This window comes from Strongylocentrotus purpuratus, unplaced genomic scaffold, assembly GCF_000002235.5.
Source record: "Strongylocentrotus purpuratus isolate Spur 01 unplaced genomic scaffold, Spur_5.0 spur5_scaffold_17, whole genome shotgun sequence".
NCBI classification, from domain to species: Eukaryota; Metazoa; Echinodermata; class Echinoidea; order Camarodonta; family Strongylocentrotidae; genus Strongylocentrotus; species Strongylocentrotus purpuratus.
This window is the reverse complement of record NW_022145602.1, coordinates 16075583-16147671: the sequence shown is the minus strand read 5'-3', so window position 1 is coordinate 16147671 and position 72089 is coordinate 16075583. Positions and strand designations below refer to the sequence as shown.

At 36.7% G+C, this 72089-nt stretch overlaps 2 protein-coding genes across 2 annotated transcripts in view; both read left to right on the top strand.

Moving 5' to 3' along the window:
• LOC753058 (serine/threonine-protein phosphatase 6 regulatory ankyrin repeat subunit C-like) overlaps positions 1-140 on the top strand; it is a 6353-nt gene extending 6213 nt beyond the window's left edge. The window contains exon 6 of the mRNA XM_030988258.1: positions 89-140. Within this exon, the coding sequence (XP_030844118.1) occupies positions 89-140 (52 nt within the window). The remainder of the gene's footprint in view (positions 1-88) is intronic.
• A 43195-nt stretch (positions 141-43335) lies between these two features.
• Positions 43336-51201, top strand: LOC755312 (ankyrin-3-like). The gene is made up of 7 exons (XM_030988257.1): positions 43336-43367; positions 43601-45434; positions 45999-46202; positions 46737-46894; positions 48667-48764; positions 49220-49392; positions 51139-51201. The coding sequence occupies exons 1-7, from the start codon at positions 43336-43338 to the stop codon at positions 51199-51201; spliced, it is 2562 nt and encodes an 853-aa protein (XP_030844117.1).
• Positions 51202-72089: the final 20888 nt, after the last annotated feature.

Sequence of the window (72089 nt, the reverse complement as noted above, 5' to 3'; positions counted from 1 at the left end):
ATACCTTTTTCTTGCACAAGTATATCTTGAAGGTTGAAACAATATGTTAATATCACTTTTCTTTGTTGTCATTTGCATAAATTTTCAGGTCTCCTGCCATGAACATCATCAGAGCTGATCGAGGTAACACTCTATGTTAAATAAATAATTTAACATACATTATCATAAACAAATAATGAAAAATATATGATTAATAAGGTTTTCATTTTGATTTTGATTGACATGGGTGCATTGTAAAAACAAGAACAGAACAAGAAAATGTTAAGTAATCGCCAAATTCATATTGAGAAGTACAAATTTCATATTAGAGAGAAATGATAGACGCTTTGATCAGTTTTATTGTTAAACTAAATGTCCATAATTCTTAGAGGGGACTTTTTTTTTTGGAGCCACGAAAGAGAAGCGGGTTGAGTTCTGGTGAAGATAAAAAATAAGTTGTGAGCTTTTTTATTCTTTGAATTTCATTTTGGAGGAACAGATGTAGTTGAAATATCCTCTTTTTTCTTACAATATATGTTTAATACATATCTTTTTTGGATGCAGGGTGTAATGTTAAAAGAAAAGATAAAAAGTATTCTGCTTTTTTTGGTACTTTTATCTCATTTGATTTGTAACTCCAGATATAAAAATGTTCATGCATTTGTATACGCACTGAACATATATTATGTGTAGAAATGAGGGACATAACGTGAGAGTATTTGAAGGAATGTGGGGGTCCATGCGTGTGATTTAATGGCTCGTAGCCTTTACACCTTCTAATCTGTCATAACGTCTTTTGCAATGAAATCCCTCGTTCTTTCCCTCTATTTTTAAACTTGCATTACAATAATAATTTCTATATTGTTTTAAAATTGTTTTTACCTAAAGGAATTAGCGTCCCTGCCGACTGCAAATACCACACAAAAACTGCACACTCGTTTCCCGCACGCACACCCCCTCCCTCCCTCAACAAAAACAAGAAAAAAGAAGAAAAAGAAAACTCAGAAGGATATCAACAGGCGGCCATTATCGGTGTATGGATGTGTGGGTGTGTGTGTATGCGTGTGCGCGGGTGTGGTTGTGTGTGTGTGCGTGTGTGTGTGTGTGTGTGTGTGTGTGTGTGTGTGAAAGAGGACTCGCGCATGATGGTTGTGCTATTTTCCATATAGCTCCGTTTAGTCTCGTTTGACAACGCCCCCTATCGGCAGCCTAACATGTTAGCCTATGGACTTTTACCCCCCAAAAGAAAATAGTTAAAAATTCATTTTTTGTTTAAACGAAAAGCACATCTATCCGACGTACGTTATCACTAGCTCTTCCATTGGAACCCTCATGTCCCATTGACTTTTGGAGGTTCAACCACCGTAATTTGATCAAAATAGGTCGCAGGCTCGCCATTGCCTATATAACACATGTGCAACAAGTCGAACTTGGACTCAATTTGCCACGCGATTGTAAGGTTATAGGTCAAGCACACGAAGGATAACAAGCATGAATTATCATAGATCAGTTCTGATTTGTTCATTATGTCCATTTCAGCCAACCCCCCCCCCCCCCCCCCCACCATAATCTTTCCATTTTGTAAAGACAAGCATTTTGCCGGGGTAAGCAAATACATGAATATTCATGAACGCCATGGACTATTTGATTATTTACAGAGGTGTGCAATTGTGCACCACATCAAACTCCCCTACTTTCAGTCAAATATTTCATTGTATTATGTAGTTTGGTAGGTTTATTTTACTAAATGTTTAATTATCAGATATCAATGATAATTTAAAGATATGGAATAGGTTCTTGTATTTTATATTTAGCAAAGCAATCTCACATACAAAATCACTATCAAGTGTAGTCTGATCCGCCGATTGCCGTTTGCCATATACGTTCAAGGCACTTTTATCTGTGGACTGTGATGTACACAGTTTACTCGTCATTGTAGATTTATGATTAGCCATCTGTCATGTTTTAGTCTTTAATTGTTGACACACATACAATTACCACACACATGAACACTCTCACTTCCCCTCCCCAACACAACATTTCCGCACACCTGGTTCACACATCATACCCAATGGCATATACACCCTGCAACAGAGTGGAACATTCTAGTTTGGTAGTGACGGCGAACTAGCTACCAGCGTGCGAAAATGAGACAACCGGAGCAATATGAATGGTCCGAGGGGTAATTGTTCTAACATCCAGGAGGTATCCTTGTAATCAGAGGATATAATAATTGTCCTGGAGGTAATTGGCTCTTGCAACAAACGTCTTAATGGGTTAATTAGGCCTAAAATAAAAAAAACTTGTTGTATTGCCCTTTGGGCGCCAAAACATGGATCGGTCGGTCGGAAAAGTTTTTTTTTTTGTCGCTCTCTTTGGGCCGATATTTTTCAGATTTGATTTTTTCCGCCCTCTTTTGGCTGATATTTCTCAGTTTTTAATGCTTTAATACATGTGTTTCAACGTCATCATTCCATTGATATATTTTTCACCTCATAATCATCCATGGTTTGCACGAGTGAGAATTTTGTAATAATATGATTTTATGCATTTAGACCATATATCCTATTTAAACAAACAAAATACATATTTTTTATTCAATAATTTTTAAAAATCTAAAAAGCGGTTTAAAAAAAAGGGGAATACAACAAGTTTTTATTCAAGGCCTTATCATGGGTTGATTGTCCAGGTTTTTTTTGGTCCCGAATCGAGTATTGTTTTAAGGGGGTTATTATCCTGGGATGATATAGTCCATTTGGTGATTGTCCCATGGGGTTATTCTCCCAGGGGGAAATTGTCGTAGGGGGTAATTTTCGGGGGCGTAATGAGTATTACATTTATAATTATTGTTGCATAACGTGAAGTTCCTCGTAAATATAAACAGCGTTGCTAAAAGAGATCACATAGGACAAAAAAAACTTTTTCTAGGGCTTCCAGGCATTATATCACACTGCTGCGACTCAAGTTAGAAAAATTGTTTTTTGAAAGTATTTCAAATACAGAATGCATTGAATATTCATAATACCTAAGGCAAGATCTCCTTGCATCATAATTGATACAGTTGTGATAATGTTACAAATGATTTTAACCTCAGACAAATACCATTGTGAAGGCATCTTTGACCATACTGGAGGAGAGCTACAGATCCCGTCATACGGATTCACTCTTTCCATCCCTCCCGGTGCACTGCCAGAGGGTTCTAGTGAAACGATCACTTTAGATGTTCTCAAAGACATTCCACCTGCAATCACTCTGAGACCCGGTGAGATGGTTCTTACCCATGGCTTCCAGTGTCTTCCGTCAGGATTACAATTTGTATCAGAGAAACCTGTCACATTGAAGATTCCTCATTGTGCCAACCTCATCGATCCGACAAAAGTGCAGGTCGTACTGTACTTCTGGAATCACGGTAAAGCAATGTGGTCAAGAAACAGAAAGATCATTAACATGTCGAAATCAGAAGAAGAAGAAAAAAAAAAATTAGTTGTTATAATACCACATACCCTCCAACTAAATGGAGAGCTTTCTAGCCAGTCGCCATTTTACAGGCATGTAATTTCTAATCGTCCCAAACTGAAAGCATCCGAGCAAATACCCGTTTAACAACTGAGTGGGGTAAAGGATCGTAGATAGACATAATGATAATTCGACTAGGATCTAGAACAGGGTGAATATTTACAGTAGTAGTTAATATATTAATAATAATGATACTGTGATTATAATAATAATACTTCTACAAGTACTACTACTACTAATAATAATAATGATAATAATAACAATTTTACTCACGCAAGAATCATCAGTATCAATGCTACTCATCCTTATGACCCTACGATTATTATTACCCCAGCAATTGCAAGGTACCAATTTACATCTTGGTAGCGAGTGGCAAATCACTACAACTTTGACTTCCACTAAGTCACCAAAGAGGTACATCTGATTGGTGATGTAGCTTGAAAATTCCGTCTTTCTTTACAAACAGTGAAACGAAATACAAAGGTCCGAAGAAGCTTGTAACTCAGCGAGTAAAAGCTTATCCAAAAAACAGGTAATGTTTCCACTGATATTGAAGAAAGAACTAAATGTAATCATACTACTACAACCACCACAACAACTACTACAACCACAAACACAACTACTACTAATAACAATTTTGTGTGCAATTCATTTCATTTTTTATTTACAGAAGGAGAAGCTGATCGCATTGTACAAACTTCAAGAACCTGTCTGGTTACATGCAACCACGTGGAGATTTTACTGGAGCACTTTACAATAGGACTACCGGCCTTCATTACAAATCTGTTCTACATGAAAAGCAAACGAATGTCTTTCATGCCTTTTCTTCCAAAGATTATGCCACGGTGTAGGGAAATGCCGCTGGAGTTTCGTATGGCCAACAAACCTCATGGAATATCTTGGGTATGGCATAAATATCTGTCATATGAAGTAATCTCAATGAAATATCCACTATTTTTTTTTATTAAAACACACATACATTAATGCTCACCGATTGCCCACCAAGTGAATAATGATAATTTGATAGGATCGGCTTCATTTTCATTAACATGAAAGACGTAAAACTAAATCCATGCTGTTTGTTATGACTACAAATTCAAGGGATTCAAATAATCTTCAAAAGTTATGTTTTGCATGGTGATATGTGTAATATTCTTTAACTTTGCGCTTTCACTATATGTAGGTAGTCCATAAAAGAATGGTGAACTTGACCAGGCTAATAATGAGAGGAGCGTCGTGGCCTGGTTCATCCAGCCTACCAGCACTCCCTAAATACTACCTCTCTTAACTTTCACTGCCTCTCTCCTTACAATAGCAAGTATTCCTCTAAAGGACTACCGAAAGAACACGCTCACTTTCCTTTCTATTCCATCCCATTTCAAACCCAACATGGTTAAAACAGTAAACTTATGGAATGTTAAAATTATTCATATTGAATTCGCTGTGTGCCTAGTGAATGATAAATTCTTCTGGAAGTTGTGTGTCAATACCTCTATAAATGATTCAAAGTTCAGCCGTTTTACTATCCTCCAAAGTTATTTTTTTGTGCCAGTTTGAACAATGATACATGCAAAATTAGTGTATTCTCAAGTCTGAAATTTGTATAAATAATCATCGTATCGTCACATTACCTTGTCACAGAGAGATGCTCATCAAATCGAAGAGAAAGCAGAGTATCAACCCGCTAAAGATGATGATGATGAAATGAATGTCAAATGTGAAGATATGGAAATCACTTGCCAACTGAATGATAATGACACGTGTAGAAAGGTGAGAGTCTTCTCCCCCCCCCCCTCCCCCACATCTTCCCCTTCTCGTATTAGATGTTGTGGCTCTTGGGTTCAAACCGGTCTCGACTGTATGATCGTTATCTGAAGTATAATGAATCGGTTTATTATTTATTCCTTACACACTATGTACCTGATTGTGAATAAATATTCATATATTACCTAGTAAGATGACAATTAAGATCTGATATAAGTTCTGATATGAAAGACCGTTCATGTAATCTGGGAGATACCAGCATTTCAAGAACCCCCACTTCATTTGACTTAAAGACATTACTAAGTAACATCTTTCTAGAGAGATACAGTTAGTACGGCGGCGTAGCGTCGTAACATTGGCAGAGCTGTGCACTTTTGTATTAATGCGCTGAATGAGCAACTTACTAAATAGTACATACTGAACAATATTAGATATGGAAGAACTTTAAAAAAACAAGTTTATTGGTTAGGAATTTGCAATCGTAAACTTGCCCAAATAAAATAAAACAATCGGTCACGCTTAAATTCGGACCCTACCGTTACGCCATGAATCTCATCTTGTTTATGTTCTTAGCAAAGTAGGTGAAAACCCAATACAATTAAGTTTCATTAGATTGTTCACAAGATCCATTTTCAGTAGCTTTACCACTTAGTGTGCGTTCGGAAAACCAATTCGGGCGAGAATTAACGTAAAAATTGTAGCTTAGATCCTGAAAAGCCGACCAGTTTAATATGTGAAGGCGTTTGGAATTTTGATTGTTTTCACCACCTTCAAGGAGACAAATATATCTATGATCCTATCCTCCATAGTACCACTACCTTGTATTCTATAATTATAGAACATGCATTTAATGTTATCTTTACTTGTTCATCGTATGTAAAAACCTCATGTGTATTCCCCTACAAATGTATTAAAATTTTATTTTAATCCTCTGTTCCGGTATATTGTGCTAATATGAACACTCAATTATATCCAATGACAGATTGTGGATGCGAGCTTTATCGAAAAGAGTAAGCATACTGTCTACTTCAAATTGGACTTTATCGGGAAAGCAGATGACCTGTTGGTGAATTTGGAAGTTATACAGTCTAAGCTTCCAATGGAAATAATGTTCAAGACCAATTTCCTTGCTTCTCGTGAGTTTAACAAAGAATACTAGCTTATATGTTTAGTTTGATTCAAGTAAGTGAGGCTATTTGTTTCACTTTGACTTTAAGCGGCAACCATTACTACATCAACCATTCTAAAATATATTTTTTTTTTTTTTTTTTTAAATGTTTTGTTATTGATAACCAATGCGTGGAATTGAATTTTGTTAATATAAAAGTTATCACTAGTCAGAGGTGTTGAAATTTAAAAACACTTGGGTACCTCCTAGTAAATAATGGCATGACAAATTCTTTGTCACTGACGGATGAGAAAGAAACGGGAATATTGACTCCGGCTATATTTTGTCTGTTTTATGTAAACTAGCTGACATTGACATTTAATTTCAGCTGCAAATATTAATGAGGGAAGTTGATTTATTGGTCACATCGATCGAATTCTAAACCAAACTCCAACTTCCGTTATAAGTGTGCAAACTCTTTGTCTTGAACGGACATTATGGGTGTCATGGGCAGACATGAACTTTAACAAAAAACCTGTTAATTTCGTTTTTAAGATTTAAAAAAAATATTTAAAAAAACACATCCCCTGTAGCCTTTACGCTTCTTCTTTTTCCTTGGTATCCACATCATTCGCCATTCCTCCTCAAGATGCAACAGCAGTAGCCGATGAAGTTTCCCCTTCTAAAACCAGGTTAGATTTCTTTCCTAACCGCTAAATGGTTAAATTATGGCTTTTAGATCATTCTTAATTAAAATCTCATTGATAGGATAGGCCGAAACTTAGTATACCCCCCCCCCCCCCCATCCCCAACAAAACAAAATGTATATATATATATATATATATATATATATATATATAAATGATAATACTACTACTAATAATACAAAATAATTCATCAAAACTATTTTTTCATAAAACTTGATGCATCCAGACATTTATTAGTCGAAGCTTCATAGCTCATTGCAGCTATGAAGAATTTGATATTCTCAATGCGTGGAGGATGAATGTTAAAAACGACTTGAAAGCTTACAGAGGGGTATCTACCAAAAACGTAACGAGAATTGATATATAAATTGACGAAGTCTCCCATGACAACGCAATGGAATTGGCAAACCACTTCCAACTTATGTAAATAAGAGGTGCTCACGGATATTATAACAATACGACCCAGCAGAAATTCACAGTGAGTTGAGAAATACTTTTCATAATAATTTTTTATTGTTTAAATCATTGTCATATATAGTGACGCGGTATCGGATGAGCAACTGAATATTCTTGCAGCCCACATCCCTCACGCGAAATACTATGACCTGTCCGTGGGACTCGGTATTGAGTACAACGAGGCATCGCGTATTTGGAAGCAGCACGGTAGTGACTCTAAGTCAGCGATGAGAGAGTGCCTTTCTGTATGGAAAAACAAGGCGGGTGGAAGTTTCACCAAACTGAATAGGATTTGTAATAATGTTCATTTAGGTGGTTTATGGAGTGATCATATGAAGTAGATCTGAAAGTTAAGAAAATCGTTGTTGCTTTTAGCCTAAATGGTGCACAAAGAAAGCTTACTATTTCACTATATTTGAACAATTTGAAAAAGATATCAAGTGAATAATAAAGTGTTATTATAACAGTCACAGAAAATTTAAATCTGCAGTTGCAATAATAATATACACATTCTGTAAAAAAAATATTCCAGGAGATTGATAAACCGGCTGAATCAAACTACTTAACCTAAAAGGGCGTGCAAAATTATTAAACAAGCTACTATTTCCAATAGCATGAATAAAATGTGAAAAACAAATTTTTATTTATATTATTGGTTTGTATATTTATAGGGCGATAGTCAATAATTGTTGTTATTTAATAGATTATAATATGAACTTCCCATAAATACGTTTAAATCTTCTGGTAAGACGTTCTATATTCATTTGTATGGCGGTCCACAAATCTAAAAATGTTCATTTTCAAAAAGTTATACAGTCGTGTAAATACAATCAGACAATCTCAGGGAAGCGAATTCCTATTTTTAAATAGAGGGCATTTCCAAACCTCTTGTGGTTTTCAATTACACTTTTAAGCGGATAACAAATATCAGAGAGCGAAAAAAAATATATTCAGTGAAGATGCGTTATCTATCTATATAGAATGAAAGTTTGTGCTCTGGGATAGACTTCAGTTGAAAGGGAGGAATGTCGAGAAACTACTTTTTCAGGCTAGTTTCCAAAGGTCTTTGTCCAAGGTTGTACTTTCGACTATGTGGTGTCTGAGTAGTGGGTAATATATTGTATAAACACAATAACACCATCAGAGATCCTGTGAAGTTATGTGTCCCTGGCAAATGTGCAAGTTCATAAATGCACGGTGCAAAATGTTGAATGATACAGACTTTTAATCTTTGTAGGGTGGGGGGGGGGGTTCGAAATGATATATTTTTCAAAATGGCAGACAGCTATGGTTTTCTTTGTATTCTTTTAGATTGAGATGATATTTATTACACAATAAATCATAGATTTGTACATCAGGGATTTAAGGTAAGTCAGATGTTATGACAGCTTTCCTGTGGAATCTTGATTGCACTTAACATCACTAAACATGTCTGTCGGATTTCACCTGTCCTGACAAGTACCCCCTCTCTTCCCTTTCTGTTTCAAATATCTACTAACTCTACAAAGTTATGACCACTGTTGTACATCCGACAGTCGGTGATAACATTACCAGTTGTCAATTTTTTTTAAAGTACTTAGCAGTCTACATCAACTCGATGAGGATAAATTTGGTTGCCAACTATCCTCATATTTGTTTTTATTTTTTGATATTTAGTCAAATGTAAATAGGAAATATTTTAAACAATACATTATTAATATCTATGTCTTGTACTACCTGCCATGTATGGCTAACACATCACTGAGGTGTTGTTACACGGTTGTTAACCTGAGAAGATGTCTTATTACATGAACATAAACATGACGGAAAAAGCGTTGTTATAAAGTAGGAATATATTTTGAGGAGTATGTATGTGATTAAACTCTGACAAGATAAGTTGTTTTTTTCCTCAATGTGCTCTTAAAAATTCATTCTATGTTTAAAGTGTAATGCAAAACATATAACATGCACCATAAACGTCGTTCTCATTATATCATTTCTCAGAACAAATATATCCGACTAACCATGACCCTATCTTTGATATGATCTACTTTAGTTTGTGGCATGCATGCAACAGTTATGTGTGTAGTAAGAAAGAGGAATGAGTCATCTTGACCTCGTTGTCATATTTATGATCATGATAATATCTTGCATATAATTAAATCTGCTATTTGACATTGATGCAAAGGTCATTCCTGTAGTAAGAGAGAGAGATGAGAAAGCTTATCTTGTTTACTATTCTTGATATTCATTTAATCAGGGTCAAGTTCGTGGCACTCCAGGTCAGTCATTTATGTTTTAGGTCCTATATAAGAGGTATGAATGAGTAATTTCCATCTCATTGTAATAATATTATTGTATTAAACTAAATCATGATTCAGATCTTGAGTACATGTAATCTAGAATTCCTTGAGACATTAATACAACAGTCGTCGCAGTAGTACGGAGAGAAAAAGTAAAACAGAGCGTAGTAATGCAGAGAGAAACCTTTATCAATTGGTTTTGGAGATGGCGTTTGATGGAACACATCTCTCGATTTACAGGATTATTGTCGTTTTATTTTAATATCATTATAATGCACGTCTATCGCCCATCACGATGATGCAATGTAGTTATGTTTATATTTTTATATGATCAGTAGATCTGAATAGGACATAGACACATGTGATATCTTTTAAATTGTCAAAGGTATATTCTTATATACAGTGACAATTCTTTCAAGTTTTATTTCAACCATCCATCACTCCTGTACAGTGTTTTTACCATTACATCTCATAAATATATACTATGTAAATTTCTTTACATTTATGTCTATATTGTAATGATCGTTTCCATTATTACCCGAGTTGTAATGATTTGTCAGTTTGTGTGCAGTACACCTAAATATGGGAAAGTTAAGTGGAATCTTTCAACGTGCGTTACGCTGTGAGGAGTGTATTCTCTTTGTGCGAGCTGTACTGAAAATATTTTTGTTCTTACGTGTTTTTTAAATGCCTTGTGAAAATCTGAAATTATCTGAAAGCCTGTGAATTCTTCTTTATGTTACACATGTGTAGTTTTAATGCTCATCGATTTGCAGGACTGCTGTAACGTGTTATTGATATCCGGAATGTGTTGACTATGTAAATATATTTACATGTGTATAATGTTGTCAGCTAAGGAATCACATTGCATTCATTCATGTCTTTCTACAAACGTTTTTATATCGGACTTTATTTGGCAAATATATATGAGAGTGTATACTTTTGGTTTGTGAATAAAGTGGAAATAAAGAATATATGTGACGAGTTTAACAGCAGGACTTGCGAAATATGGATTTGTTGCAAGAACAAACAAAACTTGTAACTATTTCATCAGTAACTATAGATACAATAATTCCATGTATTTATCGAAGCAGTAAGTCTTACAGAACATATGTTTAATGGATATAATTATTTGCTTTAAACTATTGTTTCATCATGTGATACGCAAATTATTTGGTTATCTTTGGTATGACGTACACCTTATACATCCATGGTTATATGGATTTTATGTTTGATGCGTTCAGATGTTTTGTTTTGCCAAGGCATCCAGTTTATTATGCGTCGATAAAGAACAAATAAGATGTCGTCAAGTTAACACCTATCAGCCAGGATCAAACTCTTGAAATGTACGGATTTGGGGGAGGGGTCGTCTTTTATCAATTTCTGTTTATTGCTAACAATTATAACAATTGAGAATGGGCCAATGAGTATGATTTATATATTGTTTTGTCTTTGTATAGACTCATGTTGGGATTTATGCAATATGAAAGCCTTTACGGTGAGCATTGTATCATAAACATATGCATAACCTAGGGGGATGATAACATATGCCATCCCCCCCCCCCCGGATCTTCGCCTATGCATATGTATAAAACAGAAAGTTCGATATATAACTGATTGAATTTATAGGTTTTTAATTGAATTGAATTGAATTGAAATATATTATCCCTTTCAAGAAATTCTTCTTTTACTGGTTTTACAGTCTTTGTACATAAATACATAATACAAGAAGAATACATAATACAATAATATCAAATGTACATCGTTACAAACGTAGTTACATTCTTAAAATGATTGTTGCATTTAAAACGACAACAAAAAATACATTGATTGCTGTACAAACATAAACATGGCATTCCAGGTGAGAATTCGAACATTAAGCTTACTGTGTATTTGAAAATGTAGGTAAGTTTAGTATTATGAGCCCTAACAAACATTTAATTCAGATCAAATTTGTTTTGTTTTTTAAAAAGGTACAAGGAGATATATTGCAAGAAATTGAATAAAACAGTTTTTATTTTGAATTATCACCTCAGAGCTTTATTCACGTAAACTTGAATAAGTCGGATAGTCTGATAAGAGGTGGGAAACATGGAGAAAGAAAGAGGTCAAAGCGCTTTTCACAGGATGGGAGAGTGTGATCAGGAGAGAAAGGATGTGGTGTGAATAAACGTTGAAAGATGGAGAAGGACCAAGAGAGAGAGAGAGAGAGAGAGGGGGGGGGAGAGGAGGAGAGAAAGAAAGAGGGCAAAGCGCTTTTCACAGGATGGGAGAGTGTGATCAGGAGAGAAAGGATGTGGTGTAAATAAACGTTGAAAGATGGAGAAGGACCAAGAGAGAGAGAGAGAGAGAGAGAGAGAGGGGAGGGGGAGAGAGAGAGAGGGCAAAGCGCTTTTCACAGGATGGGAGAGTGTGATCAGGAGAGAAAGGATGTGGTGTGAATACACGTTGAAAGATGGAGAAGGAACAAGAGAGAGAGAGAGAGAGAGAGAGAGAGAAGGGGAGAGGAGGAGAGAAAGAAAGAGGGCAAAGCGCTTTTCACAGGATGGGAGAGTGTGATCAGGAGAGAAAGGATGTGGTGTGAATACACGTTGAAAGATGGAGAAGGACCAAGAGAGAGAGAGAGAGAGAGAGAGAGAGAGAAGGGGAGAGGAGGAGAGAAAGAGAGAGGGCAAAGCGCTCTTCACAGGATGGGAGAGTGTGATCAGGAGAGAAAGGATGTGGTGTAAATAAACGTTGAAAGATGGAGAAGGACCAAGAGAGAGAGAGAGAGAAGGGGAAGAGAGGAAAAGAGAAACAGAGAGGGGGAGAAAGTAAGGGAATAACGAAAGAGAGAGAGAGAGATAATGAAATAATGAAATACAAACTCGCATACGAAAGCATATCTTGTTATGTTATCAATTTGTCATTATCGTTTTCTTTTACTTATTCTTGGGTGAGAAAAAAAAAGAAGTATATATATAAGCCATTTTTAGTAAAATTGTAATTTCTGACAGTGCTCAACTAATGTACCTATAGAGGTTGAAAAGGTTCAATTTTATTAGTAAGTGTTGTACAGTCTGTTCTATCCGAATGCTTATCAGCAACTATATATATTTGACACAAGGCACTGTTAAATACACTCATGTGTAGTCAGTAAGAATACACAAGAGACATAATAATATCCTATTAAGGGTGAATGAAAGAATATTTAGTTGCTGATGAACCTTGGGGTAAAACAAACTTTACAACACTTACTGATAAAGTTGAAACTTTTCAACCTCTATCTATATCAATATATATATATATATATATATATGTATGTATGTATATATATATATATATATATATATATATGTATATATATATGTATGTATATGTATGATTACTATTTGTTTAATCAAGAACAAGTGTTTTAATGGCAACTTTACGGTGTTATTTTTTTTTTAAATAACGCCACTTTCGTCTTTTATTAGGCCATACATCATGTGAAGAACATCCAATGTTTAAATGTATATCAAAGAGGTCTGTTACTTCAAACTCAAAATGAAAATAATATTAAGTGAAAGGTAATTTTCAAGTAATGCATAGGCCTATTAGGTAAATAAAAGAATTAAACAATCATTAGTTTAGGACATTCTTTCAAATTTTGAGCAAAAGAAATTGGATTCTGAGCAGAAAATGCGCGTAGCATCCACCCCTTTGTTATTCTTTAGTATTTTCGCAAGAGTTTTAGCAAGGATGTCATGCATTACCCCCAACATGCCGTTAACAGTTTAAAAAAAAAATTGTGTCTTAGCTGGTCTAGTACAGGGTTTCCGCACAATAATATAACAAGCATTGGCTATGGCGTCATTTTGCAGAACTTTTTCGGCCCCTTTGCGTTCTATTTTCCACCTCCAAATCTTGCAAGCCTGGGTGACCAAACGCAGGGTATCTCATAATCTCAAAGCCGAATTTTGAAAATCTGTCAAGGGGGAGGGGTGAGGCATTTTCGATGCCATTTTATACCCTGCATGATTATATTAGTATGGAAGGCCATTAGTGCCACAAAGCGTGTCGTGACCTGTTCATCTGATTTTTCACCCAAATATATTTGTATTATAAAGCAATATCTAGTGATACAAAATCTAACTATAGGCTAGGGTGTATGTTACATAGCTTAATGGTCGTTGGTATCTTATTTTAGAGTATGCCAGAGCCTGAATAAATTGCACCCAAAAAAAAATCTTCATAAGTACACATATTTTGTACCTGGGACGAAGGAGTCCAATGTGATCATTTGAAGGGCCCGTGTGTTTTTCACCATACACATGATATGTATGCCTAGATATACTAAACGGGAGCGCCAGGAGGGTCAAATCTGACTGACATGAGCGCTATACAAGAACCCACTATTATTATTGTTATTATCTATGATATTCTTTTACTAATGTGGAACGCTGCGAAAGAAAAAAAAACTGTAACATTCGGGTTTTCGCAATCTATTCAACACCAGCTTAACGGTTAAAAGCCCTCTTAGGTTCAAGTATAGCATACCATAGCTAAATGCATAAATGTAATTCGTTATTAAGTTTTGAGGGTTTCCACTTATTTCCTTAATTACATTATGATACATATATAAAGGTGAAATATTGTTAAGGATGGTGGACCTGAATATCAGGTATAATGTCATAAACAGAAGCCAAAATATTGTTTCCAGTTTTCACTTCAGTTACATGTCTGTCTGAGTTTTCTCGTATATTATTTTAGCGAGGAATGTCTGTATCAAAGCGGAACGAAGTATTATCCAAATTTGGACATGCTTATCACTTCAGATATTTTCCATTGTAATTTAAACTCTAAAAGAATCCCTTCGACAAACATGTTTTTGAGCTTCTAGGCACCCACGCTCCTCAAGGTCACAATCGGTGATCATACATGTAAAATGATGTGTTTTTTATGAAAACCTACCAGCGTGAAAATCATTAAAAATGATTTCAATCAAGGTACGTTTCCTTTCAGAAAGTTCCTTTCAAATGTGTTTTTCTTTCTTCTGTTACCCTGGATACAAGCCCAGCTGTATGAAATATCTGATTCACCTACGATACTGTGGCATGATAATTGCGGCGATTTCTTTTGATGACTGGGGGGGGGGGACGAAATGCTAGGGACGAGGGAGCAGTGGCGTAATGAGCAAAAACGGTTCGAGGGGCAAAGCCCGGGGGGGGGGGTCAGAGGCGGAGCCCCATGATACGCAGGGGTTTTAGGCATTTAATTAAGGTCAAATTGGTATTCAGGGGGCGGAGCCCACGGAAGCTCAGGGGTTTTAGACATTAAATTAAGGTCAGATGAGGGTCCATGGGGCGGAGCCCCCGGAAGTTCAGGGATTTTGGGCATTTAATTACGGCCAGAGTAGCATTTTTGATACCGTATTTGTGACATGCACTGACATGCAGGTCACTAATTGGAGTGGGGTCAAGGGGGCAAAGCCCCTAGAAGCGGGTTTAGGCATTAAATTACGATGAGATGAGCATCCAGGGGCCGCCTAAGGGCTCTTGGTGGGATCCAGGGGACATAATCCTCGGAAGCTCAGGAGAAAATGCCATTTCAGCGACATTTTTAAATCACTGGTATCGAATTAGAAATAAACCACGTTTGAATTTTATTTTTGGAGGAGGGGACTTCCCCCAAGCTCCCCTCTCTCTCCCCATCAATACGCAAGTGCAAGGGAGCATAGTGAATGCGAGGAGTGAAGGTGACGGAAATGACTACCCCCTCACCGGTTTTTGAAGATTTGGTTTTATTAAATAATTACATTCCTTAGCAAAACTATAGTATAAAAACAAGCAATATACTCTTTTGCACACTTCACTTTTCTCGGTATTTACTTGTACATTTTGAAGGATATTATGCGAGGGAGCGTAGCTACCGAGTGAGAAGATTTTTGCAATTTTATTTGTCTAAACGCTGCACTCTTGGGCCCTCCAGAGCCTAAAAGTGTGTTGCAGTCTTAGGTCAGTATTTGCTATACATTTTATTTTGCACTTTTTTAAATTTTGAGGTGGGGGTCGATCCCCCCTAAACAAATTGAGGGGCACGTGTCCCCCCCCCCCCTGTCCCCTGGGATTGCCGCCCCTGCATGATATAAAGAGTGTGACATTCCGTGTATCATGGTATGACTAATTGGGATCGGACATGGATTTGTGTGGGTTCCAGGCAAAGTCGCTCTTTTTGTCTCTCCCTCTCTGTATCAAGAAATCCAGGGTCCATTAGTAAACCCATATAGTTAACAAAATATAAACCAAACAAAAAGAACCCCCCCCCCCCCCCACCAAAAAAAATATATAACAAATACACACGCAATCGATTGGTTCCATAACCAGTGTTTTTGATTTAGAGGAAAAAAACTCGTTAGGCTACGAACAAGGTTACTTGTAGAATCGTCAAATGCGGGAAGATTATTTGGTCTTTAACTTAACATAGAGAGTCCTTTTCCTACGTGATATAATAATGACACAATTATTTCATGACTATGGTAATTTTAAAGAAAATTAAGGTAATTCCTCTTACACGTCAATATTATCAATCAGACCATGACGTTCATACCAATGATCTACTCTCATCACAATATTTAAGTCGATTCATCCTCCCGCTACAAGTCAAGAAAGTAATTACCCACATTACCATTGCCAGACTAAAATATAATAACGAGTCTTGAAGGAATCTCCATCTTGAAAAGAATGTCAAAAGGACGTCTATAATCGCTGATTGTTTGCTTGGTGCCTTTGGAACAGCAGACAACAGATTTCCCGTATAAACTACTCACGCACCCATCCATACATTTTCCTTTTTATATTTCCGTAATTTTTATTTTGTATTTTTAATCAGTATTAGAACAATACAAATAATTCTTCGAAATATAATTCTTTTTCATCATAATAACATAATTCTATTAATTTAATACGTGTACAATTCACAAATTCCGATCGATTTTTGTGTGTGGAATGAAATCAGTTATAATATGAAACAAATTATAACCCCCCTCCCTTACAACCTAACCCAAAACAAAGCACTGCCTCACACATCCAAAATAACACGCACACACACACACACACACCACAGCAATGCGTTCCCCTTACTAACACTCACAGCCACCTTGGCTAGAAACAAAAATGACAAAGAAGAGACAAAGTAAGGCCTACATTGCACTTCGATATTTTTAAGGTAGTTTCTTCTCTGTCTGGTAATAGACTAAGGTTACCACTTGTTGAGCGGAATGCCCATGCCACTTTATCACATGAAGCTATTTGCGTCACATTGTCCATCAGGACCGACTCACTGAGCAAGAGATATGGATTCTTTTGTTTGGTTTATTAGCTCTAGTTATTTGTATTTTCCTCTGGTTTCGTTTTTGTACCACATGATCCAACTGACTCAGTGCATTAGGTAACTGCTCAATGCCACGTCACCAGGCGTTGGAATACAGACTCACTTAGCCTTTGTCTTTCATTTCACAGGGGTTATCCATAACTTCTACATGGAAATCTGATGGAACGAAGCACATTTCTGCAAATGGAATCTGCATTAGTTTAATTTCTAGATCATTTACTTCGACACACTACATATTTTGGCATCAGTCGCACCGGATTCATGACCCAGAGACAAACACTCCTCTTATCTTGCGAAAGAGACATTATAAACACCTTTATAACACGTTCTATATAGACCTCTAATGTCACTTGTTGCCAGTTACTTTTATTTGAACTGTGTAAGCTTACGTGTGAGTCCTTTGAAGTCGGCTATAATTGGATAAATATTTCTGAGGACAGGACCCGAAGCCTCATTCCACGATTCATTTCGCATCTAGCAGGATCAAGGCAAACAGTGAGTACAATTGATATATCATTTTTGACTCGTTACCTCTAAATTTGGTTGATCCAAAAAGCAATAGCCACTATATAAGCTCGTCGGAATAGAGTTACATACAATCTATGTATATATTACAGAGACCCTTATCCTAATTATATATCATAAACCGTATCCGGACACCTACCCCTGGACATCCACCCCCCCGGATAACCACCCCCAGTCAACTACCCCTTAGGACAACTTTCCCCTAGGACGACTATCCCCGGACAACTACCACCCGGACAACTACCCACCAGACAACTACCCCTAGGATAGTTTTCCAGGGGGTAGGTATCCTAGAGGATGGATGTCGTAGGGGGTAGTTGTCTGGGGTAGTCGTCCTAGGGGTGGTTGCCATAGGGGGTAGTTGTCCTAGGGGGTAGTTGTCTGGGGGTAGTTGTCCAGGGGGAGGTTGTCCCGTGGGGGGAATCGACCTAGAGGGTGGTTACCCTAGGGCCTAGAGGGTAGTTGTCGTAGGGGAAGACTTGCTGTTGTTTTTGTTGATGGTCATGTTGATGGTAATGGTGAAGATTCGTGATCTCATGTCCTTAGAGAAATGTTCAACATTCGGGCAATGTTAGGCGATTTGCATATCCCTTTTGGTCCGAATTCACAAAGGAGGTTTGTCGACAAACCTTGGTTTTCGTACGTCATATGACGCGTTTTTACGCGTTTTTTACAAACCTGGTTTGTAAAAAACAAAAGGAGGTTTGGCGAAACAAAAGGAGGTTTGTGAATTCGGGCCTTTGAGTCCAATGTACCATGATGATGTATAATATAGGTGTATTCCCAGCTTCTGAGGGAGTACGATTCACTTCTGATGTTTATCTTGTAATTGAATGTCATGTATAGGTATTAAAGGTCAAATACAGATCGGATAGTTATCATGGAATATTGACAATGGTATGCAAATAATTACATTTGGTGAAGGTGATGGGACAAACTATCACTTCCTCAGTGATCTGGATGTAGCTATCTTTACGAAGCGAAGCTGAGGAAAGATAGCGGTTACATTCAGATCGCCGAGAAAGTGATAGTTTGCCATCGCCTGGAACCAAAAGGTGATTATTTGCTTTATATTCCACATCGGAAACATTTCATTTCTTCCGTCATCTTAGAGCAACAAGTCATCAATTGACAGCTAGCAAACGGTGTATGATACTCACAGTGCATGCAGTACGTACGTATGTCAGTGAAAGTGCGTTGCACTGTGTCGATAGTAGTACTATCTGTACAGTCCAACGAACTTTTCTTCTCCCATCAATGATGGGTGAACTATCTTTCATCACGTGATTTACTTTTGACCAATCGTAGAGCAAGATTCTTAGTATGTGGAATATAAATACTGTTTCATCTAAAAATATTCAAATGCATTCGTTAATTCGTTTATATATTATAGTCAGGTCAAGATATGAAAAAAAAGGGGTCAACCTAAAACTAATTGCAACAGAAACGATTACACTTGCATATAATCTGGAATAGCCATGAAAACAACATACTCAAAGTTGACAAAAATTGAAGTGGTGGATCAGTGCCTAATTTGCATAAATTCAAAATGGCCGCCATGTCAGACCCTGGTAGACACACAAAACCTATTTTAGCCTATATCTCTAGATCTTAAACACATAGAAAGCTAAACGAAGAGTCTTTACCAATGTTTTGGGGTCAAGGAACATGATAATAGCATTATAAGCAGCTTACAAATACTCTTTGACTCCTAATTTGCATAAATTTGCATAAAATTAACCCTTTTTAAAGTCAAAATGGCTGCCATGTTGCATGTTTAAAACTATTTCTCATCTGATACTTACAAAAAGTTGATTTAAGTGCCCTTATCCATGTTTAGGGGGTCAAGGAAAAATAATTATGGCTTTATCGGCAGCTTAGAACTATTCCTTGACTCCTAATATGCATAAATTTGCATATAATTAGCCCCTTTTAAATTCTGAATGGCTGCCATTTGTTCATGTTTAAAACTATATCTCTAGATCTTATACACATAAAAAGCTAAACGAAGAGTCTTTACCAATGTTTAGGGGGTCAAGGAACATGATAATAGCATTATAATCAGCTTACAATTACTCCTTGACTCCTAATTTGCATAAATTTGCATATAATTAACCCTTTTTAAAGTCAAAATGGCTGCCATGTTGCATGTTTAAAACTATTTCTCATCTGATACTTAAAGAAAGTTGATTTTAGTGCCCTTTTACAAGTTTAGGGGGTCAAGGAACATAATTATAGCATTATCAGCAGCTTAGAACTACTCCTTGACTCCTTATTTGCATAAATTTGCATATAATTAACCCCTTTTAAATTCCAAATGGCTGTTTTTCATGTTTAAAACTATATCTCTAGATCTGAGACACATAGAAAGCTAAACGAAGTGTCTTTACTGATGTTTTGGGGGTCAAGGAACATAATTATATCATTATCAGCAGCTTAGAACTACTCCTTGACTCCTAATTTGCATAAATTTGCATATAATTAACCCTTTTTTAAAGTCAAATTGGCTGCATATGTTGCATGTTTAAAACTATTTCTCATCTGATACTTATAGAAAGTTGATTTAAGTGCCCTTATTCATGTTTAGGGCTCAATGAACATATGAGCAATGATTATATAATTAAGGTGCATGTATGATTTAATACTTTCTTTAGAGTAGCTCACAATATACGTCACGGTGTTGCCAATTTATGTGTGCTTGATTACAACTTTAAAAATTCATAATTTTCTTTAATATTTCTTCTTGTATTTTGCTCAAACCTTCACTGATCTGTTTCTTTAATTTTTCTGCTTCTGTTAAAACCAACTTCTAATCAGGGTGGACTTCTCATTAAAGTTTGGTGTTTTAACCATTTTCTTTGGTTAACAAACTTGACTGTACCATTTACTTCAATTCAATTCGTTTATTCGTCCATGTAAAAATATAAAAATAAGCTTCAGTCATATAGCGTGATGGATTTAAAGCAATTATAATGAGTTTAGTGTATAAAAATGTAATGGCAAGTCAAACCATTCAAAAGGGGATATGACCCGATTCTGATAACTAAAATCTTTTGCTTGTAAATACACAGGATATGGGTTAATTAACACTCAAAGAAACCAGACTTTCAAATTGAAAAACCCCCGGAATGATATTAAGGACGGCATTTGTTCCCTCTTGAAACGCCGAAAAATACCCCGGTGTGTGCAGCTGAATATACAATGGCGTCTTATTTTGTTTACAAGCGACACATTCCTTTATTTTTGTATCGCTGCATTTGTCATCAAAATAAAAACATGCGCGGGGTTTAGAGTGAGGCAATAGATTATACATTTAGCCTGAAGGTAGTGAAGTAAGAGAAAGAACTCAAGAGAAGATGAAAACACAGGCACTGAACATGTGTGAGATGTCATGGGACATCGTCTGCTTGTGCAAATCATGTCCATACTGTGATCTCACACATCTTAGCAGCGTTCGGAGAGCTCTTCAGGTGCTATTCCGGGGCTGTATTTAAGCGTTTTGAAATTTATAATAATCAGTACTTCGAATGTTTCCAAGCATTGAATTTTGATATCATTGTTGAATCAAAGTTTCAACTTTGCAATAATGAAAATAGAGTTAGTTTTTAGAATTAATGAATATCTACTTTAATTTCTGTCTCCCTTACAGCTTTGACGATAAGAGACACGACGTTAAAACCGTCTGTGTTTCTTTCATCACTGTACGTGGATGAAAATAAAGTTATTTTTTAAAATCAATGAATATCTACTTTAAGCAAAATGACAAGGCTCACCTAGTGTTCAGAAAATTAGAATGGTTCTTAACAGTTTGCTAGGAATGCTTTCTGATTAAAATAAGGACCTATGCATTTATACCAAATACAACTTGATGACACTAATTTGCAAAGTAGAAAGAAAATCATGAAAAAAATGAGCATCCATATTAGAATATGATGCATTTATCAATCATTGGATGTAAGGTGCAAATGTTTATGGTTGATTATCTGGCAACCTGTGGATACAAATAAGAATTAGAAGTTGTGCTTCTTAATGTCTCAACCATTTTGCAAAAGTATCTACTATTTACATTTATATTTCTTCCAAGAAAAGTGCTGCTTCAAGGCCTTGAAGATTGCGCACTGTGTGTGTATGTGAGGAGCCTGTGTGAGCCTGCTGGCCAGGATCCTTGTGCATATATGTACAGGGTGCAAGTAAAAACTTTTAATCCTGTGGGGGCAGTTAGGGGTGCTTAAATGCCTCAAGGGAGAGTGAGCAGGCTGGATCTACTGGAAGGTTGTTCCAGTCCTTGGTAGTTCTGGGGAAGAAGGAGATGATGTAGGCTTGGCTAGTGCACAGTGTCGCTCCGAAGCGGAATCCGTGACCTCTTGTTACAGATGTTGCTGCCTTAAGGTATTGTTGCCATTCAATGTCAACAAGACCAAAACGGATGCGATACAGCATTGCAAGATGGCTTTGCAGACGTCTACTAACTAGCGAGGGCCATTTTACTTTCTTCATCACAGATGTAACACTGCTTGTACGATCGAAGTCGCCACAGACATACCACGCACTCCTGCATTGAACCATTTCGACCTTGTTGATGTTTCTTTGGGTGTGTGGATCCCATGCTGTTGCAGCATACTCCACTATGGGCCTAGTGTATGTGACATACGTAGCCTCCTTGATCTTGTGGTTGCAGTGTCGAAAGTTACGGCGCAGGAAGGCACAGACAGAGTTAGCCTTCTTGACTGTGGCATCTACATGGGCATGGGCGTCAATCCGAATTTTCAGGTGGTGAAATGTCCCCCCATGATTTGGGGTTAAAATATTCTTTTTTTTTCTTCTCTCTTTCTCTCTTTCTCTCTGTGTTGAGAAAAATCAAGCAAAATCAGGCGATCAGATTTTATTAAAAGAAGCGTCATTAATATTACATTCACATTACCGGAAGTTCAAACATTGGTTACGATGAAGACAAAAAATCTTTTCACCAACTGAAAAAAAAATCTCCCTTGTATCTTCCAAACCTTATGGCTGATTGTTCAATGGAAACGACAAATTCATCCATCTACCCCCTTGCATTCTTGTTCCTGTTATTTGATCTTAAGACTGTTTTCTCTTTAATTTGGCAAAAATTATGCCCCAAATCAAGCCATCTATCCATCAATTTAAAAAAAATCTTTAACTTCTGAGGGGGGCACATCCCCCCACAGACACCCCCTGCGTTCTTGTTCCTCGTTAATTGAACTTAAGACTTGTTTTCTTTTTAATTTGGCAAAAAGTATGCACCAAAGCGAGCCATTTAAGCATAAATTTGAAACAAAATCTTCAACTTCTGAGGGGGCACATCCCTTCAGACATCCCCCCCCCTGCGTGGCACAGCCCATTCGCCTCCCTAACAAAATAACCTGGCGCCGCCCTGTCTGAACTTGTGTCCCCCCACTCCACGGTCTAATTTGGATTGACGCCCATGTACAAGGGCATTGAAGTTCAGCTTCTGATCAATGTGGACCCCGAGGTACTTGGCTGAGTTGACCTGCTCCAGCTGATGACCATGGATGGTGTATTGGCCTAGGAGTGGCTTCTTCTTGTTGGTCACTCGCAAGACCTGGCACTTGGAGGGATGGAATTCCATCTTCCACGTCTTCTCCCAGTCCTGGAGCCTGTCTAGATCTTCTTGCAGTTTGTCACAGTCCTGGATCGATCTGATTGGTTTGTAGAGCAGACAGTCGTCAGCATAAAAGCGTGTGGTTGAATGCCTAATGCAATCTTGTAGGTCATTGATGTAGATAAAAAATAACAATGGACCTAGGAAGCTACCCTGGGGTATGCCAGATGTGACCTTGGCTTCCGAGCTGAGTTGGCCCTCCAGTATGACTTGTTGGGTACGGCCAGTCAGAAAGTTCTCGATCCACTGAAGAGTAAGGCCGTGTATACCACAATGTTTGGCTTTGAGAAGGAATCGTTTGTGAGAGACCTTGTCAAAGGCCTTAGCAAAGTCTAGTACGATTACATCATACTGACCCGTGTCTTCCAGTCCTCTAGCAAGGTCATGGATGGTGAGGGTCAGTTGTGTCTCACAAGAACGGCGCTTCCGAAAGCCATGCTGATTGTCAGATAGAATGTCATGATGGATGAGGTGGTGGATAACTGCACAGTGAACAACATACTCACACAGCTTGCATAAGATCGCAGTCAGTGAAATCGGCCTGTAGTTACCCGGGGATGACTTGCAGCCCTTCTTGTGGATGGGAACTACAAGTGCCTTCTTCCACATCGATGGAACGCATCCTTGATGAAGGGAGGCTTGGAAAAGCAGGGTGATCGCAGGGGAGATCTGATCGGCAGTTTCCTTCAACATTCTGGCAGAGATTCCGTCTGGCCCTGTTGCTGTTACTCGACAAAATCAAAATTGTTTTTGCAACCACTGGATTATTTATTTGGAATGGACCAGTCATCTGCCAGAGCACAAAAATTGTGTTGGATTCAAAGAATAAAAGAAGCCGATAAACAAGGATGGTTTCAAATTCTTCAATTGTATCTTTAAAAGAACAGTAGTTTGTTCCTGCTTAACTGTAACTACGGTTATAAAATGTTAGACAAAAACATTCCTAAGTTCTACCAAGCTATTTTCCTTGACCCCCTGAACATGAATAAGGGCACTAAAATTAACGTTCTATAAGTATCAGATGAGAAATAGTTTTAAACATGCATCATATGGCAGCCAATTTGACTTTTATATAAAAAAAAGGGTTAATTATATGCAAATGTATGCAAACTAAGAGTCAATGAGTAGTTCTAAGCTGCTGATAATGCTATAATCATGTTCCTTGACCCCCTAAACATCGGTAAAGACACTTCGTTTAGCTTTCTATGTGTATCAGATCTGGAGATATAGTTTTAAACATGAAAAAATGATAGCAATTTAGAATTTAAAATGGGTTAATTATATGCAAATTTATGCAAACTAGGAGTCAAGGAGTAGTTCTAAGCTGCTGATAATGATATAATCATGTTCCCTGATCCCTTAAACATGGATAAGGGCACTAAAATCAACTATCTATAAGTATCAGATGAGAAATAGTTTTAAACATGAACAAATGGCAGCCATTCAGAATTTAAAAGGGGTTAATTATATGCAAATTTATGCATACTTGGAGTCAAGGAGTAGTTCTAAGCTGCTGATAATGCCATAATTATGTTCCTTGACCCCCTAAACATGGATAAGGGCACTAAAATCAACTTTCTGTAAGTATCAGATGAGAAATAGTTATAAACATGCAACATGGCAGCCATTTTGACTTTAAAAGGGTTAATTTTATGCAAATTTATGCAAATTAAGAGTCAAGGAGTAGTTGTTAGCTGCTTATAATGCTATAATCATGTTCCTTGATCCCCCAAACATGGGTAAAGACACTTTGTTTAGCTTTATATGTGTCACAGATCTAGAGATATAGGCTAAAATAGGTTTTGTGTGTCTACCAGGGTCTGACATGGCGGCCATTTTGAATTTATGCAAATTAGGCACTGATCCACCACTTCAATTTTTGTCAACTTTGAGTATGTTGTTTTCATGGCTACTCCAGATTATATGCAAGTGGAATCATTTCTGTTGCAATTAGTTCTTGGTTTTTTCCTATTTTGACTGTACTATTATATGTTCCATATACAAGAAGGTCTCTTCAGTACATGGAAACTGCTTTGCCGTATATACTATTCGTTTTGCACGCAGTGCTTGTGACCCCCTATTTAGGTCCCTTCTTCCAGGAAAAGACTGATATATGGAGCAAAACATGTTAAAGACACTTAAATGTACACAGGCTTATATACACATACAATTATAAAGCAACACAAAATATGCCACAAATATAACCTCAAAGACCATTAGCAGCATTAGCAGAAATTATTCATTTGGGCAGACGTTGGCTCCCCAAAGAACCCTGGGGCCCCTTTTCATTTCCTTCCCCCTCTCTCTCTCTCTCTCTACCCCCTCTCTTTCACATTTTCACTCCCTTTCTCTTTATCTCTCCACCTTTATGCGTGTGTGAGGGGGGGGTAAAATACAATAAATTGTATACATGCTCTCTCTTACACACACACATACACACACGCACATGCACACACACACACACACGCAAAAACGCATAAACACACGCCCACACAAAAACAAAAACAAATTAAATCCCGCCGGATAGATTGTCAGACGTTCCCTAAAGATTGGAGCTGTTTTTCACCTTAAGTCTCTTGGACTGCTTCTTTTTAAGGTGAAAGATATTTGGTTGAAAATGATTTGACATCAGCCTTCAGCTCGACTTCGGTTTAATAATTGTGAAGCGCTTCAGGAGGCAGTCATGAGTTTTAAAAATGCATCCTACCCCCTCCCTCCCTCCCAAATATCATGCCCAGCGGAATGAGGAGTTTACGGGTTTGGCCAATTATTGTCCCTGCATTCTTTACCATTTCGGCATTCTACAAAATCTGACCCTTGTTTGTACTGATGAATATTCCAGATCTATTGACTTATAGACATTAAGCATTCTTTGACTCAAACAGAAAGCTCGTCTTAAAATCTAATTAGAAACGCATCAGCATTTTGGGAACACCACATTGCTTCTTTTCTCCCCTTTTCATTCCCATTTGAATTTTTATTGTTAATTCTTTGTTTTTGTGCATGTTGGTATTTAATGAGAGTTGCACATTCTTTATTTTTCAAAGTTTTATTTAATTGCGTTTCGAATCATAAAGATTGTTATCAAAAAATCCGCTCCTTGTATCGACCATGCACTGCATAGCAAATACTGGGCATCCGACTGGTGAATCTGTGGAGGTAGAATCACTTTAAAGTGATGAAACCTGTGAAACCTATGGCGCAGAATAGGATTTAAAACCAAAGTAAACCAAGCATATGGCCTGTATACCGCTGACCCACATTCGGTGCATCAGCCCAAACTAATTCGTACAAGGAGCCTGTTTTGAAGGCATCCGTGGCAGGAAAAATATGAATCTGAAAACAAGTTACTTTTTATTTCAATGTCACATTGGAGCACACACAAACACACACGGCTTGGAAGAACAATAGAGAACTAGTACTACAACGCCATTAAATTTGATTACTCAACCTTGCGGTTCGATGCATTTTCCTAGGGATCAGCCCATCTCTACCCGGTGGGCACGAACGAGGAAGTTTGTTTTTGTGCTGTTTGACTGCATGGACCGTGGTAACTTTCATGGAATGTGAATTTAAAAACAGCATTTGATCGAACTGAATCTATAGTTATTTTTATTACAACTCAACATGATGCTGGCCCATTCCAAAGGTGAACGATTATTAGCCAAAGTAAAAGTTTGTAATCTAAAGAGAGCGATGGGTTTCATAATCCAAAAAATCCAAAAATCCCATTCGTTTTGCACGCAGTGCGTGTTATTCCCATCTAGGTCCCTACCTCCAGCGCGATTTCTTTCAAACTGCTTAGGCATAAACTCCGGCTTCATTTCAAAGTCACCTGATCCTTCGTTTTTCGAAATCACACATGCATAACCGTCCATGCGCCATTTTGTCCGTTTCCGGATCGTTGTAAGGCCTTTCTTTTTTCCTTTGCTTCTCAACTCTCCTTAAAGCTACATAGGCTAATTCTAACAAATTCCCTAAATTGTCTATGAGATGTTCTTTCATCTGCGTCGCGTAACCGGCCTCTCAAGGAGCCATCTTCATACTCGAAATTTAAATCCGAATACGTCAAAAATTGACCCTTAAAACCCGTAAATTGCCATAACTTTATCATATCAATTTCGTTTGGTCTTTAGTATCTCGATCGTATCATAGCACACATCACTACCGAATTTGACGCTTCAATACACCAGTTTACGGTTGTGTGCGCCATTTTAAACAAAGCCAATGACCTAGAGGTCATGTATTTATGCGTAAATTAAGATTGCGCCCATGCAAATTATGATGACATCACTGCCTACGCGCTGCGTTGTGCGCGCACATCATCATTTGCATGGGCGCAATGTTAATTTACGCATAAATACCACTGACCTCGGGTCATTGGCTTTGTTTCAAAGCCAATGACCCAAGGTCAACTGTCTGCGCATGCGCACTGATACAACCGTAAACTGGTGTATTGTCACGCATGTTATAAATAGCGCCCTCTAAAGTTCCGAAAACAGCTTTCGTTCTATAGACGTAGGTCCACCGTGCCTGGCCAAACCCGACCTTTTAAGGATTTAAATTACTTCGAGATATGCCCTTTCAAGCCAAAGAAAAAATATAAACCCTATCACTGACCGACTTTGCGAAAATTGCCCTCCAAATTTGCAGTTTTTAAGGAAAGGGCGGAATAACTTTAACTCGCTCTAAAATAGTGATCCTTATACCTACGTCAATGGAACTTGGCAGATATATGGATCCGTACAAGTGACAAATGTTTGCCAAGTCTCATCATCGGACATTGCCATTCCGAATTTCGTTTTGTAAAGGCTATGCATACAAAATAATTAGGGCCCTCTAAAGTTCTGAAAATGTCTCTCTTTTTGTGGCCGTACCTCCATTGTGCCTGACCAAACCCGAACCTTTTTTGGATTTAGGTACTTGAAGGTATGCCCTTTTAAGCCAAATCAAAAATATATATCCTAACACTGACCGACTTTGCGAAAATTGTCGGCAAACTTAGAGTTGTCAAGAAACTTGCGAAATATCTTCAACTTGCTCTAAAATGGCGATCTTTATGCCTACATCAAAGAAGCTTGGCAGACATAATTATATGTATCGATACACTAGACAACTGTCTGCTAAGTTTGGTAAAATCTGATGACGTCATCGCAAAGTTATCGCCGAAAATGATGAATTTACTATGTATTACGTAACAGCCGTAGGTGTGATATCTGATATCCAATCTAGGTCACCTGACTCTTCGTTTTCCGAAATCACTCATGTGTAACCTATCAAGCGCCATTTTGTCCGTTGTGGTCCGTTTTTAGCCCTTTCCTTTTACCTTCGTTTTTCCACGAGCCTTGATGCTACAGACTTCTAACAAATACCTTTAGATAATCTAAGTGATGTTCTTTCATCTGCGATGCATAACTTTGCTTGTAAAAATGCCATCTTCATACTAGAAATCCAAAATCCGAAACCGATGCCGTCAAAAATCTCTCAAATTCTTTATAAATTGACCCCTAAAACCTGTAAATTGCCATAACTTTATCATATCAATTTCGTTTGGTCTTTAGTATCTCGATCGTATCATAGCACACATCACTACCGAATTTGACGCTTCAATTGTCACACATGTTATAAATAGCGCCCTCTAAAGTTCCGAAAACAGCTTTCGTTCTATAGACGTAGGTCCACCGTGCCTGGCCAAACCCGACCTTTTAGGGATTTAAATACTTCGAGATATGCACTTTCAAGCCAAAGAAAAAATATAAACCCTATAACTGACCGACTTTGCGAAAATTGCCCTCCAAATTTGCAGTTTTTAAGGAAAGGGCGGAATAACTTGTTTTGTTTGTTTGTTTGATTGATTTTATTTCTGCGTTCAAAAATATACAAATTCAAAGTCAAAGTACAAAATTTCGAACAATAACAAATACAATGAATACAATATTTACAAAAGTAATTGAATGAAAAATCATGTACAATTATATCATTCGATAAACATGTATACGAAGCATACAAAAACATAAGAAATATTTTTAATAAATTAGAGAGGTAATTTGGAACGCAGGAGACCACCATCGTGAGCGGTTAGGCTGGAGATGGATGGCGGCCTCGTAAAAAGAATTGGCGACATAACTCTCTTCGAAAAACTGAGTGATCAAGAGGGTGCGGTGCAAGTGCAGGTGCAGTGAGCAGTTGCATGATAAAGAATAAATAAGTCACGGTTTTGTTATACTAATTTAAAGAGAGGGGAGCATATGATTGTATTATTTGTCGTTTAAGTGTAGCTTTTAAGGAGTAGATGGTTGAACAAGACTTTATGTTGTCGGGTAAATCATTCCAAATGTCCGGGCCAGAATGTCTAACAGATTTGTGTGTTATTGATAATTTGGGGTTTGTAAGATGGAAGTTTCCAGATATGCGAGTAGAGTATGAATGAACGGAATTATTAAACCTAAACATGTTATCAAAGGATGGTGGAAGCAGATTATTAATGTACTCAAACATAATAACTGCTACTTGAGTAGTGTTCAGATCGAAAATTTTTAGTGTTTTAAGTTTATAGAATAAAGGATCAGTGTGAGCTAAGAAATGCGAACCTGTACAAATACGTATGGCTTTCTTTTGCAGTTTGAAAATAGAATTAATTTTTGTCGAACCACAATTTTCCCATACACTATTACAATATGTTATATACGGGAGAACTAGCGAATTATATAGTAGGAATAAGGTTGCATGGGGTAGAAGAAACTTTAACTTGGAGATTATTCCAATACTTTTGGAAATGCACATTGTAACTTGGTGTAAATGATCATTCCAAGTCAAGGTTTCATCTATAAGAACACCCAAAAACTTGGAAGTAGTTTTCTTCTCTAGTAGCATACCATCGATTTTAATATATATAGGTGTTTCTGTATTATGAGAATGATGTTTAAAATACATGAAATTAGTCTTTTTTGTATTAAGTGAAAGTTTATTGGATTTAAACCAATCTGATACTTTGTTAATTTCATAATTCAAAGTATTGTTTAACGAATTAAGGTCTTTATGGGAATAAAAGATATTTGTATCATCGGCAAATAAGATAAAAGAAAGAAGGGGGGATGTATTGATAATATCATTTACATAAAGAAGAAACAACAGTGGACCTAAGATGGAGCCTTGAGGAACACCGCATTGAATTAAAAGAGGATCAGAATCATAACTATTAAATGTAACATATTTCTTCTGTTTGTTAAATAATCTTTAAACCATAAGAGTGGCTGACCCCGAATTCCGTAATGACTGAGTTTGGAGAGTAGAATAGCGTGATTGAGCGTATCAAATGCTTTACTCAAGTCACAGAATATACCTATAACATGCTCTTTGTTAGCTATGGCACGTGTAATTTTGTCATAAATTTGAATTAATGCTAAGTCAGTTGAGTAATTTTTTCTGAAGCCATATTGATTTGAATTGAGTATTTTGTGTTTAGTGATAAATTTGTGTAGCCTATTATGAACGATCCTTTCTAAGACTTTGGATATACTTGGAAGTAGGGAAATTGGACGATAGTTACTAATTTCGTGAGGATAATGTTTTTTGAGAATGGGGTTGACTTTAGCTAGTTTTAATAGATCAGGGAAAACACCTTGCGATAACGAGTGGTTAAATATGTGAGTTAAAGGCTTTGCAAGTGGATACATTATTTCTTTTAGGAGAGACATACTTATTTTATCAAAACCGTGCGATTTTGAGTTGTTAAGAGATTGGGTAATGTTAATAATTTCGCTAGGATTTGTCGGATTTAAAAAGAGAGACTCTTGGTTTTGATTGGAAAGATAGTCTTTAAAGTGAGCGTGAGTTCTATTAATTTTGCTGGCGAGTTCAGGGCCGATATTCGTAAAAAATGAGTTAAATGAATTTGCATGAAGACTAGGATCATGTATTTAAGTGCCATTTAATGTGATATTATCCGTGGGTGGGGGATTCGTTTTTTTTTCCCATTACCTCTTTGATAATTTTCCAAGTTGCAGTTGTGTTGGAATTGGCCTTTTTTATTTTATTAGAAAAATGCAATCTACGGGATGTACGGATAAGTTTTGTTAATTTGTTTCGATAAATTTTATATGTGTTTAGGTTAGTGTCAGTTGGATTGTGTAAATGTAATTTGTAGAGGCGATTGCGTGTTTGTATTGATTTCAATAAACCTTTCGGTATCCAAGGATTCCTGGGTTTATTGCGCTTATTACTCATTTTGCCTAAAGGAATATTCTTTTCATAATAATATTGCAATTTGTTACTAAAATGTTTATATGCAGTATTGACATCATTTACACTATATACCTCAGCCCATCCCTCGAAAAATAAATCCTATTTCAGCAATTCTATATTACGTTTGGATTCTTTGCGATATATAAGCTCATCAAATGATTTACGGCCAGATAGTTTGCATTTACAAGTTAAAAATATGGGTAGGTGATCCGACACTTCAGAACACAATATTCCACCGATGGTTTTGTTGTTATGTACGTTTGAAAAAATGTTGTCAATCTGAGTTGATGAATGTGGATTTATTCTGGTGGGTTTATTAATAATCGAAAAAAAGCCGTATGAATGCATCAACTGCATACAATTGGTTGAGTTACTGTTATCAGATGAGGGTGAGAAGTTGATGTTAAAGTCACCAAGGATAAAATTGTGTTTATTTTCATCCCCTATTTTATGAAGATAAAAATCCAGTTCGTCACAGAATAAATCACAATTAGAATCAGGGGGTCTATAAATCAAACCTATGATGACATTTTTGGCATTTGGGTTATTAATTTCGATAAATAAAGATTCTGCTTGTGTTATTTTAATATCTGAACGGATTTTGAAGTTTATGTTTTGTGTAATATAAAACGCAACACCGCCACCCCTTCTTCCTTTGCGGTCCGCTCTAATCAACTTATAATTAGGCAAATTGAACATATCTGGAGAATTCTGATGTAACCATGTCTCACTTATTCCAATGACGGAAAATGCAAAATTATTTAAAGAGTGTAAAAGGTTTTCAACGTATTCAAAATTTTTGTTCAGACTTCTGGAGTTTATATGTAAAAGTGAAATATTGTCTGGTTTGTAAGAAAATGAATTTTTGAATTCTTGGGGTGTGTAGTATTTGCTCTCGTTTATATCGTCGACAAGAATATCGGGAGTGTGCGCGTGCGAATTCATTTAACGATACGTATTATGTAAAGTACCGAAAATTTGGAGGATGAACAACTGCATGTGTGATGCTGGTGCGTTTGTGTGTGTACGAAGTGCAAGTGTGCGGGTAACTTCAAAATATAATACAAATGAAAATACAATAAGACCCATCTTGGTCACAGTTACAATAAATGCTTAGGAGCAACAGAGCGGAGCCCGACCGCCCAAGTAAAGGGTGTATTTTTGACACGCAAAATAGAGGGGCTGGGAAGAATCAAAATGCTTGATAACAATAATGACAAATCGGAGTACGATTATTAAATGGCAAAGAGGGATTTGACATTCCCGCTCATCAAAACTAGTTCAGTCTATAACAATGGATTCTGTGATTGACACAGGAGTTTTGCAAAACAAAGAGATTTGTTGTGCGGAGGAGAAAAATGTATGCATGTTAAAGCAGACTCTGAGATGATGCTTAATAGCAATAACGTCATTTCGGAGTACAATAATGGCAAAGAGGGCTTTGACATTCCCGCTCAAAAAAAAAAACCAAAAAAATTTCAGTCAATTACAATATAACGGACAGACTCAAATTTTTGGAATGCTATACAGATGGTAATTGTTGATAAAGAGTGAGGAGTTCGGTTTTAATAATCCCAGTAATCAAGATCAAAGGTTAATAAAAACTTGTCTCCAGCTTCCAGCCCAGTGGAGGGTAAGCTATATACATTCCTGCATGATACAAAATGGAGCTGCATGACACCCGAATGTATACAATCGTGACAATTTAGCATTAGTGAAAAAGTACAATTCCTTCAAAATTCAAATGTTTTACGTATTTGGGCGATCGAATTTTCCATTATTATTGGTCACAAAACAATAAAACACACCAAAACATAAATGCAGATTCGAAATGAAAGTAAGGCTGCTCAAACAATGGACCCATCGCTCTATGGTAAGCAATACATTCCTGCATGATACAAAATGGAGCTGCATGACCCCCGAAAGGTCATGACAATTTGAGATTAGTGACAACAATACAATTCTCTCAAGATTCAAATGCTTTACACATTTAATGCGGTTTTGAAAAGAAAGTTAGGCTGGTCAAACAATGGACCCATCGCACCCATGCGTCGAGTATGTTTGTGATAGAGCGCCACAGCGGGCCGATGTGAAGATCGGTCAACCGTGGCGCGGTGAAGCCACGCCCTGTTCCTATACGTCAGACACGCGTAAGCGATAAGTCCATGTATTTGTTAAGGTAGGTTATAAGCACACGAAATTTCGAATGTATTTTTGATTGACACAGGTGATTAGAAAGATACATGCATGCTAAGGCAGGCTCGTATGTACATACTTGATAACTGTTATGAAAATTCGGAGTACAATAATATTAAATGGCAAAGAGGGTTTTGACATTTCCGCTCATAAAAAAGAAAAAGTTTCGTCAGTTACAATATAACAGATAGACTCAAAACAATTGAATGCTATACAGATAATAATGATTGATAAAGAGTGAGGACTTCGGTCTTGATAATCCCAGTCGTCAAGATCAAAGGATAAAGAATACTTGTCTCAAGCCCATTTGAGGGTAAAGAATACATTCCTGCATGATACAAAGTTCTACTGCATGTCCCCTGGAAGGAATACAATCATGACAATTTAGGATTAGTTACAACCGTACAATTCTTTCAAGATTCAAATGCTTTACCCATTTGGACAATCGAATTTTTCATCATGATAATTGTCACATACAAAAACCAAAAAATAAAAATAAACAAATAAATAAAGTTTTGAGAAGAAAGTTAGGCTGGTCAAACAATGGACCCATCGCACCCATGCGTCGAGTATTTCTGAGATAGAGCACCACTGCGGACCAATATGAAGATCGGTCAGCCGTGGCGCGGAGAAGCCACGCCCAAACGTTAGACACATGTGAACGATAAGCCCATGTATTTGTTACAGTTTAATAAGCCCATCATATACGAATCGCGTGACTGACACGGGTGTTTTGCAAATCAAAGAGATTCGTTGTGCAGATGAGAAATATTCATGCATGCTAAAGCAGACTATGACATAATGTTTGATAGCATGACAATTCGGAGTACAATTATTAAGTGGCAAAGAGGGTTTTGATATGAATTCCCGGTCATCAAAACAATTTCATTCAACCATAATAAAACAGATGGACCCAAAACAGTTGTACGCTATACAGATAATTATTGATAAAGAGTGAGGAATTCGTTCTTGACAATCCCAGTAATCAAGATCAAAGGTTAATACCAATTTGTCTACGACCCCTAGGCCAGTGGAGGGTAAGCTATACATTCCTGCATGATACAAACTGGAGCTGCATGACCCCCGAAAGGTCATGACAATTTGAGATTAGTGACAACAATACAATTCTCTCAAGATTCAAATGCTTTACACATTTAATGCGGTTTTGAAAAGAAAGTTAGGCTGGTCGAACAATGGACCCATCGCACCCATGCGTCGCGTATTTCTGAGATAGAGCACCACTGCCGACCAATATGAAGATCGGTCAGCCGTGGCGCGGAGAAGCCACGCCCTGTTCCTACTTTAGACACACGTAAACGATAAGTCCATATATTTGTTACAGTAAGTTTAATAAGCCCATCATACACGAATGGTGTGACTGACACAGGTGTTTTGCAAAACTAAGAGATTCGTTGTGCAGACGAAAAATATGGCGTGTATGCTAAAGCAGACCATGACATAATGCTTGATAGCAATGACAATTCGGAGTACAATCATTAAGTGGCAATGAGGGTTTAACATGAATTCCCGGTCATCAAAACAAGTTCAGTCAACTACAATAAAACAGATGGACCCAAAACAATTGAATGCTATACAGATAATAATTATTGACCAAGAGTTAGGAGTTCGTTCTTGACAATCCCAGTAATCAAGATCAAAGGTTGATTAAAAAAAAACTTGTCTCCAGCCCCCAGCCCAGTGGAGGGTATGCAATAAATTCCTGTATGATAAAACAAAATGTTACTGTATGACTCCTGAAAGGTATACAATCATGACAATTTAGTATTCGTGACAACGTACAATTCTTCCAGGGTTCGACTGCTTTACGTATTTGGACAATCGAATTTTCCAGTATTATTGGTCACAAAAAGTAAAACACGCACACAAAAAACATTTATCTTTTTTTTCTTTTTTTTTAAAAATGCAGATTTGAAATGAACCCGTCGCTCTATGCGTCAATTATCTTTGTGTTAGGGCGCCACAGCGGATCGATGGGAGGATCGGTCAGCCGTGGCGTGGAAAAGCCGCGCCCTGTTCCAACGTAACACGCACTGAACGACAAGCCCAAATATTTGATACAGTTTAATAAGCGTTTCATACAAAAATAGGCTTTGTGATTGATACAGGTGACCCTGCAAAACAAATATTTTCTTTAAACCTTTCTGTCGGCATGCAAATAGTTTAACCATTATTGGGTGACATTAATGGTCTAGTATGCAATGATTCCCGTGGTCGGTTACCCGTTCAGATACATGTATTTAAGTCGAAGGGTTTATATATTGCATTAACGACTATATTCAAGGTTAATGTTGCTGAAAATGGAACAATCTAACGTGGAAATATGCTATAAAAGAGAGGGGTTAACACGAATCAAAATCATGTTACAAAAAGCTTCCGTAATTCAAAGCAAGATGTACTTTGACACAAATACTTTTCCATAACCCAACGGGGGTGGGGTGGGGAGGGGTTGGAAAATATGTAACTTCTAACCTGCGAATTAAGCGACGTCCAAGGGTCCATGGTTAGATGGTAGCTTTATCGGCCATGTACTACTCTATGGTCTATAGGGTGGTCTATACCCCGTGAGAAAAAAGGTGGGCGGGGCCGAAAATATACAGGGCTACATGTACATTCTTGGTTATAAATATATCCTGCGGTGGACTGCGAATTGAATGATGTTTATAATCAGGTTTTACGTTTGGAAATTGCAGTAATAATATAATGTAATACCTCCAACATTTGGTAAAGAGTTTGGAGTTGGCAATGCTTGGGTTTAAACTTTCCATTCATCAAGTACAGCGATGGAAAATACATGCCTTAAACCTAACGGGTGTCCTTTTCGTTGATCTCTAGGGTTTTAACAGCATTTTTTTTTTCTTCTTTCTTTTTCCCCTTTTTTCCTTCACACGTTACATGAAATGGCTTCCTGTAAATATATCGACCAAGTTCATAGTTTTTGTAACAAAAAATATGAAAAAAGGAAGCACTTTAGTTTTATCTTAGAGCATAAGCAAAAATCAGAGTCCTGAATACAAAATTGCTTCAGAAATTCAAAATTCAAAACAAAGATTTACTTTTCATGTATTATTGTTATTTCTAAGCAAGGCATTTGAAACTCGATGCAAGCAATGTACAGTGATATTAAAGTGACATAGAATATAATTATAAGTATGATTTCATAAACTTCTCGTTTACTTTACTCACTGATATCACTTTTCGTTTTTCGGACCTCAAATTAAAAGATGAATAATTGTTTGTGTCACCTGAAATGATGATGGATTTGCTCATTCTCTGTAGGGTTTCCATGTAATTGTTCCCTTTTCCTTCCACTGGAGGACGATTTTAGCACCTTGCAACTTTATTCTCGTAGATTGGTTTTTCTCCTTTCGCAACTTGTAACCAATTTCAGCAAGATGGCCGCGATGAGCCTTCAGGGTGGGAGGGAGGTCCGTCCTGACCGTTATGCGAGGGGGAGGCGGTGGTGCATGTCGCATTTCCGCTGCGTTTCCTAGTTGCTGCGATATTTCCTTCGGGCGTCTTTGGTTCTCAAAAGAAGAAAGAATGAGATCTCTGTCTGGCATCTTGACGAATTTAGCGATTATCGGAGCGGGTCGGGAACTTCAACTTGCTCTAAAATAGTGATCCTTATACCTACGTCAATGGAACTTGGCAGATATATGGATCCGTACAAGTGACAAATGTTTGCCAAGCCTCATCATCGGACATTGCCATTCCGAATTTTGTTTTGTAAAGGCTATACATACAAAATAATTAGGGCCATCTAAAGTTCTGAAAATATCTCTCTTTTTGTGGCCGTACTTCCATTGTGCCTGACCAAACCCGAACCTTTTTTGGATTTAGGTACTTGAAGGTATGCCCTTTTAAACCAGATCAAAAATATATATCCTAACACTGACCGACTTTGCGAAAATTGTCGGCAAATTTAGAGTCGTCAAGAAACTTGCGAAATATCTTCAACTTGCTCTAAAATGGCGATCCTTATGCCTATATCAAAGAAGCTTGGCAGACATATGTATCGATACACTAGACAACTGTCTGCTAAGTTTGGTAAAATCTGATTACGTCATCGCAAAGTTATCGCCGAAAATGATGAATTTACTATGCATTACGTAACAGCCGTAGGTGTGATATCTGATATCCAATCTAGGTCACCTGACTCTTCGTTTTCCGAAATCACTCATGTGTAACCTATCAAGCGCCATTTTGTCCGTTGTGGTCCGTTTTTAGCCCTTTCCTTTTTCCTTCGTTTCTCCACTAGCCTTGATGCTACAGACTTCTAACAAATTCCTTTAGATAATCTAAGTGATGTTCTTTCATCTGCGATGCATAACTTTGCTTTTAAAAATGCCATCTTCATACTAGAAATCCAAAATCCGAAACCGATGCCGTCAAAAATCTCTCAAATTCTTTATAAATTGACCCCTAAAAACCGTAATTGCCTAAACTTTACGCATGATATAAATAGCTCCCTTTAAAGTTCTGAAATAGCTATCTTTCTGTGTCCGTAGCTCGGTGGTGCCTGGCCAAATCCGTACTCTTTTTTTGGATCTAGATACTTCAAGATATGCCCTTTCCAACTGAAAAAGTAGATATACCCTATCACTGGCCGACTTTGCGAAAATTCCCTCCAAATTCTCAGTTTTCAAGAATATTGCTAAATAAAGTCAACTTGCTCAAAAGTGGCGATCTTTATAACTAAGTCAATGAAACTTGCAGACATTTGTGATGGATTAGTAATTTGGCTATCTCCAATGAATTGATGTCTTTTTATTGGATGCGCATTTTGAGTGAAAACACTGTTTGTGTACCGTATATGGCAATTTCCAGATAAAAGCAGCATAAGTCCATGGGCCAAAAACGGAAAAGGCACACACTACCCCAGACACAATCTTAAATGAATTTTGTTCCCCTGTTAGTAAGGACCCTTACCTATTGGAATATGTTACAACGTTGGTGATAGATGTGACTACCATGGCCGTTACCAGTTCGAATTTTTATAAATACCATATTTTTATAAATTTAAAAACAAATATTAATACAAATGTAAACATCTAAGTTTGTACAAATTTAGCTTTTAGTTTGATTGCAATCGAATCTGAGCCATTTGAGGACATGATAAGGTAGAATTAATATTATAATACTGAAAATCGTATCATAAAAAAATATATATTTGAAAAGTATTAATGTAACTGACTGATACGAAAAAAGAAATAGTCTAGTCTAATCTAATAGAAAATGTCTGTGTACAAGAATGTCTAAATGCTCAACTGATCTGAATCCAGATCCAGAATGGTGTTTTCAGTTTAATAGTCATGTCTGATAGAGCAGTTGATATGACACCCCATTATTACTTGGATTTGTTTTCAAATGTTGCTTTACCTTTGTCTCATGTTACAATCTTTAGGGAAAACCAATATTTGGTCAACAATCGTTTGCCATTTCTGCTCTGTAATACTACCATGGGATGGAGTAGCACCCCAGTCTTTTAGTACTCATAATTAGAGATCACTTCGCTTTTAGAGTTGATTATATTTCAAATTAAAGTGGAAACCACACAAAGCAGTTTAAAATACTCTTTTGAGAGTGAATTTCTATATTTTAAACGTGTTTTCTACTTAAAAAAAGTGATTCTCAATATGAAAACAAGATAACACAAGAAATATGATTTCCCGATTTTTCAATAACGGAGGTATTGTATTTTGGTTACCACAATTGAACAATAAACAATAAAACTTAGTATAATTACCTCAACGTGCACTTATTATTGTCCGTTCTTCTTATCAATTTTTTACGACAAGGAAGTAGATTTCATATTTTTTTAACCATCCCAATAAACAAAACACTAAAAAGTAACCTCTTTTGGGAGTGTATTTTAAGTGATTTTAAAGTATGGTGCCTTTTGAACTAAATTTAAACGTTATCGACACGTGCTTTCATTTAAACAAAAAAGGTACTTCTGTTCACGTTTTCATCTAACCTAAAAACCACCAATTTATCACGCGACTGGAGTAACGTGATTCCACTTACCTCTGTAAATCACGTGTTTATGACCAAATAACCACTTGACCAAGCAACGAGTTTTTTGTCCGTTAACCGATGGTGGTGATAAATAAGTAATTATTTGGTCTTGTAAGCACCTTAATCGATTGGTTTCACAGGTTATCCAAGGTTGATGGTAATAATCACGTTACTTACACCGGCTAATCGTCTTATTGTTCTGTCCGTGAATCTCTGGTTATATTAAATTAGTAATTCTGAGGTGGCTTACACACCTCTTTAAATGGTTTCAAAGTTACCATAACTTTCTTGGTTATGATCACGTAGCTAAAACTGATTACTAATCTAAGCTATGAATCCGTGATATTTAGGTGTGAAAAATTATTAGGTGTCTTAAAACACCTATTTAAATGGTATTCAAAGTTGCCAGCAGTTCCGCGGTGATGATCTCGTGACTCAAACGGATTATTAATCTAAGCTGGGCATAAGTGACTTTTAGGTGTGAAAAATTAGTAATTATTAGGTGTCTTAAAACACCTTTTTAAATGGTTTTCAAAGTTACCATAACTTTATTGGTGATGATCACGTAGCTAAAACTGATTACTAATCTAAGCTGTGAATTCGTGATATTTAGGTGTGAAAAATAAGTAATTATTAGGTGTCTTAAAACACCTATGTAAATGGTAGTCAAAGTTGCCATCAGTTCCGCGGTGATGATCTCGTGACTCAAACGGATTATTAATCTAAGCTGGGCATAAGTGACTTTTAGGTGTGAAAAATTAGTAATTATTAGGTGTCTTAAAACACCTTTTTAAATGGTTTTCAAAGTTACCATAACTTTATTGGTGATGATCACGTAGCTAAAACTGATTACTAATCTAAGCTGTGAATTCGTGATATTTAGGTGTGAAAAATTAGTAATAATTAGGTGTCTTAAAACACCTATGTAAATGGTAGTCAAAGTTGCCAGCAGTTCCGCGGTGATGATCTCGTGACTCAAACGGATTATTAATCTAAGCTGGGTATTCCGTGATTTCCAGGTGTGAAAAATGAGTTATTCTTGGGTGTCTTGATGGTTTCACAGTTACCATTTAAGTTCCGTGGTGATAATCCCGTGTCTGTTGGCATATTTCTATTTTCACCAGTTGATAACTGATTGTTGGAATCCTTTCATTGCACCAGTTGATAACCGGTCTGTGTGCATATTTCCAGTTGCACCAGTTGATGACTGCTGGCTGACTGTTGGCATGTTTCCAGTTGAACCAGCTGACACAAATTAATTTGCATATTAAATATGGGGTGCGTGCAGATCTATGTTTTTTAAACAGTTTATCTGAATTTACAGCATATTTCTTAATTACTGATGATTTAGTTATATGCAATTCATTTCGAAAATACTACAAATATAAATTACCAGTTATTAGGACATTTCGCTACTTCGTATAAATTACATTTGATTAAACATGAATAAGGAAAACATTAACTAGAACTAAAATAATTTCAATAAAATACAAGTATATGAAAAAATTTCGATTAATTAATTATGTAAGTCTACTTATTACCAATGCCTTTACATTGGAAATACAGACGTACCAGTATTGAAGTGTTGTTGCCGTTCAACTGGTTGGAAATTTTACCAAATGGTTCTAACGGCTCAGCTAGACCAGTTGAATTCTAACTGGCCTGGATCAACTGGATCATTTAGCCCATTTCAATTTCCAGGGTTACCAGTTGACATTAATTGGTTCATCAACTGGACCAGTTGCAACTAGATTTGTTCTTCTGAGATGTTTGTACCCCCCCCCCGCCCCCCCCCCCCCCCCACCCACCCTCTCTAATCCCAAACTGCTTCCGGCGCGCCTGGACGTAATTATGGAAGATCCAAAACACGATGTTCAGAAACGGGATGAGAACGTCATTATTTTGGTTCATTTATTGTGTAACATTTGCGTAATTATTGGGTTGAACAAGGATTACAGTAACATATTTCCTCTTCGACGTCAATTTAACGTGAATGAAGAACATAATTCATCTCAAGTCAGCCTTTTAATATTCACGTAAATTTCACGCAGATATTTTGACTAAGACTATCACTAACGCTTCACGTATTTCTGTGACGCGATTCTAAAACTTCTAAAGAATGTGATAATTTCGTTTTTTTTCATAACCAAACAAAAACGGAAGTATCAGGTTTACAAACCATGGTCTCCAAGGTAGGGATAATCACGTTATTATAATGGTGATATTCCAGTGACAATTGCGTGATTTAGTGTACTTGTTTTATAAGTGACCTAGTGCAAGAAACGTGTTAACACAATCACGTAAATGTCAAGGGTTTGAAGAACGTAAATCTGTTCAAGTCGATACCTTGATATTGACGTGATTTTCACGTGAATTTGTTTATTGGGTTTCCATCCAATTTTAAAAGTGTGTACCTCACCACTGACTGACTTTGCGAAATGTTAACATGTTCATTTTTTCTAGGTTTTTTGGTGATAAACTGATGGCAGCTTCCAGCTATCACTAGGAATGTGACAGAAGATTGAAAGATACAGCATGAAGTGAAAAATGAAAAACAGCCATAACAGATTGTGATCGATTCATGAACTTGTACAGTACCTCAAGAGCAAGGAAGGACCCCCCCCCCCCACAAAAAAAAGGGCTTCGCCAAAGCTCTGATCCACAGAGATAGTATGCAGTGGCTTAATGAGCAAAAACTTTTTGGAGGACAGAAGAAGAAAAAAAACGGAAAATCATGGCATTTCAGCAACATTTTTAAATCACCATGGTATCAATTTATGAATAAACTACGTTTGAATTTTCCCAAGCCCCCCCATCAGTACAGTGTTGATGATTTGCAGAGTGCACTAAGCAGTGCTGCAAAGAATGGACACCTTGACTTCATCCAAGAACTAATCGGTAAAGGAGCCGAGGTGAATAAAGTTGATAACGACGGTTTTACTGCATTACAAATAGCTGGATTTAATGGTCATCTTGATGTCACTAAATGTTTGATCAGCCGAGGAGCCGAGGTGAATAACGGCGGAAATGATAATATAAACCCGTTACGTATAGCTGCAGGGGCTGGTCATCTTGATGTAACCACATTTCTGATCAGTCAAGGAGCCGAGGTTAATAACGGCGGAACTGAGAGTTTGACCCCATTACACCTAGCTGCACGGAATGGTCATCTTGATGTGATCAAATATCTGATCAGTCAAGGAGCCGAAGTGAATAAAGATGAAATTAATGGTTTGAGCCTATTACATTCATCTGCTTATTGTGGTCATCTTGATGTCACCAAATATCTGATAAGCCAAGGAGCTAAAATGAATAAAGATGATAATGATGGTTCGACCCCTTTACACCTAGCTGCACAGAATGGTCATCTTGATGTCACTAACTACCTGATCAGTCGAGGAGCTGAAGTCAATGAGAGCAGCAATGATGGTAGGACCCCATTACAACTAGCTGCACAGAATGGTCATCTTGATGTCACCAAATATCTGATAAGCCAAGGAGCTAAAATGAATAAAGATGATAATGATGGTTCGACCCCTTTACACCAAGCTGCACTGGTAGGTCACCTTGATGTCACCAAATGTCTGATCAGTCAAGGAGCCGAGGTGAATAAAGTTGATAATATCGGTTTGACCCCGTTACGTGTAGCTGCACAGGAAGGTCATCTTGATGTCACCAAATATCTGATCAGTCAAGGAGCTGAAGTGGATAAAGATGATAATGAGGGTTTTACCCCATTACATCTTGCTGCATCTACTGGTTATCTTGATGTCACCAAATGTCTGATTAGTCAGGGAGCTGAAGTCAATGAGAGCAACAATGGTGGTAGGACCCCATTACAACTAGCTGCATCTAATGGTCATCTTGATGTCACCAAAGAACTAATCAGTCAATGTGCTGACTTTAAAAAGACCGATCGTGATGGTTGGACTGCATTACATTCAGCTGCTGCTAAAGGACATCTTGATGTTGTCACAGAAATAATCAGTCAAGGTGTTGATGTTGGTAAGGCTAGTGACAAAGGATGGTCAGCCTTATACCTTGCCGCAGCTGCTGGTCATGTTCGTGTTTCAAGTGCATTGCTTAGTCAGCAAGCTGAGCTTGCCAAAGCAAATATAATTCATTGGACGGAGTTTCATTCCGCTGCAGAGAGAGGCGATCTTGATGCCATGAAAGATCATGTCAGTCAAGGAGCCAAGCTGAATAAAGCTGGTTCTTTTGGTTGGACAGCCTTACACATTGCAGCAGGTAATGGCCATCTTAATATGACAAAATATTTGCTGAGTCAAGGAGCTGATGTGAATTCTAGCAATGACTTTGGTACGTGTGCCTTGCATAGTGCCGCAGAGAAAGGGAACTTGGATGTCGTGGAATATCTGATCAGCGAAGGGGCCGATATGAATAAGGGAAATGACCGTGGATTGACTGCCCTACATTTTGCATCATCGTCTGGCCATTTAAATATCGTCAAATCCCTAATCGGTCATGGAGTTGAGGCAGATATTCGCAACGCATATGGAACCACTGCTCTTCATTATGCTTTAGGTACTCGTCAGATCGGCATCACGAAGTATCTGCTTAGCCAAGGCTCTGAACTGATTAAGAGAAGCGTGCGGAACTCCGTCATCTTACAATTTGATGGACAGTATGGTCATTATGATGTTGTGCGATGTGTGCAGAGTTGTGTAGGTCACGCAGTTAGCAGATTCACTGATTCTGTCACTGTCTTTAGAGGTACTCCAGAAAGTGATCTTGGTAGAACCAAATATCAAGATGGCGATGAGGATAAGACAGTTAAAGGGGGAATGGTTATTGTGAAAATGACACGTATATTGTCTGATCTTGACAGTCATGAAGATCTTCTTCGAAGTCAAGGAGGCAGAACAGCTGGTAGCACATCATTACAATATGCTATACAAGGTGGCAATCTTGCAGCTGTTCGGTATCTGATCACTCAAGGAGCTGAAGTGAACGAAAGCAACAATGCTGGCTGGACTGCTCTTCATGTTGCTGCGCAAATGGGTCGTCTTTATATTGTAGATTATCTACTTGAACAGGGAGCTGAAGTAACCAAAGGAGACTTCGATGATATCTCGCCTTTGCATGTTGCTGCATTTGTTGGCCATTGTGATGTTACCGAGCATTTGCTTAGGCGAGGAGCAGAGGTCAACGGCGCCACCAAGGAGAAAGGTTCTACAGCCCTACATGTCGGAGTGCAGAATGGTCATCGTGATATCACAAAAGGCTTGCTCAACCACGGAGCCGATGTTGATGCGACCGACCATGACGGCTGGACTCCCTTGCACATTGCTGTTCAGAATGGTCACATCGATGTCATGAAGTGTCTTCTTCAGCAACTTGCAGATGTTAGCAAGGTTACCAAGAAGGGATCATCTGCATTGCATTTATCTGCTGCAAATGGACATACCGATGTCACAAGATATCTATTGGAGCACGGATCTGAAGTAAATCTAATTAAACCTGGGAAGACTGCATTGCAACTTGCTGCAGAACAAGACCAAGTACGCGGGACAAGTACAGATACGTGGTGTGCTGAAGGGCAGAAACACCCTTCTTCCCCAAATTGCCATGCAGATACTGAGGGATTAACAGAAGATGAGAAGGTATTTAATTTAGTATTCCTATAGATTTCATATGGAAAAAAATATCATACTGTTTATTAACATTCCAGTCAGTATAAAAAATCATACCAATTTTAATTTGAAAAGGGTTAGCCAGTCTTAAGCCTTAATAATCCTGTTAAAACTTCCTTGTGAAGGTATATAGATTGTCTGAATTATGAAAAAGGTTGAAATCATTACCGAGGACTTCTCAAAACCTCTCTTGTACCAGTACATATACATGGAAGTCAAACCTGTCTTTGTGGCCACCTCTCTATAAAAGCCACCTGTGTATCGTGGCCGTTAATTTTTCCTCCCTCGAGAAAGAAATGTGTGTTTGAGAACCTGTCTAGTAAGGCTACCTGTCTACAGTGACCACTCTTTCTGTTTCACATGGGTGACCTTAACAAACATGTTTGACTGTATAATATTTGCTTAAATGTTAACATCTGGATATATGTATGTCTATTTTGTGATTAAAGATATGGAAAACTAGAAAAGAAATTTCTTTATAAAAAGCTGTTTTGTTTGTACATTCTTAATTCTTGAGGCTGTTGTTTTACACAGGTTGTTTGGCAACATCCCGAGAAAGGCTGCACAGCAGTTCATTTAGCCACGCAAAATGGTTACACCTCCATCATCGAGACATTAGTTTCTCGTGGCGCCGATCTCAACATCCAGTCCATAGACGGACAGACCTGTCTTCACGAAGCCATCAGACTTTCAGGTCGGGAGGACAGCAAAGTTGAAGCAACACCAGCACTCCAAAAGGTAAGATGATGAACTAAAGAACACATTATCCCTGGGATTGTACGACACTTGCCCCAGCGAAAATTGCTGTGCAGTAATTTACTACACTAACCAAATTGCTTACTAAAATTACAATTGGAATCATACCATTCACACATGAGTTAGCATAGCCATTTAACAATGAATAAGTCTCTAAATCTACATTATAAAAAAAAAGGTCTTATTCTTGAAAAATGAAATAGGATTCATATAATTCTGACAACTAAAGAGGATTTGTAAGTCTGAAAATAAAATTGAGCTCATAATTGCAAAAATGACAACAATTCTGTATCACTTTTTGAAATTACAAACCCTTTGGAATAACGAACCTTATTCTATTTTGCGGATTAACAACCTTTGGAGTAATGATACCTATTTAACTTTTGGAATTATAAACATAAACGAACCATCAGAAAAACACAACAAATGCTCGGAATAATGATTTGTGGATAAATCTCCGGAAACACAAAGACCTCCCAAAGTTTAAACAATCGCTCCTATTGATAATTCTTTTAGATCTCAGAAGAGTTCTATCAGAATGAATTGTCTCCAAAGACGGCCCTGGTCTTCTATCTCTTGGACCATGGAGCAAAGCCGAACATCAAGGATAACCAAGGCAACCTACCAGTCCACTATGCCAAGGATGAAATCATTCGCCAGATGATATTCTCAAGGTAGGGAAGCATTTTTAACAATGGCACTTTATTAGAAACGGTGTCTAATCACTCGACTTTGAATGCCAAAGGTCTTGGGTTCTTTAGATCCTCTGCATGGCATGTATGTCCTTGGGCAAAGCATTTTTTAAATCTACATTGCTCCTCTCCACCCAGGTAGTAAATGTGTACCCGCTAGGATGTGAACGCCAATGCGATTTGATTAGCATGCGCACACCCAGAACAAAGATTTCGGTAATTGTCTTCAAGGTTATAAAGAGTAAAGCTGTTCATACAGAATTTTGCTTCCAACCAACTGAAATTGAATCTAACATTAAGAAAGTGGGATCTGTATTATTTATAAAGGCCTACATAATTCTTCAACTTATATTTTGGTTGCAATGAGTTATTCCGTTTATTTTTCGAAGTCGTAGGAAACGCCTCTTGGAAACGCCACCTAGAAATGCTATTACGTTTTCAATTAGAAAAGAAACAAAAAACTTGGAATTGGGATATTACATTAACCATAATTTATGGACATTTTCCCAGAATTTTGCAAGTAAGACGTCATCATAATTGTAAATATGGTGTAATATGTATTTTGGTGTAATTCATTTGTTTGGAAAAAATTGTACCGCATTACATTTTGGCTCTAAATTGTTATATAAATCGTGCCAAATCTTATCGAATGTGATATCATCTTGTAAGAAATGTACTGATCTTATTAGATCTCACACATGGTAAAATGCAGTTCTATTATAATCTCCAAAATATTTCAACAGTAATTATACATGGTGGCCATTTTTGTAATTGCCTGTCATTTTTTTCCAGCAGTATATATTCAAGGTACTCCAAATATAAATTGTGCAGGGAGGTGCCCTGAACACGTTGATATCCAACCACCTTTTACTTACATTCCATGTCTCAAAACGCGTCGAAGTGGGGGTTTGCTCCTTATTCTGTAAAGCGCTAAGAGAAATCGTCGACATGACAAGGGATGTATAGACCCTTATTATTATTATTATTATTATTATCATTATTATTATTATTTTTACTATTATTATTGATATCATTATTATCATCATCATCGTAGTCATCATCACCATTATTCGGCAAGCACAGGCATGCATCTGTGGTGCAGATGAGCAGACAGCAGCTGCCCTGTTATCCAACCCCCTGACGCCGGGGATGACTGATCTGTCAAGCCCAAAGGATGCACAAGTCAGCTGTCTTTAATAACCAGCTTCAAGAAATAACTTGACATATAATACTACTACCTCATACGAAAGAAGATCTTTATTCTTATCATTATTATTGTTATTATTATTATTATTATTATTATTTAATCAGGAAAGTAGCAGATACATGTAAGCAACAATTGAATTGAACTGAATTTGATTCATGGTAATGTATTTATCTACAACGGAGTCATGGGGTTTCCTCTAAGTCTAATTGATAGATAAATCGCTACGCGTTAGGGTTTACATGACCTTCAATGTACTTCAATGTACATTTAACAACTAAATTATTCATACCTTTACAAAGTTTTGTCATCATTGAAGTATGTGCAAATTTTATTTATGTTTCTTGAGATTATGGAATATTAAAGCTTACATCTAAAGTATTCAACACACGTCCTGATTCAACCAGTTCACGTTTCATTCTTGAGTTACGAAAAAGACACCAAATACATTACATTTACAAGGGGTATGAATAATCTAGTTGTCAACCGTGTGAGGTGTCTTTGTTTAATAATTGTATGGACTTTTTTGGTCTTTGTTTGTTTACAACAGAGTAACTACGGAGGCCGAGAGGAACAATTATGCCAACCTTCCAGAAAGTGCGCAAAGTGATAGAACAGACAGTGTCGAGCCAATAAACCAACCCTTAGGTGAGATACGTTTTATGCATCTAAGGCAAATGATTTTTTTTTTCTTTCTGCAAGAACACATAGGTATATTCATTTCCAATTTAAGAATTTGTTAATTCATTTTAATTAGTTTGATATATCTGAGTTCACAGGTACGAATATCCTGCCCGGTGTCAGATCAACGGTAAAAATATAAATATATATACAAAACAATTTTCTTTAATAGTAACCATCTATTGTCTTTAGAAACATCAAATCGCTCATTTACTTTGTCTGTCATTATATCCTAATGACTTTGTTATTTTCGCAAATACATAAAAACAAATGAAGTGAGTCTGGGAAATAAAAATACATGTTTATTTGTGTATGCACTGTTTCTGTAGCAGAAGATCCTAGCCTGTGACTTCAGAGCTTGTAAAATATATATTTACTGTACAGTATGCTGTTAAAAGATATATTTGCTTTGCTGTTATCAGATGGTAGATATGCAACTGGAACGTTTGGAGCCCTTGGAGGAACCCTGTCCACCAAATCTCATGGGTTTACTCTCCACATTCCACCTGGTGCCCTTGAGGAAGATGAGACAATCAGCCTTCAGGTACTGACCGAGATTCCGAATGACCTCACACTTAAAGAAGACGAGCTTCTAGTCAGTCATGGCTTCCAGTGTTACCCGTCCGGGCTACGCTTTAAGAAACCGGCAAAGCTGACAATACCTCATTGTGCTTTAGTAACTGCTCCTAACAAAGTACAGACCATACTGTATTCCTGGAATCAGTCAGGTAACTAAATCATGTTTAAAGCCTTTTCGCAACATGTTCGGGCTGTATGTAAAGAGAAAATCACATAATAGTTTGTGAACTGGCATATAATAAACTGGATTTAACCCCACATTGGCATAATGTCTAGAATCCGAATCCTAATCAAGCAAAATTGATATGGAATAACTTATAATATTTCTCGAATTCTAATATTTTCGTCATGTTTTTATCGGTAATGGGGGGGGGGCGGAGGGAGGCACTCGCCTCTGCCAATCGAGGTCATCTGTGGCATCATTGGCACTGCAGAGTTTACATCATTTAACGTGTTTAATGTGGGAGTGTATAACTCCCCATGCCCCGAACTATGGTTGTACATGTAACTGTGTAAAAATTGTCACAACTGTTAGTAACAAATATGACATAAGATCTGACAACTATGATCAATAACATATTATCAATACAGTTTCTAAATTTGGCGATGTCGGCTACGTCAATGCTTTGAAAATATTTACCAAAAATGTCTACAATATCCATCTCAGCTACTCTTGAGCTCATTACACTGGCTTCATTTGAAACAAAAAATAATTTTGTAATTACTCTTGTTTGTCTACAAAATACTCAATAATCAAGCTTCACAATAATTAGATACCTGTTTGAATTTATATACACCTACCAGGGCATTGAGGTCAGCCGGTGATGCTCTCCGTTTCACATCTTCAGTTACTCGCACATTAGCCGGTGATGGGATATTTACTGTATATGCTTCAAAATACCGGAATGATCTACCACTTAGAATTAGACAGTCTTCATCCATTATTATTGAGAAAGGCCTTGAAAAAACATATTTCGTGCAGTTTGTAGGTGTAAGATTTTTTTAAATTTATTATTACATGTATTTATGTAATTGTCATATACTGTAAGCGCTTTGGGCCTTATGGGAAAAGTGCGGTATAACTAATAATAATAATAAAATCGTAATCCAGTCGCCAAAATACGATGCATAATTATGTTAAAGGTATAGTTGAGTTTTGGTATGGATGGCGCTAAACAAAATAATTCTTTGTGAGATAATGAAAAACTGAGTGTCAAATGTGTAAGAGCATACAATCTAAATGACAAAATCATCTTTGTTTGATCAAATCGGTTCAGAGACGGCTTAAATATCAATAAATATAACCATTTCTAATATTTGTGGGGTCCCACACATATTGGATGATTTTTACCAACCGTAGAAAAAACGAGATAGCGCCTTATATGTTTTCTTCCAGCCAATGCCAATGTTGGCTTTTTGTTGGCTTTTTCGTGTTGGTTATAATACGCACGACCAGCCTGTCAGAGGATTGTTATTATTATTGTTGCTATTATTCAAAATTAACGGTAAAGGGCTAGATCGGATTTAATCTAAATTCGCACTTTTTGGGGTCTAACATTCCTTTCATAGCAATTTTAGTTCATAAAAGGGCACTAAAAATGTCATGGATAAGAATAAGAGCAATTACCATGCAGTTTGAAGCCATTTGCGGCTTTAAACAAGAACTCAACTGTCCCTTCAAGCCCAATGAGCTTGAAAAAAAGTCCTTGTATTTAAGTCGTTACCTGTCATTTTGTATTGAATTAATTTTTTTTCTTCAAAGGTACACCTAAACGGCTTCCAGATTCCTCCGACGTTATTTGTTCAGTACAGGAACGATGGCTAGAGGTCTCAGTCAGCCATTTCTCTGGAGGATTCTTTGCCTTCATTTGGGATTGGCTATTTCTGAGAGGCATAGTACTATCATGCATGTCGTTTCTTCCCAGACTATTGCCTGTCTCCAAAAAACCGATACTGGAGGTTCGATTTGTCAATAAGCCACATGGACAAAAATGGGTAAACAGACATTAACACCATTTTTGGGAGGGAGTGTATTTAAGCCTGATCACTGCAGAAAGGCTTTCATTATCCTGGCGACGATGGTGAGGATGTGATGCATTCCCATTTCAAAGTTATGTCACGAATTAACAGTTTTCAAGCCTGTCATATTAACAAAAATGGAGCACATTTATCACTTTAACTATAAGTATTTGTATGTTAAAACGAAACGTTAAACTACTTCGGCATCTTTTGGTTCTTTATATAACGATGTTATTTTTTTTTTGTCGCTATTTTAGTCTTGGTCGTAATAATTCATCGAGCATGGTCTAGTGAACATCTTGATATCTGAATTGCATTTTAGACTTTACCTTGTAACTTTTCCACTTCCATAATATCAATCAACCGAATTTAATATCCCGATGCCAAAAATACAATTTTAGACTTATCTATGACATCTCTACTGTTAATAGAAGGCCCAAGCCCTGTACTGTTCTGGCTGTTTCTCTCAATCGATGCCATTTTGGACGTCATCTTAGTTTCCCGATTTCCCTGACAGATAAAGCCCATTTTCACTAATCTAAATGAATTGATTGAACCTTGCAATCACATCTTATTCCTTAGGACGATTCCAGCGAGTACTTTAGTAAAATATACACCTAAATCCGAGAGACGGTGTGTAATACAAGTTTACATATGATTTCTATCTACAATGTCCAGGTAACTTTATCAGAACACTTTTTGTACACATGATTTTTCAGAGACATGTCCATGACATAGATGACCCCCGTTTCCAACCTGTGAAGGGCGATGACGATGATATTGAGTTTCTGCAGGGAACACTAAAAGTCGCTTGCCAGCTGGGTGAGAAGAGTCCCAAATCCGAGGAACAAGTAAGCGTACTTCAATTCTCGGAATTACTACACCTAGTTAAAATAAATTAAAACAAGGGCCTTGTGGAAACAAGAACTGTTCATGATAAAGGTAGAACAATCAATGCAGAGCCAACAGCAAAAAAGTTAAAACAAAGTGCCAAAGAACTCATCTGATGGTGTCATGGTGATACTGATGATAATGATAATAAATATTCATAGACCAATACGGTTCTAGGAATATATATATATAATTAGATTCGAAACGATGAAATTGATTGGACAAAATTCGAAAATACAGACAATTTTTCTTCATTGTTTTAATCAGTACTCTCAACATCTGCGTTTTGGCTCATATTTCATACAATCATATATGCAAATTAATTATATAATCGGGCAATTTCCTCAGGCTATTCAGTTCAGCGACAAGAGGTCGCAAACGAAAGAGACAAAGTACTTTGAGCTCGATCTGACCAAGGAGAGTGAAGGGACATTAGTGACACTTGAAGTGGTTCAAACCTCTACACAGATGATTAAGTTCACCACACGTTTCGAAGGTAACATATTTCATGCAGATGTAATATAATAGCTGTTCTAATCCCTGAGTATCAATATATCATAGCTTATAACAAAGGACCTATTGCGCCAAAATTACATCCTATTGGTAATTTTCACGGTACAACTTAACCTGTGGTGTATAAACGGAACACAGAAATGAAATGTTCTCTATATTGAAATAAGTAGTAGGTAAGGTTGAGCGACTTTACCCTCAAAACTTGATATCATGATGTACATGTAGACCTATATTTATTGATTTTTATTTTGTATTATCATGACTAAGTTTTAACTTAGCATAATAAAGGCCACCACTACTTTTTATATTTCATTGGACCATACGGTAAAGACGAAATTAATATATATACAAAATTAAGACGGATCACCTGTAGATGAACTAATCTATGGCCGAAAACTTTTTGGACCAAACGGTTGTTGGAGTAATCGGGGTTCAGACCATTTCATTGCAGACAAACTGGCAAGTGGACCGCATTGTGATTGACCAAGTGGTTATTGGACCAATTCGTACAAATTACTGATTCGTGGAATTGCTAATTAGAACCAAACGATTAGAGATCATAGGCATAATGTGTCTTGAGCACTCCACAGAGTGGATTTGAAGGTCTATTAGTTACATTTATTATTATAATTTTATAATCGTTATTATTTTTATAGCTATTAGCCCTATATTGGCTCTTTAGATTAAATAATGATTGACGAAACGTTGAATTGATCATGTGTATAGTGGACAAACTGGGTGTAAGATAGGTGATGGTGGTATTGGACCGATTGGCTTTTGATCAAATGTTAATTATATCTTACGTCATACGTGTAAAAGCATTAGTTCACGTAGATAACCCATAATAAAAATTTATTAAATTTTGAAACGAAGGCGCAGGAAGCTCAGGGCCAGGTATATGTAGAAAATATGGGGAGGCTGTATTAATTGTATCTTTATACAATAATCGGTATTCTTAGACCTCTTTCTATCTCATATTTTACTTTTGGATTCTTCTCAATCTATTATTTCTTGCTTGCTCACTACAATTATACACATGATACGCGCGGGCTTTACGCTAATGTCCAGCTTTTTTATGGTTACGTACCTACGGCGTATGCAATTGGCGTACATACGTGTACGCTTGCGTATGACAGGCGTAGGGTTTCGTACGCTTACGAAGGCCGGCGTAGGGTTGCGTACGCTTGGCGTAGTCGGTATGCAATACTATGCAACTCTACGCAATGCCCGGTGTGAAAGCCCCTAAAGCGAGTTAGAATCTCGCTACGGTGATTCTTAGAAATACCGATATTTCATTCTGATTTTGTCGCATTGTGATATGGTTGGTGTCATCATATTATTTTGATTTTTTGGATAGGGGAGGGGGTAAAAAGTATAAATCAATTAGTGTAGATGAAACACAATCACGTCATAAAATATCTCTCTCTCTTATATTGTTTTTATAATTGCAAGACTGTTTGAAATACATCGAATGTACATTATACAGTTGACGTAGCAGTAAGAAATCATAATCTAAATTGTAATTCCACCTGTCGAGAATTCTAAGAATCATGGTAGATACATCCTTGTATCTATCAGTCACTTATTTTCCCTGTATATGTGCGCGTTATCATTATAGCATAAGGGAACCAAACAGTCATCCAAACATTTATTTCAATATTAGTATGTGCTCTCATGACAGGGATCGAAGAAAGCTTGACAAAACAGGACACTCCTTCACCATCCACTGTTGGAATGTGAGTAGAACCTCAAAATAAGTTTCTGTGCGTGTGTATGCGTGGGGTTTTATACGTAAACATATATATTTATAAATGCATATATACGGGGAGTCAGAAAACAAATACAAGACTTGGCTTGGTAACATCCTAAAAAGTATTTTACCATTCTTAACATAATTTCCTAGGTAATAGTGTATTCGGTGAGTTTCACAAGGATTTACACTAAAACTACAAATTTTAGATGGGGGAGGGAGGGGGGCTGAATATCATTTAGCATGTGTTACAAAGAGAGTGCAGTTAATAGAACCAAAATTCTACATCTTCCAAAAGTACTCAGAATTTGGTGGATTAAGCTGGGAGCATTGAGAAATTTAGAAGAGGATTGGAAATACGACTAGAGCATTGCTTACAATTTTAATTGAGAACGGTTTAGTATCCTTTCTTTCAATTTCACATATTTTTAATGTAAATATGCATAACAGCTTCTAATTCCAGGTGTAGATTTATGTTGAGCCAAAATAAAATCTGTGCGCTTTGTTTAAGAACTTCCAAAACTACATATATATGAAGCTTTTTCCAATGAAGAGAAAATGTAAAAAAATATTTATGCTTATATTTCATGATTTAAAATAATAATAACCGTCTATGGATGTTAAGTTGTTTTTTTAATGCCCCTATATTTCCTTGGAAATTTTTTTTTTGTTGTGTTGCTGTTGAGAGGTCTTATCTTAAATTGTTAGTGTTTGTTTTGGCTACAAAACGCAGAAACCTAATATATTTATTTTATTTTATTTTATTTATTTATTTATATCAATTGCAAATAATTATGTACATAAGAGATGGGAGACACCAAACTGGCGATTGATTGAAGGACTTGCTATTGATCTGGATCAATCGTAACTCTTTGTAAGACGGGGCCCTGGGATAGACGGGACCCTGGGCCTCGTTTTATAAAGAGCTCCTTTTGATCCAATGCCCCTATATTTCCTTGGAAAAAATTATTTTGTTGTGTTGCTGTTGAGAGTTCTTATCTAAAATTGTTAGTGTTTGTTTTGGCTACAAAACGCAGAAACCTAATATACATGTGCATAATAAAAACACCGTCGCAATATTGCCCGCAAGAGAACAATGTTGGTCAAGTCTTCGAATAGGGGCAATACATCCTGATCTTCCTTTGAAAGCAATCCAATAGTATTGGCCGTAATGATATTTCATTCTCCCGAATCGTAAAAAAGGAGAGTATGACAAAATACACACCAGGGGGTGGGGGCGTTTCATGAAACAATTACTCGGTGTTTTTCACCGACTAATATCATGTTCACCGACAGTTTCGTCAGCGCTGACTACATTTCACCAATCACATGCCTGGAAAATAGTCGGTGACAAAAGAATTGTTGGTGAACATGGCATTAGTCGGTGAAAAACACCGACTAATTGTTTCATGAAACGCCTCCCAAGGCCCCGTCTTATAAAGAGTTGATATCAATCGCAATATATTTGCGATTTATATCAATTGCAAATAATTATGTACATAAGAGATAGGAGACTGCAAACTTGCGATTGATTGAAGGACTTGCGATTGATCTGGATCAATCGTAACTCTTTGTAAGACGGGGCCCTGGGATAGACGGGGCCCTGGGCCTCGTTTTATAAAGAGCTCCTTTTAATCCAAGCCAATCGTAATTCTTCCTATCAATCGCAAGTTTGCATTCCTCTATATGTTATGCTTATAGTTGCGATTGATACCAATATCAAATAACTTTCGATTAACTTCAACTCTTTACTACTCTTGGCCGCCCCCCCCCCACAAAAAAGCTATATAAATGATAGCCTTCACACCCACACATATATGCACGCGCGCACACGTATCTTTATACAAGTATATATACATTAATATATATACATACGTGTGTGAGTCCGCATGTATGTAAGCAATTTATGCATAATATGCATATATGTACTTCCGATATCCGATAATATCTAGTGCAGACTCCCTCACAACTTTGTTTTTAATTGCCACGTTTGCCATGCATTACGGTACATTATTTTGTTCAAGTTATCGTTTTGTAACCGACTCTTCAGCTCGAATTAATCTTATTTGTTGTTGATGTACATGCAAATGTGGAACAATAAACTTCAAACCATTGAAATCGGTCATCTGAGATTATTAGATAAACAGTACAAATTTATATTTCCTCCATGTAAATATAGACCCAGTGAAGAATCCAGGGAGCAGGATTTTGACGAATTTCTCAAGACAATAGCTAAGCGGATTTATAAGTATGATGACATCGACAGTCTAGGCGGAGAATTGGGTTTTCAACCTCCAGAAATCCAGCGTTACGTGCAAATAAACGAAAAATACCACGATGTTACATGCAGGGGAACACTTGGTATGCTTCGAGTTTGGAGGGATAGGACTAAAAGATCTGAAGAACGTGAACAATTGAAGAATGCCCTGATTGCGATTAGACACGAACGTCTGGCAGACGACCTCCTGAACGACGATATGGCAAAGTTAGTATGAACTAGGAAAATAGACAAATAAATAGTTAAAATGTGGATATATGAAAGCTTTAATTTTGCACCATGCATACTAATTACCTCTCTTTATTTGTTTTTAATGGTAGAAGTAGCCTTCAAAATTGAAAATTGGCCCATGTAATATTATTCTTTTCAAATTGCCTAGTTTCTATGCGAGTCCCATTTTTTTTTTCCTTTTTAATTTTTTTTTTTTTTAGATAGGCCGTTTTCGTAATGTAATCAAAGTTTTGCTACAAATCTTTGCTAAGTACTTCGTTACAAATTTATTCATTCACCAAACGATATTTTAATAGTCAGAATACGAATTGCACACATTCCGTTTTGTTAGATAGGACAATGTTTGTGTTACCTAGCACCAATTTGTGAATGCATTTCGCAAATTTGTTATTAAACTAAACATCATTGTCTATAAAACTAACGAATAATCTTGGAATACCTTCAAAGTTTTATGTGTAATTTAAATATTTGCCTACCTTGAAAGGGACTAATACCATCTTCTAATCATCATTCTCTGAGCCTGTGTGCAACGTCGTCTTCCGCCATTGCAGTCCTCATAAAATACATTAGGAACTTTATATGAAGAGAATAACTAAAATGTTGCGTCGATCCCTGGGGGTTCAGTCACGTGCTTGTCATTATTCAATTGCATATTTACCCCAAATGACACCGTTACTGGGCAAAATAACCCCGCCAAATGATGTCGTTTTCGGCAAAATATGATATGTCCCACGACCACAAACACGGTGAAACAATTATTTGGACCATGCAAAGAATGTCATTAAAGTTGAACCTCCATTTGTGTAGATGTAGTATGCAATGGCTCACTAGTAGAGCAATGGTCTTGTTAACAGGAGGTCCAAGATTCGAAACCAAGTCGACGCGCTCGCACATTTTGATAAGACATTAATTCACATTGGCATTGCCTAGTCCCTTCAGAGATGACTTAGAACAGTCGGTCCCCTGGATTCTTACTTGCACATGCATTCTAAGCAGCCAACAAACCAATCAAACATGTTATTAGCGATACAAATTAGTGTTACTGGATGGATCATAATCTTCATTACATCCACATTAGTCTTGAAATTATAATGGAAATATATTTTTCATATGATCTCACGTCTAACTGTAGAGGTTACATGTCTGTACATAAGATCTACACACTTAAGGTGTGTATCCAGTGTATATGTCTTAGATATCATGGGTTTCGACTTGAATGTGCATAAGTCTGGAGATTATAATAGCGAATGTTAATTTGCCATATGATATGTTTTGCACTGCTGATATATGATGTATTTGCATAGGTGTGCACATGTAATGCGAAATGAACACCATGGTGTATAGATTTCATATAATAACACTTCTCAGTTTTGAGTTCACTTTATTCTGTGCATAGGTTTTGCACATGTTGAATGTCCAGTATGTTTACATCTTGTATGATATCGTATCTCGATGTTGAGTTCAGATTTTCGAGTATAAGTCTGCATATGCTGAATGTCCCATGGATATAGATATCGTATAATATGATATCTCAGTCTTGAGTTTATTAATTTTGTATGCATAAGTCTTGACATAATGCCAAATATCTTTTTGATAATACATTTACCTTTGACTTTAGATTGTTGTTCATAAATCTGCACGTATTGTAGACTGGTATTAATATGATATCATAACTCGCTGTTTATATTAGATTAGTGTGCATAAGTCTGCACATTTGATTGCTGAAAGTCCAGTGTATATAGATTTCATAATCGTGTATTTACTGTTATGATTTGATTTGTGTGTATAAGGCTGAATTTGTACTGGTGCTTGTCGAATGTGCCTCTTTGCTTAGATTACATTTGTTTTGTCTGCACATTTTTATGATGAAAACATTATGTATAACTAGTACTATATGTCATGATAAATGCATTATGTATTACTTATACCATACTTACTTGTTTAGGAATGTACATGTACTTCATACGGTAGTATATCTCTCTCTCTGTTGAGTTTAAATATGTAAGTGCATTAGTCTAGACATTATAATGGTGAATGCCCAATGCATATTATGATATCATTTTGAGATTGGATTTTCGTGCATAAGTCTGCACATTATAATGGTGAATGTCAAATGCCTATAACTGTCATGTAATATCATACTGAGATTTTGTTTTTGTGCATAAGTTTGCACATTGTAATGGAGGAAAGTCCATTATATATATATATATAACATGTGAATCATACTGAGATTGGATTTTGTGTGCATAAGTCTGTATTTTTATAATGGTGAATGGCAAAGGTACATACAATTTGTATTTAATCATATCACAATGTTGATTTAAGATTTAAGATCATAACTGTGAATATCAAATACATCTATATTACATGTAATATGATTCTGAGCTTGACATTTTGTACATAAGTCAGGGCATTATAATGGTGAATGTCCATTGCATATATTTTTCTTATGAATTACTGAGATTGGAGTTTTGTGCATAAGTCTGTACATTATAACGGTTAATATCCAATGCATATCTATTTTAGGTAGTATCATGCTGAGATTGGATTTGTATACACAGGTCTGCACAACATAATGGCGAATTTTCATTTGCATATATAGTTCATGTAATTTCACATGATGCCATACTGAGAGCAATGTTTTGTACACAAGTCTGCATTATTTTAATGTTTAATGTCCATTTGCATATATATATTGAATTGAATTGATTGATTGAATTTCTTTATTGTCATGCAAAAAATAAAAAATTAAGGCATAGAAATCGTCTTACGGCTCACATTTGTATAAAATATAACAACACATTAACATATCATAGACAATAACTACAAATAACATAACAATGTAATACAATGTAACCTTTCTGTTGAGGGCCAGGGGAATTATTTGATTATCTGTACTCCCCTGGCTCCAAACAGGAAGATTGAATCTTTGTGCATGATTCAAACATTATTATAATGATGAATGGCCATTGTATATACATTTTAAATAATATACTGACATTTGATTTTTTTTGCATAATTCTGCATATTATAATGGTTAATATCCAATGAATATATATTTCATGTAATTTCATACCGAGTTTGGATTTGTGTGCATAGGTCTGCACCTTTCAATAGTAAATGTCCATTGAAAGTATATTCTATGTAATTTCATACCAAGTTTGGATTTGTGTGCATAGGGCTGCACATTATAATGGTGAATATCCATTGCATATATATTTAATATGATATGAAACTGAGATTGGATATTAAATTTGTGTATAAGTCTACCTATTACAATGGTGAATGTCAATTGCATATACAATTTCATGTAATTTCAAACTAAGATTGGATATTTGTGCATAAGTCTGCACATCAAAGCATTCATTGCATATATATTTTACATTATACCGAGACTGGATTTTTATTGCATATCTCTTCACATTTCGATGGTTAATGTCAATTGCATATTATATTCAATATGATATCATATAAATGGAGGATTGTTGTGCATAAGTCTGCATTAATATCATGGTGAATGGCCAGGGTTTATAAATTCCGTATGAAATCATATTACGATGTTGAATTAAGATTTGTTCGTGCATAAGTCTGCACATCACAATGTTGAATGTCAACGGCCTATATATTATATGTAATAAAATACCAAGATTGAATTTCTGTGCATAAGTCTCCACATTATAATAGTGAATGTCCATTGCCTATGTATTTCGTAAGATATACTGAGATTTGATTTTTGTGCATAAGTCTATAGATGTATAATGGTTAAGGTTCACCGCATATACATTTTACATGATGTCAAACTGATATTGGATTTGTGTGCATAAGAGTACACATTGTAATAAATTAAATCAAATGCGTATATATTTCATGTAATATCATACTAAGATTGGATTTTTGTTAATGCATAATTCTGCATATTTCAATAGTTAATGTCAGTTACATAATTGTTTCATGTAATTTCAAACTAAGATTGGATATTTGTGCATAAGTCTGCACATCAAAGCATCCATTGCATATATATTTTATATTATACTGAGATTGAATTTTTGTTCATAAATCTTCACATTATAATGGTGAATTACCATTGCATATTATATTCAGTGTAATTCCATACTAAGATTGGATTTTTGTGCATAAGTATGCACATCAAAGAGGTGAACATTCATCGGATATATATTTTATATTATACTGATATTGGATTTTCGTGCAGAAATCTGCACATTATAATGGTGAATGTCCATTGCATACGTATTGCATTTGATATACTGAGATTGGATTTATGTGCTTAAGTCTATAGATTATAATGGTTATTATATACCTCACTTAAGAAATCCAGCCATCTGATTGGTCGAATTGCATTCATAAACTTCAACTGTTGCTGTAAAATTCTCGGTAACCATGCATAAAACATTTCAATATTTTTAATAACCATGGTTATTAAAAACAGTTGGTCAGCCTCCATGGTTACCCCACAGGTTTACATGTTAAAAAATGGTTTGAGCGATGGAGGATGCCGTATGTGTGCGAAGGATTGGTCGGTAATTTCAATACAATTGAATCTCGATCGATCTTACCGACAATTTTATCTTGCATTGTTGGCATGAAGACGAAAATAAACTTCCAAAAACAAAAAAACAACATCTGCCGATAGATCTTGATCTAAGTTCGTGCCAATATGCATTGCAAAAGTAAAAGAAGAGTCCGTATATGGAGCTTTTGCGAAGCATTCATCACACGCGAAGCCGGTTTCAATCCATTTTAATGTATATATTGGAGAAAACTGCCAAGCATGTTAACGGCGGGCCATAGCCGAGTGGTCTAAGCGTTGGTTTTCGGTACACCTCTTGTTGTACGCAAGGGTTCGAATCCCGTCTTCGACAAATTGATAAATATTTTTAATTTTTCATTTTTTAGTCTATTTTTTTTCGGCATATAAAAGTATTAATGACTGCTTTAATATTCAAGAAATAGTTGTTTTCATACGCTCTCGGGAAGGTAACAATTGGGCTATTCCCCTCGGCAAGCCTCGGGGAATAGCACAATTCTAACCTTCCCTTGAGCGTAATAAAACAACTATTTCTCTCAAAGCAGTCATTAATACTATAATGTCCACCGGATTTATATTTTACATGACGTCAAACTGATATTGGATTTGTGTGTATAAGTGTACACTTTGTAATGGGTTAAATCAAAGGCGTATATATTTCATGTAATAGCTATTGAGATTGGATTTGTGTGCATAAGTCTGCAAGTTTCAATGGTTAATGTCAATTACATAATTATTTCATGTAATTTCATACTGAGTTTGGATTGTGCATAAGTCTGGACATTATAATGGTGAATGTCCATTGCATATCTATTTAATGTAATTACCTACTGAGATTGGATGTTTGTGCATGAGTTTGCACATGAAAGAGGTGAACATTCATTGGATATATGTTTTATATAATACTGAGATTAGATTTGTGTGCATAAGTTTGCATTATTATAATGGTGAATGTCCATTGCATACGTATTTCACATGACATACTGAGATTGGATTTGTGTGCATAAGTCTGCACATTCATTCGTACTGTTTCCATTATATTATATTATCATATCCAACTATAACGCATTTTGTTCCAAATAAAATTCAAATAAACTTCAAAGGCGCTGCACAATTCCGTCATTTGTTTATGCTTTACTTATATTTGATAGATTCTAAATGTAGAATTGCACAGACAAAAGTCTACCCAAAACTATTATTTTATTAAACACAGCAACGGATAGTAACCAAGTCCTACAGGAAAGAAAGAGAGGGTGTGTGTGGACCTAGTTGGAATGAAAAGCTCGACCAAGGGCTGTCAACCCTCCCGCATTTTGGAGGGAGTCTCACGCCACCACGCTCATTCTCCGGCCGTCCCACAAGCTCGTAGCGGGAAACTCCCGCCACCACGCCCTTCCTCTCGCTCTCCCGCAATCTTCCGCTATATGAAAAAACATTCCGCAAGACGTGTAAAAATTATGAATAGCGGACCTTATTTATAGCAAACCTTATGAATAGCGGTCCTTATGAATAGCGACATTGACCCACATTTACTACCTGGATGGAGAGGAGCATTGTATATAACAAATGCCCGAGGGCATACGGGGTGTAATCGCTATTCATAAGGACTGCTATTCATAAGGTCCGCTGTTCATAAGGACCGCTATTCATAACATGGAAATACCCGTACTTCCTGGTCCGCTATTCATAATGGTAAAAGAGGGTCACTATTCATAAAGAAATAAGGTTCGTTAATCATTAGGACCGCTATTCATAATGTGAGATGAGGGTCGCTATTCATAATTCACATAAAGGGTCATTAATCATAAGGAACGCTATTCATAATATGAAATCAGGGTCGCTATTCATAATACGACGAGAGGGTCGCTATTCATAATACGAAATGAGGTTCATTACTTATAAGGGTCGCTATTCATAGCACGGGAAGAGGGTCGCTATTCATAATACGAAATGAGGGTCGCTATTCATAATAGGAGAAGAGGGTCGCTATTCATAATACGAAATGAGGGTCGCTATTCATAATAGGAGAAGAGGGTCGCTATTCATAATAGGAGAAGAGGGTCGCTATTCATAGTACAAAATGAGGGTCGCTATTCATAATAGAAGAAGAGAGTCGCTATTCATAACAGGAGAAGAGGGTCGCTAATCATAATAGGAGTAGGGGGTCGCTATTCATAATACGAAATGAGGTTCGCTTATCATAATAGGAGTAGGGGGTCGCTATTCATAATACGAAATAAGGTTTGCTATTCATAATAGGAGAAGAGGGTCGCTATTCATAATAGGAGGAGAGGGTCGCTATTCATAATAGGAGTAGAGGGTCGCTATTCATAATACGAAATGAGGTTCGCTTATCATAATAGGAGTAGGGGGTCGCTATTCATAATACGAAATAAGGTTCGCTATTCATAATAGGAGAAGAGGGTCGCTATTCATAATAGGAGAAGAGGGTCGCTATTCATAATAGGAGTAGAGGGTCGCTATTCATAATACGAAATGAGGTTCGCTATTCATAATAGGAGAAGAGGGTCGCTATTCACAATACGAAATGAGGTTCGCTATTCATAATAGGAGAAGAGGTCGCTATTCATAATACGAAATGAGGGTCGCTATTCAAAATAGGAGTAGAGGGTAGCTATTCATAATAGGAGAAGAGGGTCGCTATTCATAATAGGAGTAGAGGGTTCATAATATTATGAATAGCGACTCTCTTCCCGTGTTATGAATAGCGACCCTTATAAGTAATGAACCTTATTTCGTATGATGAATAGCGACCCTGATTTTATATTATGAATAGCGGTCCTTATGATTAATGACCCTTAATATGAATTATGAATAGCGACCCTCATCTCACGTTATGAATAGCGGTTCTTATGATTAACGAACCTTATTTCTTTATGAATAGTGACCCTCATTTACCATTATGAATAGCGGACCAGGAAGTACGGGAATTTCCACCTTATGAATAGCGGTCCTTATGAATAGCGGACCTTATGAATAGCGGTCCTTACGAATAGCGAATAGACCCCGTAAATGTGTACCCGCTAGGATGTGAACGCCTATGTGATTTGATTAGCTTGCGCACGACCAAACAACAGTGTGACTGGCTAAAAGGCTCCACAGGGAGTGGAGTGTGCACTACAAAGTGCCCAGGAACTGGTTGATAATACTGTAAAAAAAAACTTTAGTCAGATACACTCTAACTGGTATAGTGTGTTTATTATTTAAAAACAAATGAAAATTATTAACTTGGCTTTCTTAAATTTGGATTTGGGTTTCCAGCCAAAGGTATATCTACGGTTGGTACCAAGGTTTATAATCAAACGCGGATTAAAAAGGGCAATTTCACCTCGGCAGATCCATTAAAAGTGTTCAAATTGCATTCAGCCAATATGAACACTAGAATAAAGAGTTATACTCAAAAGTGCAGTAATTTCTTTAAAATTTTAGTCAGATATTTTTTGGCAAGTTGAAATATTAGTTGTGCTGAATTTTGTTTGATTTTTTTTTTCTTTAGATAGTTGAGTCTTTATTGGCAAAAGTGTGTGCACAAAATGCGTTTAAGAAGGCTAATTGTCCCATACATATTATATGTTTCCATGTTGTCCTGACCATGTCTTAAATGTCAGTATTCCTGATGATTCATAAAAACGAGTTTGTAGATATTGTAAAACTATTCAAAAAATACTTTTTTTAAAGCATTGAGATGAACACTGAATATGTGTTCATAAAAATGTGTGCGGTCATTATTCATTTATGCACCAACAGTTTATTCTATTGTACACAGGAGGAAGTATTCTTTCCTAGAAGGAAAACAGAAAGTAGTCATATATGAAGCACCTTCATTTCTTTAGCAATGATTATTCTTAAATGCAGAAAGTAGGACCTCTCCATGGGTAAAAGATCTGTGGATATTTGATCAAATATGTTTTGCTTGCCCAAGTATATCCTGAAGGTTGAATATGTTCATATCACTTTTCTTTGTTGTCATTTGCATAAATTCTCAGGTCACCTGACATGGACATCATCAGAGCTTATCGAGGTAACAATCTGTGTTAAATAAATAATAAAACATACGTTATCATAAACAAATAATGATAAATATATGATTAATAAGGTTTTCATTTTGATTTTGGTTGACATAGGTGCATTGTAAAAACAAGAACAAAGCAGGAAAACTTTAAGCAATCGCCAAATTCATATTCAGAAGTACAAATTTCATATTTAAAAGCTCTTTGGTACAGTTATCTCAATTGATTTTTTAACTCCAGATATAAATATTTTCATGCATTTTTGATACGCGCTGAACAAAAATTTCAGAACGGGAAATGTGTACAAATGAGGGACATAACTTGAGAGTATTTAGAAGGAATAAAGGGTTCCATGCGTGGGATTTAATGGCTCGTAGCCTTTACACCTTCTTCTAATGTTTCAGATCGTCTTTTGCAATGAAATCCCTCGTTCTTTAGGTCTATTTTTTAACTTGCATTAAAATAATAATTTCCATATTGTTCTCAAATTGTTTTTACTTTAAAGAATTAGCGTCCTTTCCGATTGCAAATACACAAACAAAATCCACACTCTTTTCCCGCACGCACACCTCCCCCCTCCCTCAACAAAAACAAGAACAACGAAGAAAAAGAAAAAACAGAAAGATATCAACAGGCGGCCATTATGGGTGTATGGATGTGTGTGCGTGTGTGCGTGTGTGTGTGTGTGAGAGTGTTGTGCGTGTGTGTGTATGTGTGTGTGTGTGTGTGAAAGGGTGAGAGGACCCGCGCATGATGTTTGTGCTATTTTCAATGGTCCGAGGGGTAATTGTTCTATCATCCAGGTATTCGCCCTAGAGGGTAATTGTAATCAGAGGATATCATTATTGTATTTGAGGTAATTGGCCCTTGCGAAAAACGTCTTAATGGGGTAATTATCATGGGTTGATTGTCCAGGGATTTTTTGGGGGTCCCAAATCGGGGTATTGTTTTAAGGGGGTTATTGTCTTGGGATGATAGTCCATTCTGTGATTATCCCATGGGGTTTTTCTCCCAGGGGGAAATTGTCGTAGGAGGTATTTTTCGGGGGCGTAATGAGTATTACATTTATTATTATTGTTGGATAACATAAAGTCGACGTAGTTCCTCGTAAATGTAAAAAGCGTTGCAAAAGAGATCACACAGGAAAAAAAACCTACTTCTAGGGCTTCCAGGCATTTTATGACACTGTTGTGACTTAAGTTAGATTTTTTTTTTTTTTTTTTTTTTTTAAAGTATTTCAAATACAGAATGCATTGAATATTCATAATACCTAAGGCAAGATCTCGTCGCATCATAATTGATACATGTGTTGATAATGTTACAAATGATTTTAACCGTAGACAAATACCATTGTGAAGGGATCTTTGACCACACTGGAGGAGAGCTACAGATCCCGTCATACGGATTCACTCTTTCCATCCCTCCCGGTGCACTGCCAGAGGGTTCTATTGAAACGATCACTTTAGATGTTCTCAAAGACATTCCACCTGAAATCACTCTTAGACCCGATGAGACGCGTCTTACCTATGACTTCCAGTGTCTTCCGTCAGGATTACAATTTGTATCAGAGAAACCTGTCACATTGAAGATTCCTCATTGTGCTAACCTCATCGACCCGACAAAAGTGCAGGTCGTACTGTACTTCTGGAATCACGGTAAAGCAATGTGGTCAAGAAACAGAAAGTTCATTAATATGTCGAAATCAGAAGAAAATAGTTTGATTTTTCAGTAGTTATAATACCACATACCCTCCAACTAAATGGAGAGCATTCCATTCAGTCGTCATTTTACAGGCATGCAAACTGAAATCATCTGAGCAGATACCCGTTTAACAACTGAGTAGGGTTAATGATTGTAGATAGACAGAATGCGATAACTCAACTAGGATCTAGAACAGGGTGGATAGTTATAATAGTAGTAGATATAATAATAATAACGATACTGACGATTATAATTCTACTACTTCTACTAATAATAATATTGATAATAATAATAACAAGTTTGTTTACTCACGCAAGAATTATCAGTATCAATGCTACTCATCCTTATGACCCTACAATTATTATTACCCCAGCAACTGCAAGGTAGCAATTTACATCTTGGTAGCGAGTGGCAAATCACTACAACCTTGATTTCCACTAAATCACCAAAGAGGTTCAACTGCTCGGTGAAGTAGCTTGAAATTTACTTCTTTCTTCACAAACAGTGGAAAGAAGTACAAAGGTCTAAAGAAGCTTGTAGCTCAGCGAGTGAAAGCTTACCAAAAAACAGGTAACGTTTCCACTGATATTTAAGAAAGAACTAGATGTAATCATACTACTAGAACCACAAAAACAACTACTACAACCTTAACAAATACTACTACTAATAATAATTTTGTGTGTAATTCATTTATTTTTTTATTTACAGAAGGAGAAGCTGACCGCATTGTACAAACTTCAAGAACCTGTCTGGTTACATGCAACCATGTGGAGATTTTACTGGAGCACTTTACAATAGGATTTCCGGCCTTCATTACAAATCTGTTCTACATGAAAAGCAAACGAATGTCCTTCATGCCTTTTCTTCCCAAGATTATGCCACAGTGTAAGGAAATGCCGCTGGAGTTTCGTATGGCCAACAAACCTCATGGAAACTCTTGGGTACGGCATAAATATCTGTCATATGAAGTAATCTCAATTAAATATCCACTATCTTTTTCTCATTGAAACACACATACATTAATGCTCACCGATTGCCCATTAAATGAATAATGATGCTCTGATAGGATCGGATCATTTCCATAACATGAAAGACGTAAAACTAAATCCATGCTGTTTGTCAAGACTACAAATTCAAGGGATTCAAATACTCTTCAAAAGTTATGTTTTGCACGGTGATATGTGTAATATTCTTTTACTTTGCGCTTTCACTATATGTAGGTAGTCCATTAAAGAATTGTGAACTTGACCAGGCTAATAATGAGAGGAACGTCATGGCCTGGTTCATCCAGCCTACCTGCACTCACTAAATAATACCTCGCTTAATTTTCCCTACCTCTCTCCTTACAATATCAAGTAATCCTCTAAAGGACTACCGAAAGAACACGCTCACTTTTCTTTCTATTCTATCCCATTTCAAACCCAACATGATTAAAACGGTAAACTTAAGGAATGTTAAAATTATTCATATTGAATTCACTATGGGCCTAGTGAATGATAAATTCTTCTGAAAGTTCTGTGTCAATACCTCTATAAATGATTCAAAGTGTTGCCGTTATACTCTCCTTCAAAGCTAAAACTATTTAGAAAAATATATTTTGTGCCAGTTTGAACGATGATACATGCAACATTTGTGTATTATCAATTCTGAAATTTGTATACATACACATCGTTTTGTCACATTACCTTGTCACAGAGAGATGTTCATGAAATCGGAGAGAAAGCAGAGTATCAACCCGCTAAAGATGATGATGATGAGATGAATGTCAAATGTGAAGCTATGGAAATCACTTGCCAACTGAATAATAATGACACATGTAGAAAGGTGAGAGTTCTCCCTCCCCCTCCCCCCACCTTCCCATTCCCTTATTAGATGTTGTGGCTCTTGGGTTCAAACTGGTCTCGACTGTATGATCGTTATCTGAAGTATAATGAATCGGTTTATTCTTTATACACCATGTTTCTGATTGTGAATAAATATTCATATATTACCTAGTAAGATGACAATTAAGACTGGTTCTGATATGAAAGACCGTTCATGTAATCTGGGAGATACCATCATTTCAAGAACCACCACTTCATTTGACAACTTAAACACATCACTAGGTAACATTTTTCTAGAGAGATACAGTTTAGTACGGCGGCGTAGCGTCGTAACATTGGCAGATCTGTGCACTTTTTTATAAAGACGCTGAATGAGCAAGTTACTAAATAATACATACTGAACAATATTTGATATGGAAGAACTTAAAAAAACAAGTTTATTGGGTAGGAATTTGCAATCGTAAACTTGCCCAAATAAAGTAAAACAATTGGTCACGCTTAAATTCGGACCCTACCATTACGCCATGAATCTCATCTTGTTTATGTTCTTAGCAAAGTAGGTGAAAACCCAATACAATTAAGTTTCATTAGATTGTTCACAAGATCCATTTCAGTAGCTAGACCACTTAGTGTGAGTTCAGAAAACCAATTCGGGCGAGAATTAACGTAAAATTGTAGCTTAGATCCTGAAAAGCCGACCAGTTTAATATGTGAAGGCTTTTGGAAATTGTTTTCACCACCTTCATTGAGACAAATATATTCATGATCCTACCCTCCATAGTACCACCACCTTGTATTCTATATAGAACATGCATTTAATGTTATCTTTACTTCTTCATCGTATGTTATAACCTCATGTGTACTCCCCTACAAATGTATTCAAAGTATGCTAATCCTCTTTTCCTTTATATTGTGCTAATATGAACACTTAATCATATCCAATGACAGATTGTGGACGCGAGCTTCATCGAAAAAAGTAAGCATACTGTCTACTTAAAATTGGATTTTATCGGGAAAGCAGATGACCTGCTGGTGAATCTGGAAGTGATACAGTCCAAGCTTCCAATGGAAATAATGTTCAAGACCAATTTCCTTGCTTCTCGTGAGTTTAAAAAAGAATATTAGTTTATCTGTTTCGTGTGATTCAAGTAAGTGAGGCTATATGTTTCACTTTAACTGTAAGCGGGAAACAATACTACATCAACCATGCTAAAAATAAAAAATAAATTAAAAACACTTGGTTACCTCCTAGTAAAGAATAAATGAAAAGTTCGTTGTCACTGACGGATTAGATAGAAACGTGAATGTTGACTTAGGCTCTATTTTGTCTCTTTTTATGTTAACTAGCTGACAATGACATTTAAATTCAGCTGCAAATATCGATGAGGGAAATTGATTTATTTGTCACATCGATCGAATTCTAAACCAAATTCCAACTTCCGTTATAAGTGTGAAAACTCTTTGTCATGAACGGACATTATGAGTGTCATGGGCAAACATGAACTTTAACAAAAAAACCTGTTAATTTCGTCTCTGTAGGCTTTACACTTCTTGTTTAGCATATATTTTGTTCTTACTATTTCCATCCCTCTCCTCTTCTAAGAAAGACTCTGAATTGATATGTAAGGAATTTCCTTACATTTGTTTTTTCAAATTCAAACTTAATCTCACCAACATACATTGCATGTTGATCATTAGCAGATTGTATGAAATAATAATAAAATGAGGTAACAAGATTTAATCAATAACAAATTAATATTTGTGTGATCGAATCGTAATTCAATTTACAATGTAACATAATTCTACAATCAATTACATGAACGTAATGAACAAATATTTTTACGAAGTTCAGACAATTTCCCACCTTTACCATCAGCAACAGCCAAGACATCACTTGGAAACACAGTTTCTGCTTCCCCGTTATCCTTGGTATCCACATCAGTCGCCATTCCTCCTCCAGATGAATCAGCAGTAGCCGATGAAGTTTCCACTTCTCAAACCAGGTTAGATTTATTTCCTACCCTCTTAATTGGTAAATAATGGCTTTTAAATCATTCTTGATTAAAATCTCATTGAAAGGATAGGTCAAAACTCGATAAATCATACCCGCCCCGAAGGAAAAAGATACATGATACTACTACTACTACTACTACATCTGATAATAATAACACATAATTAAAATATTTGTTCATAAAACTTGATGCTTTGCAAGACATCCAGTAGTCGAAGAGATGATTGCAGCGAGGAAGCATTTGATATTCTCAATGCTTGGAGGATGAATGTTCAAAACGACTTGAAAGCTTACAGAGGGGTATCTACCCAAAACGTAACGAGAATTGAAATATAAATTGACGAAGTCTCCCATGACAACGCAATGGAATTGGCAAACCGCTTTCAACTCATGTAAAGAAGAGGTGCTCACGAACATTTTAACAATACGACCCAGCACAAGTTCACAGTGAGTTGAGAAATTCTTTTATATAATATTTTCCTATTGTTTAAATCCTTGTCATATAGTGACGCGGTATCGGATGAGCAACTGAATATTCTTGCAACCCACATCCCTCACGATAAATACTATGACCTGTCCGTGGGACTCGGTATTGAGTACAACGAGGCATCACGTATTTTGAAGCAGCACGGCAATGACTCGAAGCCAGCGATGAGAGAGTGCCTTTCTGTATGGAAAAACAAGTCGAGTGGAAGTTTCACCGAGCTGAAGAGTATCTTTAATAATTTAAATTTAGAGGGTTTATGGAGGAAATATATGAAATAGATCTGATGTTAGGGAAATCTCTGATGGCTTTTCACGTTACTGGTGCACAAAGAAATCCTACTATTTCACTAAATTTGTAAAAATTGGAAAAATATATCAAATGAATAATAATGTGTTATTTTAACAGTAACAACAAAATTAAAATCTGCAGTTG

Coding starts and splice junctions, on each gene's coding strand:
- LOC755312 (XM_030988257.1), top strand. CDS start 43,336: ATGGTTCGACCCCTTTACACCAAGCTGCACTG. Junction 45,435..45,998: donor GATTAACAGAAGATGAGAAG/GTATTTAATTTA, acceptor TGTTTTACACAG/GTTGTTTGGCAACATCCCGA. Junction 49,393..51,138: donor TTAAAGAAGACGAGCTTCTA/GTCAGTCATGGC, acceptor TTTTCTTCAAAG/GTACACCTAAACGGCTTCCA.